Source organism: Equus quagga, unplaced genomic scaffold (assembly GCF_021613505.1).
Source record: "Equus quagga isolate Etosha38 unplaced genomic scaffold, UCLA_HA_Equagga_1.0 268.1_RagTag, whole genome shotgun sequence".
Classification (NCBI taxonomy): domain Eukaryota; kingdom Metazoa; phylum Chordata; class Mammalia; order Perissodactyla; family Equidae; genus Equus; species Equus quagga.
The window spans coordinates 1,966,704-2,036,271 of NW_025799869.1; the positions used below are offsets into that span (position 1 = coordinate 1,966,704).

The 69,568-nt window shown below is 57.4% G+C and overlaps 1 protein-coding gene and 2 long non-coding RNA genes across 3 annotated transcripts; all 3 read right to left on the bottom strand.

The window, feature by feature from the left end:
* Positions 1 to 7,581: 7,581 nt before the first annotated feature.
* LOC124233869 (uncharacterized) lies at positions 7,582 to 11,681 on the bottom strand. The gene is made up of 3 exons (XR_006887161.1): positions 11,058 to 11,681; positions 9,488 to 9,707; positions 7,582 to 8,281 (listed from the first exon to the last, which is right to left on the bottom strand). It is a non-coding gene; the product is annotated as an uncharacterized LOC124233869 (long non-coding RNA).
* A 9,613-nt stretch (positions 11,682 to 21,294) lies between these two features.
* Positions 21,295 to 29,188, bottom strand: LOC124233868 (uncharacterized). The gene is made up of 3 exons (XR_006887160.1): positions 28,798 to 29,188; positions 26,992 to 27,165; positions 21,295 to 23,755 (listed from the first exon to the last, which is right to left on the bottom strand). It is a non-coding gene; the product is annotated as an uncharacterized LOC124233868 (long non-coding RNA).
* Positions 29,189 to 65,343: 36,155 nt separating this feature from the next.
* On the bottom strand, positions 65,344 to 66,899 carry LOC124233873 (growth arrest and DNA damage-inducible protein GADD45 gamma). The gene is made up of 4 exons (XM_046651130.1): positions 66,739 to 66,899; positions 66,387 to 66,488; positions 66,047 to 66,260; positions 65,344 to 65,962 (listed from the first exon to the last, which is right to left on the bottom strand). Exons 1-4 carry the CDS (start codon positions 66,789 to 66,791, stop codon positions 65,852 to 65,854), a joined length of 480 nt encoding a protein of 159 aa, XP_046507086.1. The 5' UTR covers positions 66,792 to 66,899; the 3' UTR covers positions 65,344 to 65,851.
* Positions 66,900 to 69,568: the final 2,669 nt, after the last annotated feature.

Here is a 69,568-nt window from a genome sequence, read left to right on the forward strand (position 1 = left end):
CCTAATAACCTCATTGAATCTGATTACGTCTGTAAGATCCTAGCTCCAAATAAGGGCACATCCTAGGTACCAGGGGTCAGGACTCCAACATAGGAATCTGTGAAGGACACGATTGGGCCCATTCTCCCCAATCAGTCTCCCCCTCTCCTTGTGTCTAGACACGTGATGAGGCAGTGCCTTCAAGCAGGAATATTTCTGGTCCTGCAGACAAACCCTCAAGGCCAGGGAGCTCTGGGTCTGATCTCCAGGTACCGTCCTGGGAGCTACCTCCCTCCACCAAGGGCAGAGGACGTAGGGGCCACATGCCAGCTCTCCACTCTCCAACCTGGAGGAGGGCGTGGCTGACCCTGCCCAAACCCAGGAGCCTCTGGCAACTCTGGTTCTTGCATACCACCGGGCTGCTTCACACGCAGCCCTCTCCCAGCCCTGCCTGCTCTCCCTCCCAAGGGGCGCTTTGGGTTTCACGAGCACCCCGAGTTTTCTCCTACCAGTGGCCTACAGTTGTTTCCCGGGCCCTGCACATCCCAAAATGGTGCCTCTTCCTTATTCCAGGGCCAGCTGACATCAGCTCCTTAAACAGGCTTTCTCTGGGCTCCGTCTATGCAGCCGTCCAGCCATCACCCCTCCCATGCCCTGCACTACCCTCCCAGTGCGTGTGTCATCTCACTCACCTTATTCACTGACTGGCTTCCCAGTGGCAGAGGATGTGGGTGCCTTGTTGCTGTGTTCTCCTCTATGTCTAGGGTGGTGCCTGGCACAAGCTAGCAAGCAGGACTTATGGAAGGGACATACAGATGGGGCTGCTGCCCCACCCTCCCTCTACTATCCTCTTCTGTTGGTAAATGCCATTGGATGAGATTTTTTTTCCTTTTGCTGAGGAAGATTCACACTGAACTAGCATCCGTTGCCAACCCTCCTCTTTTTTTTTGCTTGAGGAAGATTAGTCCTGAGCTAACATCTGTTCCAATCCTCTTGCATTTTGTATGTGGGACACTGCCACAGCATGGCTAGTGAGCAGAGTAGGTCCAAACCTAGAATCTGAACCCACAAACCCAGGCCACCAAAGTGGGGCGTGCAGAAATTTAACCACTCGGCATGGGCCGGGCCCTGGATGAGATACTTTTAATGGTTCTGGCTCTGAATTCTGGCTTCTCTTCATGGATTGCAAAGGCCCTAATGAGTCCTGCCAGATGGTATGTCCCTTTCCAAGTGCATGTCTTTCTGGGACCCGCCCCCTAATTTCAAAAGATCCCATCTCCAGGCTCCCGCTCCAAGTGTCCCACATGGCCTCTTCCTGCAGGCTTTCCTTGTCTGATTGCTACTTTGAGGTTCTCATCTACATGGGTGATGTTGTTGGCGTCCCGGGAACAGCCCTCAGCACGTCCACTTCACATCACACCGGGAGCACCCTGACACCAGAACTCACCACCCAGGCCCTCCTTAGCCTCAGCTTGGTCAGCCAGAGAGGCCGGGAAGGTAAAGCCTTGCTCAGAGAAGCCCTGGGGCAGACCAGATGCTGGGAAGAGGATGGAGATGGGGAAGGAATTATTGCTCAGAGAAGGGAACCAAATGAAAGTTTCAATAGAAAAGGGGCCTAAGTGTATTATACGAAAGGACTTTTTGCACTTGTACCCAAGGAGTTGCCATCATTACCATCCCCTCCAGACCATCATGACCACCACCACCGTCATCATCACCATCACCACCACCACCACCACCACCACCATCATCATCACCAGCATCACCACCACCACCACCACCACCTTCACCACCGTCACCACCATCACCATCACCACCACCACCACCATCACCATCACCACCACCATCACCACCACCAGCATCACCACCACCATCACCACCACCATCACCACCACCACCACCATCACCACCATCACCATCACCACCACCACCACCATCCCCATCATCACCAGCATCACCACCACCATCACCACCACCATCACCACCACCATCACCACCACCATCATCATCACCATCACCACCACCACCACCATCACCACCACCATCATCATCACCATCATCAGTACCATCATCATCACTGTCACCACAACCACCATCATATTGTCATCATCATCATATCTAACCTTTAAACTGACCCCATGACAGGTTCCATTTTAAGTGCTTTATCTAAATGAGCTCACTCAGTCCTCCTTACAGCCCCTTGATGCACACGCTATTGTTATCTGCATTTTGCAAGTGTGGCACCTGGAGCACAGAGGTGAGTTGACTTCAAGGTCACACAGCAGGAACTGGGTGGCCAGAATTTGAACCAAAGCCGCCACACTCTGGGATCTGTGCCCTTAAATGTTATTTAGAAGGGCGTTGTTTCCAACAAAAAAAGCCTGGAAACAATCCAAATAATTCCTACAGTGAAAGTGATTGACTGACAAGTCTGTGCCTCAACATGCACAAATCTCGTGAGCAGAAAAAAGCAAGTCACAGAATTTATGCAATATGATTTTTGTTTGTGAAAGTTCAAAAACTGGCAAAATGTATCAATCTATTGCTTAGCAACGTATCTGTACACAGTAAAACTTTAAACAAGACAAGGATTACCGCAGAATTCAGGCCAGCGGTTACCGAAGCTGAAGTGACACAGAAGGGAGGATGTGCCGGGACTGCTCCGAGGCAAGCGGAATGTTCCAGCATTAACCTGGGTGTGGGCTCCACGGCTGTGCCCTTATTTATTATCGTTCTTTCCAATGGTCACATAAGTTAGATACACTCTTTTGTATGTATAGTGTATTTCAGAAATATTTTAAAAGCTTTTTTTTTCTAATCTCCAACTAAAAAAAAAAGAGAGAATCCTAAGGAGTTCCCAGACTCTGGATCCCAGCCAGGGAATCTTTCCCATAGCAGCGCCCTCAAACTTTCTCCCGTGTTCACAGGAGAGTCATAAACCCAGAACTTTTCCTACAACCCCAGCCCCTGAGAAGGCTTTCCATCCCGCAGCGCTTCTGTTGCCCAGGGACGGGTCAAATGGCCCACAAAGTGATACATACCATGTATCTCAGTTTGTGCAAAAAGATCACGTCTCAGTGTTTTTGTTTAAATTAGCCTGAAGCTAACTGTAGGCCCTGTGTGTCTGAGGGGATAGAAAACCCAACCTGGGACTCACAGGGAGGATATGACAGCCCCTCCGGCCAGGGCCGTGAGTTGTCACAGTCCACATCTCAGATGTCCTGAAGCCACTGAGCTCAGGACACAGGGCCAGCGGGCTCTCTGCAGTCAGCATCCCTGGTGACATCACGCAGCCCCACCCTCTGGTGTCCCCCAGCCTCCGGGCCCCACATGAAGGGCAGCCTCCCCCAACGCTTTCCCCTCTAGGATGCCCCTGTCACTGAGCACACGCGAGCACAGGAGGTCGGCCCAGCCCCGGCGCTCTGCTGAGAGGGGACACATTCTGGGGACCCCAGGGAGACAAGCATAGTGTGACATTGTGACAAACAAGCCACTCCCCTCAGACCCCCAGACACCACCGCCTCCCATGCCCTTCTAAGAGCTTGATGTCTGCACCAGTCCCGAAGCTGGCACTTATGTGGGTGTTGTTTTGCTAAATGCACCTCTGACCCACATGCTCCGCCGTCCTTGCAAGGGCACCCACCCTGCCCCGGATTATCAATGGGATGACCCACCCTCCCGCTGGCCACAGGGTGCCCCCGCCTTGCTCTCCTCTGACAGCAGCCACAGCATGTCCCCTAGTCCCCACTTCAGCCCAGGCCCCGTCTCAGTAGCTACTGAGCATTTCAGGCTCTCCTGGCTGAGGGGAGCCAGCAGGAAGGAGAGGAGGGGGCTGGCAGCCTCAGAGCCCAGATCTTAGCGCTGGCCTCCCTGCCCCCAACCCAGCCGCCCCCGCTGGGCCAGGGGCCATCTGCCACCGAGTCAGGTGGGGGCGGGGCGGCAGCTGGGCGGCTGTAGGCAGGGCCCGAGGAGGGGGCTAATCTAGGGTGACTTTTGACCCCACCACCATCCTGAGGCCTAGAGCAGGCACACGCGCACACGGCACACTCGCACACGCACACACACACAGTGTGCTGGTAAAGCCCGAGGTCCGACTTGTAAGTCTAGTTGTGTCAACAGAGTTTATTTTTGCGGGTCTGTGATTCCCCATCAGCCGTTCAAAATCCAAAAAGCCCTGAGAACCAAAAGTTGTTCCACAACTTGTCTGCAGACAAAGTTCAGCCTGGCCAGGGGGACACGAGGCTTGGTTTACGAGCTTCGCTTCACGAAGAGTGTTAATGCATTGCCACACGGGGTGCTGCCCTGCACATCACAGAGCTCTAGTTCTGAATCCCAGCCCGTGTGCACAGAGAAGGGGCCCAGGGCCCGGGGAAGGCGGGGGTCTCAGGGCAGCCTCACTGCCCACCACCCATGCTGGGCATCGTGCATGTCACTGACAGGTGTGGGGGGAGCTGCAGACCCACCCAGGAGCCGGGCCCCAGGAACACGTCAAGTTACATTTGCTCCGACCTGTCTTTCCAACGGGAGCAGGAGATGTGCCCACTGGTTTGATGGAAGAGCCTAGAAGACAGGAATGGAGGCCTGCAAATGCCTCCTGGGGCCAGAGGCAGGTCCCATGAATCCTGCTGACTCACTGCTTTCTGCCAAGGGCCGCTGGGGGCCCAACCATCTCCATCCCAAGCCTCGGATGACCCCCTGGACGCACACGCACACACTTGTATACGCCCACACATGCATCCATGCACATGCATATACATGCATGCACAAGTGTGCACATTTGCAAACACACACACGCTTGTACACATGCACACACCCCCTCCATACCAGGGTTTCCCTGAGGATTCTGTCTGCTGGACTCCGTGATGACCATTGGCAGCCTGCATGCACATTGCTCAACCGAGAATCCTCCGGGGATGGACGTGCTGTGACCATTAGTGAACAAGTCTGGCTGCTGTTGCTGACCATACCGGCCAGAACTGACACCACCAAAGGCAGGACTTCTGGCCAAGGGGTCTCCTGGGGGGCTCTGCACTTACTTCCAGGATTCTGTTCCCAGCAGTGTGGACCCCTTCCTGGAACTGTGCTTAAAGCTGGTCGTGGCGTCAACACGAAACCAGGCTCCTTCCTCACCCACAGTGAGGACACCAGAGTAGCCACAGAGGCTAAGTGGTTAAGGCCATCTTCATCGCACGTGAAAGCCCCACCTCTGAGAGGGGACCCTGGATCAGACAGGAAGTGGCCCTGCCGGCCTTCTGTCTTCCCTCCGAAACACTGGGAAGAACCCAAGGGCCCAGCAGGCCTTTGGGGGCCCACTGAGCTGAGCCAGCCCACCTTTCCCCTATCCCATCCTCCCCTCTTATCGTCTTCTGTCAACACACAGTCCAAACACCACTGAACACCCCCTGAAGCAAACACTCTGCCAACTGCGGGAACTTGTTGGACGTGGGGCTCTGCGGGGAGCAGATGCATCAGCCCTGACGTGGGGCCTGTCCCCTCAGAGCCCAGGGCCCAGGCCAGCAGCCCGGGGGCCCGGAGTTGCCCTCAGGTTCAGCAGTAAACCTTCCTTGCGGTCCCCCAATGCGGCTGGCCTTGGGGTCCCCTGCAAAGCAGGGGCAAACAACGGCAGAGCAGGCCTGGTGCAGGTGTGGCGACATTTCCAACAGGGAGGCTGGCCCGAGGGGGGTGGCGCTGCAGGGCCATCTCCAGCAGCAATTTACATGTGCAAGGTGGGTCAGTCAGACCCTTCCTTAACAAATATTCTCAACCTCTTTTACCCTCCTGACGGGAAATTCTTGGATAATACAATGTATCTACAGCAACATGATAGATAGGTGATAGATACAGATAGGTGATGGATAGATAATAAATGATAGACAGACAGACAGATAGATAGATAGAGGTAAATATAGATCAAGAGACAGATAGATGATAGAAACGTGCGTAGATAGATAGATAGAGGTAAATTGGATAGATGATAGATGATAGAGAGATAGACGATAGAATATAAAATGCCTTGATGGCAGTATGAAAGAAAACTGATTATAATAACTTGTCAATAGTAAGTGTTTGGGACAAGCGCCTGAGACGACACAGTCAAATCCTTGGATGCTTGCATCCAACGTGAAATGTCTGAGGCTGTAGCAGGTGGGAGGAGCCTGACCGTGGGTGTGGCTTCGGTGCGTCCAGTCCCGGGCACGGCATTGCTGTTGGTGCAGTGTTTCCCTGAAATTATAAACAAAGCTCTGGGCAAAACAGAGCCTAGATCTTCCCTTAAGATCAGTCGCAGCTGCATGTCTGGGAAGTTCCCTGTGTGTCACGACCATGCGAGAAAGGCATGATGCGTGACAGACGCGGACGTGGGTGCCACACCCAGATCATCCATGTGGATCTTCCGCCCAAATCAGCAGCTGCCACAGACAGTTTGAGCCACAGTGTTGTTCTGTTTGTGTGGGACTGTCTTCATGTGTCCCCAACCCCACCCACAAAATATACCAGTAGTCCCAACGATTGTTGTTTCAACCAAAAAACACCCCGTGGATTTCCAGCTCCTCTGAAACCCACTGCAGATCTTTCGTATTGTGAGCACCAAGGCCAGCATCAGCATCAGCCCACAGCGGACAGGGTCCAGCCCTTGCACTATGCACGTCCCATAATGATTCTAAGGATCTGTCCTCTGAGTCTTTGAAGCCTCAGTCCCGGGGTAGGGCCTTCTGTGGACCCACCGAGTCCCCTCTGTCACCACCTGGACTACACAGCAGAAGGCCCGTCCACAGAAGGTCAGTAACTCTCTGTGTGTGTTGGGTGCAGCAGGGCAGCCTGTGAGTGTCTGCCTCCAGCACGCTGACCCTCCCAGCTCTGTGGGCCCAGGCCAGCTCAGACGCTCCAGCGGTCCCTCACACCCCGGCAGAGAATCTGTAAATGACGCACCCGTCCTTGGTGCCCGTATGTTAGATTCTGAAGATTTACAGGTTGGCTGACATGGCTCTGACCCAGGAAGCCTTGTCACTCCCCGACAGCCCGCCGTGACCCTTGCCTCCACAGGTGTTCGCGGGTCATCTCTTTGTTCCTTACACCAGAACCAGGTGTGGGGCAAGGCCGCGTGGAGGAGCAATCCAAGCAGGCCTGCAGGTGAGACAGACCACTTCTGCCACTGCCTTGTCGTGGGGCATGGACAGCATTCCCAATCTCTGCCTCCCCTGTGTGGGAAATGGAGGAGAGGTGATGCCAGCTCCCAGGGCTGCTGGGAGGACAGAGCGCGACGAGGCCTGGGGAGCACACAGCCGTCGACAAATGGAAGCTGACGTGGCCTCTGTTCACAGGTGATGGAGCAGGCTGAGCAGAGCCAGACGACCAAGCCTGGAACGGGGCAGGCAGCAACCAGCTGAGCAGGAGTCAGATGGAAGCGTCTCTACTGCTCTTCGTGATCCCCCGGGCTGTAACTTGCAAAGTCCATCCATGTCCCTCAGGCTGCACTGGACCCAGGCAAGTGGGAAGGTCTGCCAGAGGTGGGCTGCGCCCTTCCTGGGCCTTGTCATTGGCCGTCCTTGGGTGGAGAATAGTCCTGACACAGCACGAGGGACAAGGGCCAAGCCTTCTGCTTGACCTTCCTCTAAATGTGGTCCATGGACCTCGTCCATCCATCCCATCCATGAGTGAGACCCCAAAGACACAGGGTTGCCTCACCTAGGGATTGCCATCCAGATCCCACTGACCCTTTTCCTCCTTCCCCTGCCCACAGCCCTCAGCACTGAGCATCTTCCTTTCAGTGGCACCCTTGAGTTCCTGAATTTAATAGTGCAGACGGGACAAGGTCTCCTCGCCCCATTGCGAATAAACCAATCCACATTTGCTGATGACGTCGGTGAACAGAGGCTCTGGCTGTGCCCTAGTCTGACAGGTGAAGACAGTCGTCCCGTAAGGGTGGAGGCGCAGGGCTGCGGCCCGTAGCCTTTGGCAGTGAAGAAACAAAGTCAGTCCTTTGCGAACCCGGACTCAAAACTGGGTTTACTGGCATCTCTAACCTTATTCAAGTCACTTCCCTGCTGAGATCAGAAACACCACATTCCACCGACAACACAGGGCTCCCACCAAACATCAAATAAGCCGACGAACCGGAAAAAGCCCTCACCTTCAAGCTGCTCGTGGAGTGAACGTTTGCAGCAGGAGCGCCGGGCTGAGTGCAGGCTGTGACGCACATTTAAATCAGAACACGGGAAATAAACACTGGGTGTCAAATCCCTCTGGGTATGGCGTCTGGTCTACTGGCTGGAGCGCTTGGCAAGGGCCACGCCGGATCCAATACCTGCTGACAGCAATCGTGAACTTGAGCAAGAAAACTCACCACCCTGCACCTCCTTGGGACCGGTTTCTCAGCCTTTAAAAGAGACTAAGATTGGCACACACCCACCCGGGGAGAGGGGAGGTTGGGGAGTGGAGGTGCCAAGAGCCTGGCAGGGCTGGCAGGAGCATGGGGGCTCTGTGGGCTCCTCAGGTTGGAAGACTCTCCCAGAACCATGTCACAGATGCCACTGCGGCTCACCTGAGCTCACCTGGGGAGGGCGGGGCCTTTCCCGTCTCTGCAGAGGGAGCTGGTGTGTGTGCAGAAGGGGCGGTCCCATGCCAGCTCCCTCTGGCTCCTGTCCTCGTGAGAGTGGCCAGACAGGTTCTCCAGGTGGCAGAGGAGCACGTGCAGGCCTGAACACAGCGTTCCGAGCAGTGTCCTGGAGGGCCACCTGCACCGCTCAGGCTCCGTGCATGATCAGGACTTGATCAAGGTATGCATGGGTGTCGTACCCTGCCCACGTCCTCAAGCATGACCGGGAGCATGCTGCAGGAGGAGGAAAGTCAGCCTCCGTGGGGTTAAACCAGGGGGAGTTTTCGGAGCAAGAGAGGAGAGGCTCGGAGAGATGGGCCAGAGGCTTTCTCTTTTGTGCAACTGCTCAGCAGCATGGTGGGCATCTGGGAGGCCCTGAGGATGGGTCTGGGAAGATTGGACATGGCACCCCCCGCAGGGTCCCCAATAGTTAGATTTTGGAGAGAAGACCTCCTTGCCCCATTCTTTCTCTTCGTTGTCTACATCAGTGGTTCCAAATCTGGGAAGGGGTGTTAATGTAGATACCCAGGCCCTGGCCCCACCAGAATCTCTGTGAGGGCTCCCAGGAATCTGCGTTTATCAGAGGTATGTGATTCCGATGCTGCAAGGAGCCCTGAGAACCCCAGCCCATGCCCTCTATGGTGTAACACAGCCTGACAAGTCTTAGAATGCCCATCAGCAGGTGAATTTCACACCTGCCATTTGCCGTGAAAATTCAACCCGGTCCCGGAGCAAAGTTCAGTGACAGCAGATTGGCCGTTGCTTCCTGACACCCATCCCCGTGTACAGTGTCTCAGGCACTCACTTGTTCTGGATTTCCAGGCCCTGTCGAGGGGCACCAGCGCCGAGCAGGCCACTCACACTTGGAAGCTTGGCTCAGCCTGGGGCCTTCCTGAAATGAGCCACCTCACCCACCTGGACAGCGGGCTCCTGGGAAGGAGCTCTGGTCCTCGTTTTGAATACAGCACAGCGTCTGGGTACTGCAGCTTCTGCCTCCTCTTGCTCATGGCTGCTTCTCAGGCCGACCGATGCCAGACACTGCAGCTGCCCCCGCCCGCTGACAGAGCCCTCCGCAGGGGAGCCTGTGGCTCTTCCCCAAGGCTTTTCCTAAAAGCCGCTTTCGCTCATCTTCCTCCTTCAACAAGGAAAAAAGGAGCTGACGGTGTTTGAAATTCACTGAGCTTGGGGCTTGCATAGATGTTCTCCCATTTGTGTCTCAGAACTGCCTACGAAGGAGGCAATATTCTCCTCCCAAGGAGAAGCTAGTGTGCCCAAGGTTATACAGCTAGTGTGCCCAAGGTCATGCAGCTAGTGTGCCCAAGGTCATGCAGCTAGTGTGCCCAAGGTCACGCAACTAGTGTGCCCAAGGTCATGCAGCTGGTAGCAGCAGAGCGTGGATTCAGGCTCTGGCTTCCTGATGCGAAGCTGGTCCTTAATCAGAGGACTGTGGACTCCAGGGGGATGCTCTGGTTTGGGAAACTGACGTCTCTACAGGGCCACGTGCTGCGTGGAGCAGAACAGCACCAGATCCACCTCCCCTACTCACAGACCCCAGGGGGAGGGGCAAGGCCAGAATGACCACCCACCCAGGAGGGGCATGGCACACACGGAGGCACCCCCTCAGCCCTGGGGACCCTGCTCTTCCCTCCAGCCCCACTCTGTTGAGCCAGTGGCTCAGAACCTTCCAGGGTGCAGTGACAGGGACCCCCAGGACTTCCCAGAGGTGCCCAGATGGCTCACAGAAGCCCCAGGGGGTGAGTGGCAGCAGCTGCTGGGGACCAGGTGAGGGAAGAGCGTGGCATGGAAGCCTCGTTCTGGGGATTCTTGCACCATTTTCTTAGTGCACTGGTGGGGGGGCGGCTCGGTCCTTTGTCTTGACATCCCAGTGGGTCCCAGACCCTCTCAGAAGACTTCTTCTGCCTCAAGAGTTTCGTCCGTGTCCTGTTCCTCTTCCCGCCCCCCTGGGGTGCAGACATGTGGTAGCTGCGTGGGCAACATCGTACTTTACAGACGTGGAGTCCCAAGGCCAAGCCGGGACCTCCCACCGGTGCTGCAAGAGCTGCTGCCGAGCAGAAGGTTTGGCTTGTTTGCCGCGTGAGGGACAGGTCTCCCGGGGCCTGGGGTCACAACCCCAGCTTCACACACGGCCCGGAAAGAGGGAATCCATGGGAGCAGGGAGCAGGACACACCTCTCCAGCCTCTTCCCTCCGACAAGTCATGCTGGCACTCGGGCAGCAGGAGCTGGGAAGGCAAAGGGGCCGCCAGTCCCACCCAGCGCAGCACTGGGTCCCAGCTGTTTGGATGGGCGCCCATAAGGACCATCCACACGGCCTGAGGGGCACATTTCTCGACTGCCCACGGAGCAGCCACACAGCTCCCCGCCTGCTGAGCCTCCCCAGCCCCTCCTTCGTCACAGCCTGGCCACAGCTCAGGGCAGGTCAGGAGAGGAGGGCAAGAGTCAGGCACCAGCCAGTCGTTCTCCCACCTGTAAGCGGGTTACAGTCCACACCTGGGGCCCACAGCCAAAACTACAGGAGAGTCATGCCCCGCCTGGCAGAGTGCCCAGTGGCCACGAATCACTGCATGCTGACTTCTCCTCCGCACCGCAGGCAGAACGGGAAACTGGGGCTGGCAACAGTGAGTGGCATCGTGGGCACCCAGACAGCACCTCCAAGGCTGGGTCACACGCCATGCGTGCTCAGCCTGGGGGCAGCATACAGGTGGCCTGCCTGCCCAGTGTCAGCTGCCTGTCTTCCTGGAGGCCTGCAGCACAGGGGACAGAAGACCGTGCTGGGTTGTGCAATGTGTGTGTGCTCCTGGACTCCCTCTGAGATGCCTGTCTGCTGCCCAGAACCGTTTGTCCGTAAACACAGCAAGGAGCCCACAGGAGGCCGTGATGGCACAGGAGCTGCATTGCACAACTGCTTCCGATTTTGTTCCCAGTTAACTGAGGAGGTGGCTGCCTGCAAGAGGTGGGTCCCGGGCAGACACTGCTGTTCCCTCTGTTCTCGTGTTGTTTGCGAGCACTCGGTCCAGGAAAGAAGCTGCTCCACAGGCAGGCACAGCCCCCCTCCAAGATCTCCTTCTTTCTCAGCTGCCCTCATGAATCCCAGCCACGCCACGACCCCGCCTGGCCCCGCCCTGGGCAGGAGTCCAGAGGCTCCAAAGTGTTGTCCCCGAGCCCAGCAGAGAGGGCCCCTCTGCCGAGTGCAGGAGACAGCTCCTCATGGGCAGGCTCCACTGATGTGCGACAGGATTTGAGAGCCTGTGCAGGACCATCACCGTCAGCCTTCACCCACGGAAGTGATGAATAGGGAGCATGACAGGGAGAGGCCCCTCTGGGTCTGCGGGTCGTTACTCGGTGTTCTGCCAGCGAGAGCAGGGATGGAGGGAGCCTGCTGCTGGCCCAGCCAAGACCAGAGAGCAGGAGAGGGGCCAGGAGCAGCCACACCCTCCTCTGCACGGCTCCTCTGCAGGCAGCAGGAGAACCACCGAGAAGGAGGAAGGGCTTTGGGCCGTGCTGCACACGCCTCCCAGTGTAGTGGCCCGTGCTGCCCACAGCCTCCCACTGCAGATCTGCCATGCCCCACACATCTGCCTGGGCTGGACTTGCAGTCCGGGTTCCATGTTCTGTCTGAGGAATGCCGTGTGCAGAGCTCCCTGGGCACCTCAGGGGAGAGCATTTGGTGGCCTCACTACAGTGACAGCTGTTTGCAGATGACAAAATGCATGCCAGTTCTTTTCTCTGCAGCCGGAAGGCCGGGACCAGGCTGGCCTGTAGAGGGTTTGCCCCTGAGAAACCAACCTCCATCCTGCAGGCTCCTCGGGGCACGGGCAGACACGTCTTCTCACCGCAGAGAGGACAACCTCTCAAAGCTTTCCTTAGAGCCAGCCCGTCCTAACTAGCCAGGTACTCTGAACCCAAGAACCCTTCAGAAAGCTTTAAAGAACAATCCAGAGGGAGGCCATCTCCTGCTCTGCCACATTCCTCCGGGGATGAATTTCTGATACTCAAACGTCCCTGCCAGGTGGGAGTGGAAGGCCTGGGGCTTGGTCTCTATCAGAAAAGAAATCATCTTAACAAGGAGGACAGGCCTTGCAGACACACAGTGCACCCTGACTGATGTCCCACTTTCAGGGATAACACCATTAAAGAATAACCAACGCGGTTTGCCCAAAGTCTGTGAGATGTACGGAAGAGGGAAGGGGGCTCACACGTGTCTTTGTAGAAGTGAAGAGTAAACTTGTTAAAGTTCCCTCAATGTTACCTTTAATTCTCATGCTCGCGATGTCCCCCCTTGCCCTCCTAACGCTGCTCGCTGCCTCCGCTCTCCTGTGTGGAGGTCACCCAGCTGCAGTGACACAGAGCATCATTCTCCCGTCTCCCCACGCCGGCCTGCCACAGCTGAGGGTCAGGGAGGGCGGGAGGGAGAAGGAAAGAACCCGGTACCCCACATCCCCCTCAGAGGAGCCCCGAGAGTTTGAAAGAGGGGCAGCTAGCAGGGCAGCTGTACAGGCTCACAGGACTCGGGACTCAGCCGGGGGCCTGCTGGGGACCGCTGAGAAGGGGGAGAACGACAACTCCGCAGAGAGGCTCTGTCCTCAGGAAGTGGCCGCACGTGTGGGGAGCGGGCCAGAGTTGGGGGGGGAGCCCTGTCTGGGCACACAGCCTCCGTGCCCAGCCTGCGGGAAGCCCCGACTCACACCCAGGCCGGCCCGAAGTGTGGACCAGTGTCGGGGTCACAGTGTGACATTAGGACAAACCTTCTCTGCAGCATTTTCCTGAAGCTGGACCGGGCTCCACACGGAGCTGCCCAGAGGCACGGTGCTGAGGGGCAGGGGAGTGAGGGGCGGGGTGTTGTCAGATATTTGGAGAAGCAGAGACAGAGGTGCTAAGACAAGGACAAAAGACTCAGAGGCCGTAGCCCGGAAGGAGGAGACACGTGGACGCAGCAAGACCAGCCAGCGTCACCCTGGCTCCTTGGTGGGGTGGCCTCAGTGCAGAGCACTCACAGGAGAAGGTGACGCTCCAGGTGGATCAGAGCCTGGGCTGGCTCCCAGACACTGCGTCAACACAGCCTCCTCGCCCCCCTCCCAGGTGGAAGCCTCATGTTCTTCTGGAAGGAAGCCGCTCTGCACCTGCTTCCACCGCAGAGGAGCCTTCCTGCCCCTCGGCTCCTTCATTAGACTAGCCGGCCGCGGGGCCCTGCTCCCTCGCTGCGCCCCAGACAGGGCTGATTGGGTCACCAGATGTCAGCATGAGCAGAAGAGGGAGAAGCTTGGTGCTGAAGGAGCCAGAGGAGCTGGCATTCATCACGGTGGCCTAGTGCAGCCTGGGGCCAACCCAGCTGGGCTCTCCTACCAGGAGGGGCGTCTGCAGGTGGGTGGTCCCTGAGGCTGCGCTGCAGAGACGAGGTGCCAGGCATAAGCCCCTCCCTCTTTCTTTAGCACCTACATCCCCAGAAGATGTTTGACCTCCGTCCCGGGTTTCCCCATATTCCAAGCTAGTCCCCAGCCAGTGTCCCTCAGCATCTCAGCATCATCGGGATCGCAAGAAGGGGGTGGTGGCGAGAAGGGCAGTGGGTTTGGCCCGGTGAGCGTGCAGGACCTCCAGACCAGCTGCGGGGCTTGGGCAAGAAGCTTCACACTCACGGCCCGGTGTCCGCGTCCGCAAAGCAGAGGTAGAGACAGCCACACGGCCATGCGGGCAGACTGCTGAGCGTCAAAAGCTGTCTGGGCTCAGCATAAAGGCACGGCAACCCCGGGCAGCGCCAGCTTCCCTCCCTGGGCGCCACCCAGCCCACCTCACGGCCCCATGGCCTCTCCTAACGTGGGACCCGGATCCCGCACTTGTCTGGAGGAGGGGGTGATCTTCAGGCCCCCTAAACCTGATGAGAAGCCGCTGCCTGCCGGCCACACCCAGGGCCACAGCTCCCAAGGTGGATGGGAGACGCCCGCCCTGAGGAGCCGTGGGGATTCAGGAGAAGAAGCGACCGCCAGTACACAGTCCTCAATTTCCAAAGATCCCTGGTAACCTCTTAGGAGTTCCCAAAAAAGACAATTGTCACAAGCTATTTTTAGCATTGGTTGATTTATTACTAATAGATTATTAAATTTTTGTCATGTTCTTTTATTATGAAACTATGATCATGTTACTATTTTTTTTTAAGATTTTATTTTTCCTTTTTCTCCCTAAGCCCCCCCCCCCCCACTACATAGTTGTATGTTTTAGTTGTGAGTCCTTCTAGCTGTGGCATGTGGGACACCGCCTCAGCATGGCCTAACAAGCGCTGCCATCTCCGCGCCCAGGATCCGAACCAGCAAAACCCTGGGCCTCAGAAGCAAAGCGCGAGTACTTAACCACTCGGCCACGGGGCCGGCCCCTCACGTGACTATTTTTAAATGTGCCGCGTGGGTCAGGCACCTGTGGGGAAACACTGCAGTGCGAAGGGTAGAGGAGAGGGAGTGATGAGGGCACATGTCCAAGGGGAACTGGCAAGACCAGCAGGGAAGGTGCAAGGCTGGCCAACACTGCGGCAACGGCCTGGGCGGACCGGGAAGAGGACAAGGGGGGGGGGGCGGGGGGGGTGGGGGGAGGGGGGATGGCATGGGGGGCGGGGTTGGGTACTAGAAGGGAATGGGGAGAGGAACAAGCTACTGCTAAACCACAATGGGGCTGGGAGGACAAATTCCTGCCTCCTGTCTCCTCGGGCAGGAGAGACGCTGGGCCCCGGGCTCACAGAGTCAGCCTCTCAGGGCTCAGAGAAGGGCAGGGAGCGATTCTAAAGGCCACATGGGCCAAACAGCCAGACCCCTCTGCGACACTGAGCGCTGAGCAGGGGGCCTGCAGGACTCAGTCCTTGCCTGCTGCCCACTCCATCCTCTCCCTGCCCCACACGCCAGAGGCTCAACCTGTGCGGTGGTGGATGAAGGATGGCTGCAGGGTCTCCACTGCTCCCCCCATTGCCAGGGGCAGCCGGCCCCCCCGCCCACTGGCCCGGGGTCCTGGCTGGCTCCACGACATGCTCTTGCTCGAAGTGAGGCAGCAGAAGAGAGCTTGTGGTACGTCTGGACAGGATGGTAGATGCCTCCTCACTTCTACCCTCTCTTTGGGACCTCCTCACTCAGGAAGAGGTCAGCCACCAGGGGACAATCCGAGGACCCTGCAATGGCCAGGCTGGAGAGTCCACGCTGGTGCTCTCTTCAGGTCGCCCCGTCAAGGCTGGAGGCGTGTGAATGAAGTGGTCTTGGGCTCCCTGGACCAGCCCACCCGCCAGATGGGTATCACCAAGTGACCCCTTTCAGCTCCAGGAGGCACGGGGGAGCCACCAAGCTGCAGCAGCCCGAACGCCTGACCCATGAAATCAGGACATACAGTCACATGATTGTTGTTCTAAATCCCTAAATGCAGGGTCGTGGGCATCAATAGATCACAGAGACAGAAACCTCTATCTCGCTTTCGGTCCCCTCCGTGAACGCGTCCCCGTCTGCCAGCGCCACTAAGCACAGTCAAGGAGCGACAGTGACATCGCACCTGCACAGGGCCCGCACTGGCCATGCTGCCTCGGGGACTTGAGGCCTTGTGCTACCTGCTGCGGTGACAGGACTGACGTGCATACGTGAGTCTCCTAGACACACGACTCGAGCCAGGCCGATCTGCGGGGCAAAGAGGCGCTGTTAGCAAAGAGGTGAATCTGACTAATTTCAGTTGAATCTCCGTGAACAGCTGCTGAGCCTCTGACGGGTCCCAGGTGATGCTTCCGGGCTGACCATAGTGGGGACTGGTTTCCACTCTGAGAGATGCTCTGTCTTCATTACTGTATCCCGTGGCAGTGACCGAAAACCTCAGCCTTGGTCCTGACAGCGTGAGATTCTTTCTAACAAGCGGAAACACCCCAAAGGGGATAAAGCGGGTTCAAAGGAACCCCCACGGACACTCAGCACCCGTAGAGATGCTCAGGGGAAGGAACAGAAGAGCTGACCCTGGCCCTCCTCTGCGTTTTCCAACAAGGGATCCTGGACAAGCCGCTCAGCCCCTCTGAGCCTCTTCATCGGGGAAACAGACTCGAGGACCAGCGTGGAGACATGCACCAGCACTCGTGCAGTGCTCCGAGCGTGCGCTCTGCCCTCAGGGGATGCAGCACTGCACTGAGGCCACCAAGCTCCCCACAGCCACACTCCTCCCAGCCTTTGTTTTGTTTTTGCTGAGGAAGACTGGCCCTGAGCTAATATCTGTGCCCATCTTCCTCTATTTTGTATGTGGGATGGCTGCCACAGCATGGCTCGATGAGTGATGTGTAGTTCTGTGCCCGGGATCCAAAGCGCCAAACCCCAGGCCCCTGAAGCAGAGCACACAACCTTAACCACTATGGCACTGAGCCAGCCCCTTCTCCCAGCCTTTAAGGTCAATCTCGTAGGTGATTCCCAGGAGGGGACCCCAGAATGCAGCATTCCCAGATGGGGCACATGCTCCCCGTAGTCCTACAGGGCCAATTTAGACACACATCGGCCACCCTTCACTCCCCTCCTCTGGGCTGCAGTTCCTCCCCTGGGAACAAGGGAGGTGAGCCAGGAGCCCTGGAGCGCCCCTGCCCAGTGCTGTCTGGGACTGTCACCATGGACACTGGGGTCACTGTGGCCTGCGTTTTCACTCAAGCCATGAGGAGTCCACTCAGAAGACGGCTCCTAGCTCACCCAGCTGCACGGTGGTCTGGAGAGTCCGTCTGGAATGGCAGCTCCCAGCAAGTGTTGAGAAGGATTCTGAGGCTGCGTTCAGACCCCACCCGTGAGCACTTAGTGGCGTCTGCCAAGGAGGATGGAGGAAGTGGTGGCGGCTTGTGTGGTGGCGGTCTGCCAGCTCTGCAGACAGTCAGGGGTGGGGCGAGGCTTCCAGATGGACTGACAGGCAGAGACGTTACAGAAAAACGTCCAGCCTGAAGAAGCCACGGTTCCACCGACCTGCTGGCCCGAGTCCGAGGCTGAAAAGCATCTGGTCCCCCTCAGTTACTCCGCGCTGAGAGGACAGAGGGCCACGGTCACCCCGCCTGCACCCGACCTGAGCCTCCAGTGACCAGGGCACGCGCTCTGGCCGAGTGGCCAGCCCCCAGGTCGTCCATGGCCACGGAGTGCCAGGAAATCAAAACCTCACGCTGCAGGAGGTGGGGAGCCGCAGAGCTTCCAATCCAGGGCTTGGGGAAGATGCCAAGCCAGTGACAGCCGAGCAGGAGCCCGTAGTGCTGAGACCCCCAGCCGTCGTCCCCACCCCGAGGGGTGCCGGCAGCCCACCGTGGCAGGGCACATGGGGAGCCGCATCTTTTCTGGGTTGCAGGAGGCTTGGGATTCGAAGAGCAGAAGGCATTCTTTTAAAAGAAGCAGCGGGCCGGCAGGCAGGCATCCAGCCACAAGCTGCCTTGTTGGATCCCTCTGGCTGAACTGCGAGGGCTGAGCCGGGGCGGCCTGACCTCGCCAGCCATAGTGCGGCTCCCCTGAGGTGGCGGGGCCCTGGCTGGAACCCCGGGCTCTCTGCACGGTCAGGCACTCGCCTCTCTGGGCACCAGATACTTACCTGCCCTTGCAGGCAGAGGCCCTGTGCCCTTACCTTCCAGAGACAGCTTGCCCCACGGCTGCCTTCTCTGGCCCCAGAGGATTTGGGCTCCAGCCTCCAGGAGCTCCAGGTCTCGTGAACGAGCCACAGGGTGTCGCAGGGTAAGAGGACCAGGGGTGCATGGCTCTGACCAGTGGAGATGTGGACAGAGAGGAAGGCTCAGGGCTCGGCAGCTCGGGGAGCAATGCAGGGGAGTGGCGCTGGCCTGGCCCCCCACGGAGCCTAGCTTTAGTGGGACAGGAGAGTGGAGCAGGGGCTTCTGGGCCAGAGGAAGGGCCCTGGGAAGACACGGAGGTGTGGAAGGCTGACGGAGACAGGGGCGCCTCTGCGGGTCCAGGGGGAGTGGTGGGGGCCAAAGCAGGAAGGTCGCACCCAGCACAGTCGGGATGGATGGGATGTGTGTGGCTGGTCATGCGGCTTATGGAGGAAAAGCAGAAGTGGCCCTGGGTCTCTCAGGGACACAGAAGAGACAGGTGTGGGGAGGGAAAGTCTGTGGGCATCCCTTGGGGCCGCAGGCAGGAGGAGGAAGACGGGGGGACCCTAGGACTCCAGGGTAGGGGGTCTTAGTGCCAGTGGGGAGACAGCCGGGTGGGCAAGGCATAGACCCATGTGGGCCAGGTGAGCTGGCCCGAGGGGCGGGCACAGGAGCCGGCGAGGACTCTGGAGGGCAGTCAGGGAGGATGGAGGAGCAGGAGGCGCGAGGAAGGAGTGGGGAGGCAGCCGGCCACGTGGCAGGGGCAGAGGCGAGACTGGAACCTTCCTGGGACGGAGGACTCGGAGCCAGGGGCCCTCGCCATGAGCTGGTTGAGCAGAGTGGGAACAACCACGGCGGAAACCCAGGCCCTCACAAGCCACACACGCATACACGCCCGCTGCAGGAAACACAAATGTGCTGTGAAAACTGTGCGTTTAATAGACAACGTAAGAGGAGGTATTTATCACCTCGGTCAACCTGGAGCCGAACGGGGAACCCGATGCCCCCAGGGACCACCAGGACCCAGGAGCACACGTCGCCGAAAGCATGGGAAGGATGGAGAATTCAAGCAGCTTTGACGCAAAACAGTAAAGAGAAAATACATTAAAGTTCCACGGCAGGACTAAGGGTTAATGTCCGAAATGCATCAAGAGCTTTCAGAAATTAATAAGAAAAGGGCAGACAACTCAGAAAAACTTTAGCAAGACAAAGACAAACTTTCAGTGAGCCAGCGGGCTCTCCCTGGGTTCCCAGCCTCCCCAGGGCAACAGACTTCCCAGTCTGGCCTCCGGGACGTCACAGGGTAGGGGCTCCCGTCCCAGCAGAGGCGGCTACAGCCCCACGTGCCCCCTGCCCCCCGCAGCACCCTGGAGGCCCAAGGCCCACCTGCCTGGCTTCCAAGTGGAGGACACTCACAGGCAGCAGAAAACAAAGCAATCGTGTTCGGCCCCGCGGATTTCAGACTGTCCATGGCCACAGTTGGTGTTACTTTGCCTGATTAATACAGAAAGAAACTGGCCATTCCCAGGAGAAAATAATAAATTGGTCGTAAAGATGTGAAAAACGTTCACCCCACTAGTGGCCAAGAGCATGACGTGTCAAGCAACCTTGAGACGCTCTTTTTGACCCATCTGCAGTATTTCAAGAACATCACCCACATCCAGTAACGGAGAGAACGTGGGGACAAGGACACCTGAGACCCTGTTGGTGGAAGCACAATTAGTACAGGCTTGTTGGGGAATAAATTGGCAATAACTGTAAGAAATGTAAATACGTGTACCTATGAGTTAGCAGTTCTGTTTCTAGGAGGCATTTTACAGACATATTCCTACTGAGATAGACAGTGGCTGCAGATACATGTGCACATTTCCACTCTTTAAACACGTGCATATAAAGCCTGCTGGGTTGCTGCACTGTTTGCATAAGCAGCAATAACTGAAACAGCTGAAATGACCATCAACAAGGCATTATTTAAGTTAATTAAAATACACTCACCCCCAGGAAGATGGTGGAACTGACAATCAACGTGGGAAATCTGTATGGGTGAACGTCAAGAGAGGTCTATGATTTATCACACGAAAAGCCAAATGGCAGAAAAAGTATGTTATGATCCAAAATACGTTCTTTTTTTTTTTTTTCCACACTGTGTGAATATATGGTTGTTTACATGCAGATATGTATGCATACATGAACTCACCCGCACCCACACGGGCACACACACAACGTTAAAGGTTTGGAAACGTCTGGAGGAATCCCCATCAGACTGTAAATAGTAACACCTGGGGGGGATGGAGCCTAATGGGAATTGAGTGGATTGGCACTTTTTTTTTTCTCTCTCTCTTTTGGTGAGAAAGATTGGCCCTGAGCTAACATCTGTTGCCAATCTTCCTCTTTTTTTTTCTCTTCCCAAAGCCCCGGCACGTAGCTGTATACCCTAGTTCTGAGTCATTCTGTTCTATGTGGCACACTGCCACAGCGTGGCCCAATGAGTAGTGTGTAGGTCTGCACCCGGGATCTGAACCAGCAAAATTTGGGCCGCTGAAGCAGAACACACGAACTTAACCACTCAGCAACAGGGCCAGCCCTTGGGACTCTTTTTGGCTATAGCTTTCTGCATTGTATTATGTTTATAATAAACAAGTAAGGAGAAAGAATAACGCAGGAGTTGAGAAAATGGGACGCATGTGAAGAGTGTTCGAGGGGACAGAGGAGCTGCCCAGGACACCCAGGGCTCTCCGGAGGCTGTCCACACAACCTTGCGTGTGCATGCATACATATATTTTTCAGAAGAGTTTCTGTAGCTTTTATCAACTCTTGGAGGGGTCCGTGGGTCCAAGAATGTTGGAACCATTGACGTAGTCTACATCTTCGAGAAGTCAGACCACGAAGGGAAGCAGAGACGGGCCCAGCCTGAAGGGCAGGCATGTCGGGGGGGCGACGTGAACCCGGGATAAATAGCAGTTGGTGTGGCTGTAGCTCCCCCCTGACAGACGCCACAGGAATCTAAACAAGGGAAAGCGGGCGTTCGCACACGCAGTCCATCAAGTTTCCTGGAGCAGATCCGCCACTCGTGCTTGGCACCTGCCGAGCGTTCAGCTGGTCGTAGGGTGCTAGGAGGCAGGTCCTTCCCTCCCAGGGCGGGAGCATCGCTCCGCCAGGCCCACTCCCCGTGCTGCAGAGGAGGGGGCTGGTATCTGGCTCATCGTAAAGCCTCGCCCGTGACCTGTTTTTTTCTCTCTCTCTAGAAGCTTCTAGCTTCTTCTCTTTCCCTGATGTCCCGAGTTTCACAGCAGCATGCATGGATGGGGTCTTTTTGTCACCGCTGTGCTAAGCCCTTGGTGGCTCCTTCAGCCTAGAATCTCCTGTCCTGTCTCCTGTTTTGGTGAATGTTTCTGACGACGTCCTCGCCTCTTTCCTCCTCTGTAGCTCCTGCTGGTCAGACCTTGTACCGCCTCCGTTAACGCTTTATCTCCCTCTGTGCCCGCCTTCGTCTTTCTCTCCCACTTCCTGCGAGATTTCCTCTACGCTATTTTCCCCAATTCAATTGGACTTTTTTTCTTCTTCAACATAATGTTAACTTCTTAGAGCTCTTTCACTTATTCCGAATGCCCCCTTCTCCATCGCATTACTGTTCCGTGGATGTGTCCTTCTTTTCTGCACCGTCCCCCTCTCCCTGAGCCCCTTCTGTCCGTTGTCGTTTGTGTCTGTCATGCCCGACAGAGGCCCCGATGCCCAGGGGTCTGGGCACATCCTGCCCATACTTAAGGCCCCGGTTGGCTGGCTGGAAGCTCAGTGTGGGTGAGTGGGGCTTGTCATCTGCTTGTCTGCCTGTCGGCTGATCAGGTGGGTGCCTGACTGTGTCCCTGCACGACCCCCAGATGTGGGTCCTGTCCGTCTTTTCTCTGGTTGGTCAGTCTCGCTGGAGAAAACTCCTACATTCAGCCCACACAGCACAATCGGCATGCAGCTGAGGGGAAAGCGGGAACGGCTGACTGCCCAGAAAGCAGATTTTTCTTGATTCATCTGTTTTCAGTCTGAGTTCTCCGTCCTCGCTCTGGCTGGGGTTTCCAGGCTCAGAGCCTCCCTGAGTCAGTCCTCCTAAGAGTAGGCCCCCTCGCTTCAGCGACGTGGCACCTCTGATGCCAAGTGCCCTGGGGTTTGGTGTGGCTCCGAAGTTCTCGGTACCCTCACCTTGAGAGGTGAGCATCTATGGACCTTTCTCTTCAACCGGGCGGGCTCATGACCACTTCCTCAACAGAGTATGGCAGAGGCCAGGCTGTGGGGCTCCTGAGGCTGAGCCGCAGAAGGCCAAGCAGCCTCTGCCAGGTGGCTCTGGAACCCTCCTCTGAGACCTCAGCCGCCGTGCTGGGTGGAAGCCCATGCCCCCTGTGAGGAGCTCCGATCAACACCCTGGGTCTCCCCAGTTAAGGCCCAGACGCAGAGGGGCAGCGACAAGCCAGCCCCACCCTGCCCTGTCTGGGTTCCTGGGCACAGAATCCCGGAGGATGCTGTTCTGTGCCTGTCAGTAAGGGTTGGTTGTGCACCAACAGGACCTGCAACAACCTTAAATTTCCTTTTTATGATCCCCTTACCCACCACACACACGCACACATACGCGCACACACATGCACACGTGTGCACACTCGCTGGCCCATAGTTCTCAGCTGATCCATTCTGCCAAGCCACATACTACCCATTTTCCAAAATTCTGTTGTCAAGTCTGGTCTGCTGTTGTCCACATCCCTCTGGATTTATACCTTTCTGCATCCATTCACTGTGATTTTGTGATGATTCAGAGGAAATCAAGAAAGACACACGATTAATCTGCCACTTTCAACCAGAGACAGCAGCAAACCTGTCTGTGGTCCTTCTAAATAAGTAAACCCAGAGCCAAATTAAAATGCTCCAAATCAAATTGCCTCGGGTAAACTGAGGCAGTAACTTGGGGAACAGGGGTGTCCACGGTGGTCATCAGCCTCAGCACAGCACTGCTGTGTCTGTGACAGGAATGCTGAGCCCCACGGCTCCTCACCCAACTTGCTCATGTACATACATTATCAGAACAAAGACACAGGCCTCCTGCTTTGATCTCCACGGTCTGGGGAGCTCACCACACACTTAAAATAAAAGCCCGAACAAAAAGGAGGCGAGAGAGCCCCAGAGAAGAAAGAAAGCTCTTTCAGTGGGCAGCAGGGAGGTCTCCCTCGGGTGAGGCAAGGCTGGGGCCTGCCCTGAGAGGGAGGGCAGCTGGAGCCTGGCAGAGAGCACAGGCTGGAATGCAGAAGCAAGTGCACATCTGCAGCAGCCACCGGGTGCACAGCAGCCTTGCACACCCAGTGAACGAGGTATGGACAGGGCTACTCAGGATTGGTGAAACTGGGTCAGCAGAGTTCAGTGTGAACTCAAGCAGGAAGCGATCAGTCTCAGGTTGAATAATTGCTTAGATCAGGGACTTCAGACAAAGAAGAGCCTTTCCAGCACCACAGGCTGTATCTGTGCAGCTGGCTAGCCCTGTCAGATGTTGCTCCATTGCACCTGAGTCAGCAAAACCTGTCACTGCTCCTAGAAAAATGGCTCTGAGCACAACTCCCGATGGCGCCGTGACCTGTGTGGGGGAGATAGAGCGTTAACAGTGGTTTTTGGTGTGTTAAATGGTACCCATTGCAAATAATTGCTACAATGCCCCAAATGACTGTCTTGTTTACCCTTTAGTAACCTTATGAGGAGCAAGAGAATAATCAAAGAGCCCCAGCCAAGGGCTCAGGGGCCTGGCCTCTCGATGGCTGTGGCCACTTGCATGCTGTGTGCCCTCTCTGGGGTGAATCGCCCTCTCTGGGCCTCCTTCACGTGAAATGAGGAGTAAACCAGTGTTTGTCAGCATGGGGCAGTGCCATGCCACCTGCAGCCATGTGGGGATGCGTCGGCCCATGGGCTCATCTCCTGACTGAAGGCTGCTGGGAGTTAGTGCCCAGCCAGGGCCGCTAACTGCCCCAAAAGGGGCTGCCTGGGCTCCATGACAAGGCTGCTCTTCCAGGAACACCCACTGTGTGCGCTTCAAGCCTGGGTAGGTGGCCCGGTCTCCACCACGGGAACCTGATTCTGTGATCAGCGGGGGATGAAGAAATGAGTGGGAGATCCTAGGGGCTACTGGCTCTAAGAACTCACCAACGTTTTTCTGTGAACATTGCCAATACAGAGAAAAGCAGGCAGAATGGCCCAGTGAACCCACCGCCTAGAAGCTTCCGTCCACAGTTGCACACGTCTCCTCTCAGTGCATCCACCCGCCACCCAGCTGTCTGTCCAGCGTCTCTCGCTCGTTTCAGAGTGAGTGGCAGACCTCAGTGCCCTTCACTGCAAGCACATGGGCACGAGAATTGTTAGCTCGCCTCAGGGTTTCCTACGGTTTTATTTTTTCTGGAAGACGTGCGTGGAGCAGCAGGAGCACTGCTTGATCTGGGCCCTCCCGGGCAGTCTGCACAGCCCTTCCTGGCACAGCGAGTAGGGGAGCCCCCATCACCCGCCGTGATCGTGGGTGCCCTGAGGTGGTGCGGAGGATGGCGGCAACAGCCATGCGGTCTGCGGAAGGGGAGACGCCGAGCACTCGCCATCCGATGCCAGGCCTCGGTCCCACACGGGGTCAGTGACCTGAGGAAGTCCAGCCACCTCCCGGGCCCATCTCCATGTCTCTAAGATGGGGACAGTGACATTCTGCCTGCTCCAGCAGCACAGTGTGGGCGGCTGTGAGGCCACGTGTGCTCACCTGCGAGAGAGCGCTTTAAACTGCGCTGTCCTGAGAAGGGCAAGGACCGAGACAGGAGAGTGGTTTGTTCACCAGCCAGGGTGGAAGAATGACTCTCAGATGGCCTGGCTCAGGCCGAATGCCCACCCCCAGCCTGTTCCCAAGGCCGGTAGCAGTTGTGGTCTGATCAGCGGGGGCTGAGGGGAGAGAGCAGGGGTCCGGAGGGAGCAGCTCCTTCTCCAGAGCCAGGGCCGCCTCCAGGCCATGCGGGGCTGCGTGGGCCCTGCCGACAGCTGGCACACTGTGACTCCATCGCAGGTCTGGGCTGGGCTGTCATCGGAGCAGCTGGGCTTGCTCCTGCAGAAACAGGAGGACCCGTGGGACGCTGCCGCGCATCGTGAGGGGGATCGCTTTTCAAAGGAATGTTTCTTGCTGCAAACCCTGTGTCCTCGTCACGGTCCAGAGTGTGTGTGTTCCTTGCGAGGCCTCAGCTCAGACTGTCCTACAGCAGAGCATGAAGCCGAGCTGCCCTGAGTGCCCTGGAGCGGCCACCATGGGTGCCTGGCCTTGTCACAGGCCTCCGACCCTCAGCCACAGCCTCCAGTGGTGGCCTCCGCCAAGGGCGTGCAGGGAGGAGAAAGGGGGTGCTGGCCCTGGCCGGGACAGCCTGAGGCATCCGCAGCGTCCGAGCCCCAGGTGCTGACGCGGCCCAGGGCTCAGTTGGTACACGGTCCTCTGTTATGTTCCCCCTTTCCCTCCCTGTCTCCCCACTCCCCTTTCTGAGCAGGACTTTCTGCCATCAGCTCCCAAATAAACCGTTTCCAGAGGCCCCCCCCTAGACACACACACTGAAGAACCTGAGAAAGCATCTTCCTGTGTTCCAAGTGCAAACAGTGGGCTCCCCGCTGGGTCCCTCATCTTCCCGTCTACACGCTCTCCCTGGCCATTTCTTCGTATCTCAGAGTTTGGGCCAGGAAGTAAATGATAACAATCTTTTCACCCTTGGCCTTCAGAAACCACGGTGAACAGTGTGGGTGCCTCACCTGCCAGTCCTCGTCCCCTCCAGCTGGCCCCCAACCCCGGACTGCAGAGAAGGAGAGCTAAGACAGGCTCACGTAACCTGGAGGCAGAACCAAGGGACACAGGAATGACACGGCCAGGCATCCACTGTGCTGGGCGCATTGGGGACAGAGCAGATCTGCCATCCGCAGCTCCTGGATTTGGTGGCTCCTGTACCCACAGCTCAGGCAGCACGGCCATGGCTGTTCCTGGAAGTTCAGCGACTCACTGTTGCTGAGAGGGAGCCGGACTGCTAACCCTGTGTGAGCCACAGTTTTCTCACGTGGGACCCCTCGAGAAGCAACGCTAAATTCAGAGTGACTTCGGGGACCGAGTCTCCCAGCTTAGGATCCCTGGAGCTGGGGATATTCATGTGCTCCGTGGGCGTCGAGAGTTTGCACGAAGGGCGAGTCCGGGCTCTGCGTCCCACGACACAAAGGAAGGGGGCACCCCCACTCCTGACCCTCCTAAGAACCCTCCCTCCCCCTCCCCAGCTTCACTCCACTCCTTGCAGGAGTTCTAATCCAGCATCCGCACAGCCAAGGGCAGGGTGAGGGCCCCGCCGCATGGACCAGGAGGGACCAAGGACGGAAGCTGGCACTCCTCTCCGGGGGTCTCAGCCAGCAAGGCCCCGGGTCCTGGCCCCGTCTCCATGGGCAGCAGTCCATCCCGCTCTTGGCACCTGCCTGGCCCTGCCTGGCCCCGGCCTGTGGTTCATCCTGGCTCTCCCTCCTCCCATTGCCAGCGACAGCTCATCTCACTTCCAGGTTACTCAAGTTTGGGGACGTTCTGCCTGTGTCTTCCTAACAGACAGCCTTGCCCTCCACGTTACCAAGCCCCATAAAAGCAGATACATTAAAACAACAATGAGATGTCACCTCACACCTACCAGGACGGCCAAAATCCAGGACACTGACAACACCAAACACTGGCGAGGATACGGACAACAGAAACTCTCACTCCTGGCTGGTGGGAACGCAAAATGGTCCAGCCACTGTGCAAGACAGTTTGATGGTTTCCTACAAAACTAAACATGCTCTTACCAAGTGTTCCAGCAATCAACTCCATTCCTTGGTATTTATTCAAATGAGCTGGAAACATGTCCACACAAATTCTTGCACACGGATGCTCACAGCAGCTTTTCTCATCATTGCCAAGATCTGGAAGCAACCAATACGTCTTCGGTAGCTGAATGGATAAATGAGCTGAGGTTCATCCTACGATGTAATATTAGTCAGAGATAAAAAGAAATGAGCTACTGAGCCATGAAAAGACACGGAGGAACCTTACATAAACCTCACTAAGTGGAAGAGCCAGTCTGAAAAGGCTATACTGCACGATTCCAACTCTGTGACATTCTGGAAAAGGCAAAACGGTGGCGACAGCACAAGGATCAGGCTCAGCGGTTGCTGGAGATGCGGGGGAGGATGAGCAGGCAGAGTGCAGGGGAGGACGAGCAGGCGGGGCGCAGGGGAGGACGAGCAGGCAGGGCGCAGCGGCCTGCAGGGCAGCGACTCTGAGATGCTGTAATGGTGGATGCACGTAATCACACATTTGTCCAAATCCACAGAACGCTCTCCACCAGGGGCGAGCCCAAGTGTGAACTACAGACTTTAGATGAGACGATGTGTGCAGGTTCATCGATTGTAACAAACATACCCCCTGGTGGGGATGTTGACAGAGGGGGAGGCTGTGCATGGGGGGTGGGGCAGGGGGATTATGGGAATCTCTGTACCTCCCCCTCAGTTTTGCTGTGAACCTAAAACTGGTCTAAAAAGAAGAAGATCAGAGCCCGAGGCTCGCACAGACAGCTGTGCTGGGCGCTGCCCTTTCTCTCAGAAGACGCCTGAGCAGCAGTCTGCTGCCGCCCCTCACTTCACAGCCTGAAACAGCGGGGGTGCACACTGGCACCCCTAACAAGTCCTGAGCAAAGGGCGCACGCGGGGCCCTCCCCACACGGTCAGGCTGAGTGTGGCCTGGCTGCACTTCCGCAAACACGCATGGAAGCAGGCAAATACAGGGATGTCCAGGACATTGGCCAGAGGACACCAGCTGGGCCTCATGGGGGCGGCGTCATTCCTCCCTGCTCATCCCTCTCTGGGTGGTCTCTTCCTTCTCTCCTCTAAGAACCGCCCCGATCCTCAGGCCTCCGACAACAGAACCTCAGCCCTCCCAGCAGGACGAGGTTTCAACCAAGGAGGTGGTGGCCACCAAGAGCCACCAAGAGCCGCTGACCGCGAGGCACCAGGGCTCCCGTCTCTGGCCTCAGGCTGTTGTTGCAGCTGTGACGAGCCTGGAGGAGGGTGTGACCTGGGAAGGGCCACTGACGTTTTTGCTGTTGTCCCTCTTACCTCGGCTCTCACATCCATTAAGAAGGGATGCCCATCTGGGTCCTGGACACCCCAACTTAAAACATCAGCCAGGCTCCCAGGCACGATGGGTCAGAATCCAGGCAGGGGACCCAGCAAGGACGCTGGCTCTGCTTCCCAGGGTCTGCGCCCCTAGCAGGGGTCACCCAGACGGCAGGGGGCTGGAGCCCTCTGAGGCTGGAGCCTGGGGTGCGATGACTCCAAGGCTGGGGACCATGGGAGCAGTAAGACCAGAAATGCTCGCACACGGCCTCTCCACACGGTCTGGGAGGGAGCATCCCCAGAGCAGCCGTCCCAGAAGGACCTGGCAGAGCTGCCAGGCCTCTGAGGTCACCTCCTTCCCTTCCACATCACTAGGCTATGGGGTGAGTGGTCACAGACCCACCCGGGATCGAGGGAGGGGACAGAGACCCCGCCTCCCCCTTGGAAGAGTCTCAAAGAAGTTAGGGTCCTGAAATCACTATCCACGAGCTGCCCAACCTGGTCATCCTGCTGCTCCCGCTGCTCCTGGTCATCCCGGCCCAGGCTGGGATGTTTGGGTTTTCACGCAGTTTAACCGAGGTTTCATGACTCCTCAGTCTCAGGGAGGAAGGAGGGAGAGTCGGAGCAAAGCGACGTCATTGCCGTGCTACCCCGCCCCCGACGCTTGAGAAAAACAAGTCTGTCTGCTGAAGAGAACGAAGCATTTCTCCACAGCCCAGTCATCCTCGGGAACGCGCCACAGCTCAGAGGAATTTGTCTCCCACGGGAGGAGTCAGCCAACAGGATCGTAACATGGAATCCACCATCCCACAGCACGTCAAAGATGGGAAGAAAACCTTAACTCCTGGGAGCCCCATCCAAACCTATGTCCCCAGCCCGCAGCACTAAAATGTGGCCGGGGTACCGCCCCGCCCTGGCCAGACCCAAGGTTCACGGCACAGGCCTGCGCAATAAAGACCTAAGTCACGCCCCGAACGCTGCAGAGACGCAAGGTCCTGCCCAAGATCATTCTTGCAGCTCAAAACAAAGGCACATGCCAGCTGTCGGATTCTGGCTGCAGTGCTCTGTAGCCCCATTTTTCAAAGAACTTCCTAAACTACTCCAGAAAGTTGGGCATTTCTAGCCTCAAAGTCCAGTAGAATCCGTGTGAGTGTGGACAGGTGCCAATGCGCTGACCACAGCACACGCCGGGGCTGCAATGAAGCAGAAGGTGGAAATGCTCCAGCCCCTCCAGGTCTCCACTGAAAACTTCCCTTCTCACCAGAAGATGCACGAAGCAATCACTTACGGTGCCGGAAATCTAATGGCTGTGTTTTAACTCCAAACATACCAGCTTCTAAAAACAGATTTCAGCCAGTTTACAGCATTTGCACGTTTCTCTTCCAGTTGTTTTCTGATTAAAATGCAGTGATGGCTGCTGTCGGTGAGTGTGAACTCTGATGTGCAGGTTGACTCCCGTGGTGCTCGGGGCCATCTGAATCTGAACAGGCTTGTGTCCCTGAGGGGTCACGGGACCCAGAATGACAGGGAGGAGGGAGACCTTAGTACCTCTATGGGTGAGTATGTGAGCACGTACACAAAATATTCCAGAACCTGCCTGTCTTCACTTCAAGTGTGCAAGGTTAACGCTCACGTGGAAACCCCTTCTGACCTTGGTCCTCCTGCGGGGCCTTGATTACTGTCTGCAGTTCCAGACAATCAGATTTCTCCAAGACACAGCCATAGAAAGGACTGGGGATATACAGAGCTTCCTCTCCCTCATTCTCTTCTGCCAGTTGTGGTTACGGATGAAAACAATTACGCCTACCTGTTCAGGGAGGCTGCCCGGCCAGGACACAGTGCGCAAGTCAAAAGGAGGGTGAACACATGCCAGGCCATCCGGCCTGCACAGAAAGCTGACCCGCCTCAGCTCCTAAGTATGCTTTTTGTCTACACGAGGGAGAAGACGCAAAGAGCTTGGCACTCTCAGCTTTTCCATCCGGAGCATTTGATCTCAGCCCCTTTCCCTCCTTCGTCTTGTGGAAACAAACGACAGGAAACTCAACCCCATGTTGCTGGGGGAAAGGCATCCTTCTCTCCCACTCACTCCGCAACGTCACCAGCTGGACTCTGCAAAGACGGGAAACGCAGAAGTGTACCTGTCCTCCAGGTGCTCACAGGTGTGCACCTGGCTGTGCCTGTGACTTACCAGGATCAGTGTTGTTCCCCTCCGCCGGCCCCAGTCCAACGCAGGTCGGGGAGGGTGTCTGCTCCACACAGTCATTCGGAACCCAGGCTTTTCCTCTCCGGTGGCCCTGTTGCCACCAGGCCCCTCACAGGGGGCCAGCAAACAAGGGACCGTGAACGGAGATGCAGAGGATTCAGGGACCAGACCGCAGAACACGATCCCAAGGCCTCCCCTGCCTGTGGTGGGAGCTGGTGCCCCCAGGGAGAGGGGGACAGGTGAGCATACACACTGTCCGTGTCGCAGTAGTCCAGCTGGCCCCAACCAGGACATGGGAGTCACTTTCCACTGGCCGTTGCTGCAAGCTGCGACCTGCTCTGAGCAGGTCTGATGAGAAACGTGCACAGCTGGACGGCCGTAGCCAGTGCTACGTCTTGTTAGGACTCCAAATCCCATGGCGTCCTTCCCCGTAGCCACTTAGACTCTTTCTGACTACTTTCTTTTTCACGAGTACAAAGTTTTTTCGAACACGTTTAAGCAGAACAGAGCAAAGTTTCAAGCAGGAATATGAACTGCTTTCTCCACAGAAAACAGCTTTTCTATCTCTATGGGTCACTGAGTAACTGAAGCTCCTGTGGCCAGTGTGTGGCCTCCTGCAGACCACATATAAATATTTAAAATTAGTTTCCAGATGTCCAGGCAGACTTGCAGGGCAGCAGCCCCTTTCTTCGCATTTCAGTGCTTTCTGGTTGCAAAAGAAGAAAATTAACGAGCAGCCCGGAACCTCTAGGTCCTGAGCGTGGTGAGGTGCCGTGGGGGCCCACAGGGAGCGTGTGCCATGTGGTGGGTCTCTGGTTCACCTTCAGTTTTATCAGAGCTGAGATAGCCACAGCCAAGAACATTAGAAATCAATACTAACATGGTCAATGGGTGCAACAGATATTTTATTCATAGAGTGAAGAAGATGGCCCGGGTTCCTGGAAGAAGCCTCATTGCACTCAGAGGTCTCCCTCTGCCTGCAGTCTGGGATGCAATGATGCAACAATGGCCTACTTTTACTTCTGGGGACCTGTTCCGGGTGCCGTGGCTGAGTAACAAAACGCCCCAAAACACAGTGACTGAAGACAACAGCAATTTCGCGCTATCGCTCTGGGTTTCTGTGGGGCAATAACTGGGGCCCAGCTCACCTGGGCATCTCTGGCTCCAGGTCCCATGAGCGTCAGTCCGAAGACAATGGCTGGCAAGTTGGTGCTGCTGTTGGCTACTCCTCGGCTGCCTGAATGTCCTCACAGCATGTCGACTGGCTTCCCCCAGAGCCAGCAAACCCAAAGAGGGAGAGAGCGGCCAGGCCTGGCCTCCGTGACCTGCGGTGACCTCAGGGCCTCATAGCATGAACCCTGCACAGTCTGCTGGGGAGGTGGGTTCTGGGGGAGGGAACAGGGACCCTCTCTCAGGGTTGGAGCTGAAAGCAGCACTGTAAGAAGAGCGTGTGGGCCAGGTGGAGGCTGGTGTGACCCCTTTTGGAAGACACGGTCTGCCCCAGGGCCTAGCACCCAATCCTGCTCCTGAGGCTCACAGAAACCTTAAAGAGGAGAAGCAGCTTGGACAGGCGACACTGCCTGGCTCCGCCAGGACGGGGAGGGGTCCACGCTTGGACAGAGGGGTCTGGCTCCGGACCACCCCACCTCCAGCATTCTGCCAGAAAGTGCTCCCCCTCCCCAGGGGTACTTGTTCCTGGTACAGCTCTCTCAGTGAGCCCTGGATGTCAGCCTCACCGAGCACGAGGCCCCAACCAGAGTAACAGGAAACGAGGTCAGTCTGCAAATCGGCATTACGGATGATAGGCGCTGGCCCGGCCTGCAGCTCCTGACCTCTTTCCTCTCCCAGAACCATCACACAGTCAGTCCAGCCTCTCCTCACGGTCAAAGGCCTGAGGCAAATGCTGGATGCATTCAAAGGAAGACTGATATGCAGAGCCTGCTGGAGAGCACAGGCCCGGGGCTGGGTGGGGCAGGTATGAATGACAGTGGCTGTGCCAACAGTGCTGGGGTCCTGCCTTTCTGTCCTGTGACTTGGACGCCTGCCCTCTGTCCTCTCAGACCCGGGACTTCCCCTGCTGGTGAGACCGCCTGAGGATAGGTCTCTGAGCACAGGCCTCCAGGGGCAGGTGGAACAAGACCCAGGATTCCAGGCATGGGGTGGCCAGGACCCCACTCCAGCCCCACCATAAGACAGGGTCATGCTGGCTGTAGGAGCTCCATGGAAGACTTTCTGGGGTCTTGAAAGATAGCAAGGCTGCTGCCAACAGCATCCTCTCTCTCTCTCTATCTCCCCCATTCCACCAGGCTTTTGGAAATTCTGGGCACTGGGCCATAAGAGGCAGGGGCAACTCATGAAGATCATGAAAGTGCACAGGAGGCCTCCATCTCTGATCCCCACCCCAAGGCACGTCTGGGAGGGAGGGCCGCTTGTGCAGGTAAACATAGATTGAACTGGGACACCTGGAGAAAGACTGGTTTCCACTCTCTTTCCCGCCAGCCTCGGGCCCCCCTGACAGGCATCTACTTCCTTTCACTACTTGTTCCAGCACCTAAGCCTGTTGACTGACGGGGGGTGGTGGCCCCCTGTGCTGTCCCTGGGCCGGAAGAGACAGACAGGTTCCTGCTCTGGGCCAGGAGCCATGGGGGTGGGACCCCCCCCCCCAGAGGGAAGGCTTCAGCCCTGCACTTGAATCCATTGGGGGCAGGTCCCTAGGAGAGAGGCTGGAACCCTGGTGGCCAGTCACACCTTCTCCTTAATGCCCTGTAGATACGCCCTCCTCTGGGATCTAAAGTTAGGGTCCACTTGTGGCTCTATCCCCATTCATCCTGGCAAAGGGAACCCTACCAACACTGCTAGGGAGAGGGCCAGAAATCCAGCCACCGACAGCAGGTCCGGCCAGCGCCTTGCGCAGAGAGCAGCTGAGTCTGAAGAGCAGAAGCAGAAGGGAGATCATGGCCATCAGGACTGCAGATCCCACACCTTCTAGGAAGGCAGCTGACCATGTGGGCGCTATCGTTTCTGGGGCCCCTCCCGGGAGCTCAGGGTGGTGACAATGTGCAGAGCCACCAGGAACAAGTCTGTGCTAAGGCCACCCCCAGCCAGCCAAGCAAAGGCACCCCAGGCCCTGCCCATGCCTGCCCTGTGCCCGCGGTCCCTCCTTCAACCTTTCCCTCCCACACCAGCCACAAGGACCTCTGCTCTGGAGGGGTGCAGAGGGCACAGAAAGGAGAGAGGGGAAGTTAACCACAGGGGCTGTGGGCGAGAGCTCTGGCCCTCGGGATGGATGGTGCCGATGGAGCTCTGCTCCTCCCCGAAGGTGATTTTCCGGCTGCCCCCACTCTGGACAGTAGCTTGGAGAGGTGGAAGTCTGATGCTCCCCATTACCCACAGGCTGCGATGATCAGAGCAAGGGGCCCTGGGGAGCTGCCAACCCGCAAAGGCCAACCAGTGGGTCCTCAGGTGCAAGGAGGGTAGACTGGAGAGCATCTTAGCCATGTGTCCTGGAGACCCAGGCCCCTCCCCAGAGAGCGTGGAGACTGGTATCTCCTGGGCCTTTGCTCTGAGGTTCCTGGGGGAGGAGGGGTCTGCAGCTTCTGTTGAGCAGGGGGAGAAGCAGGGACAGGTGCAACCTGGGGCTCATCCCTCCTTCAGAGCCAGGACAGGATCAGGAAGGCAGGGGAGCCCGGACGGGAAAGTGACTGAGGGACAGGGACCCAGACCAGCAGCTGCTCTTTCCATGGAACCCTGGAGAAAGCGCGTCAGGCAGCCCACTGGAATGTCAGCCAGCCTGAGGCTCAGGGGCAATTCCCTTTCCCGTTAGGTGGTTCCCACTAGTGCACCCTGCAGAGGCCAGGACTCAGAACATTCAGTACAAATGCAGAGCTACCCGCTCCTCCCTAAAAAAAGACTCCAGCTGCTGGCGCCAGAGCTGCTTGGAAAGCCGGCTCCCCGGGGAAGGAGAGGAGCCTGCACTTGCGAGCACAAGGCTGGCGGGAGCGAGACCCGCTTCCGCGCAGCCGTGGGCAGGACGCGCCTAGGTGGAGTGGGAGGCGATGGCCAGCGTTACAGCGCTGGAGAGGGGCCAGGAGTGTGCTGGGCCAAGCACTGCTGGAGGGAGAGCCGGTGGAGCGAGTGCCCCTGTAGCCACTTCCCCTACAGTTTCTTCTGAAATCCGCCTCCTCTGCCCACAGGGTTCACCCTCCTGGTCCCTGGTCCCGGGGGCAGGTCAGGGGTGCAGGTGCACGTCACAGCCATCCTCCCCCATTCCTCAAGGCCTGGCCCGGATGTGGAGGGAAGGGGCAGCCCCCTGGGCCACCGGGCAGAGCAGGACCTGGCCAGTTAGCAGCAGCCCAGTAGACAGGGCTGCAGAGGAAGTTGGCGGGGAGGAGCGGGGGTGGGGGGGTGGACACGACATGCCTTCAGGGGACACGCTGCTGCAGAAAGAGCCAAGAGCTTCTGCGGAGCTAGGAGAAGACAGAGAAAGGGCGGCCGAGGCTCCAGAAAGAAAGCCAAGATAGCTGGAGGCTTCCTGCTCAATGGAGCTCCCGGAAGGTGCTCCCCGAAGGTGCTCCCGGAAGGTGCCTGAGATCCCTCCCAGGACGTCCCCACCTCGCTCCTTCCTTCTACCCATATGTTGAGCCCTGCAACAGGAGCACTTCCTGCTGTTACTGGTGAAAAAGGAGCATTTATAGAGTCCCTCCCCCGACAGGGCCAGCACCGTCCTAAGTACTGTCCCCACATTTTCCTCTTTAATCGGCACAGTAACCCTAGGAGGTAAGCACTGCTCTTACGATCCCCAGTGTGTAGATGGGGAAACTAAGGCACGGACATGTGGCACAGCTTGCCCCAGGCCAGGCAGGGTGCTGGGGGCCTGGCTCCAGAATCTGTGCACTGTGTCCCGTCCGTGCTGCACGGGGTGGTGGTCAGAGACTTCCACACCCACCCGCTGGCCCATTCATTCAGTGCCCAGAGCACTGTCCGCAGGCATCTGCGTGGTCTGAAGGGGAATGCCAGGAGGACGACGCCAAGGGAGAGGTCGTGGTTGGGATGGTGAACCATCGGAAAGTCCTTGGGTGGACCCCAGGCCACAGGCTCCAACTCTGCCAGGGCCGCCACATGGTCTCCAGCACGTGGGTGGGCCCTGGGGGCCTCAGCTCCTCACCATGAGGATGGGACACTGGGGAGGCGAGGCCAGGCTCCCACAGCTCAACTTGCACTAGATTCACTCTGACAGACATTTACCCCAACCTGCGCTTTGCTCAGCCGGTGGCATGTTCTGGACAAGACACGATCCAGCCCCCAGGAGTCTGTGTTCTAGTGAAAGGGGAGCCAGCCATAATCAGAAATCACTGAGAAGAAGCAAGTCTGGAAGGCAGACGGTGACAGGCCGTGAGGAAAGGGGAGCAGAGGGCTGGGGACAGGCGCAGGCCTCCCAGGAACCGGTGTCACTGAGAAGGTGAGATTTGAACCAAGACAGGAAGACCCTCAGGAAGTGGCCCAGGGACCAAGGGGGGTGGGGCAAGGAGGGGACAGAGCAGGGGGCGGGTCTCTAACAGGCAGCCCCCGGGGACCAGCTCTCGGCTCGAGGCTCCTCGTGTTCTCTGGCAGTCCCCGCCGCCCTCAGAGGTTTCCGTGAGTCACCTGCGGTTTCATTGTTGGAATCAGAGCTCAGACAGCAAAGCACAGGCCACGGAATGGAGAGGCACAAAGGGAAGCCACACCTGCCTGCAGATCTCCATGCAGACCTGGCCTCTTGTCCCCATCCCCCAGAAGCCGCCCGGGTGCCCAGCCGCCTGTAGGCTGTGGTTCCTGATGGGCTTGAAGTCACGACCCTGGTGCCAGTTGAGGTTTAGAGGGTGACACCTCCGCACGCCTTTGGTGCCTACAGCAAACGCACGAAGCCCAGGCCTACAACAGGGAGGGGTGGGGAGCATGGAGAACTGGAGGCCACTTGCCCCCAGAAGGCATTGCACTGACCAGGCTTGAAACACAGGAGCTGACTTTTAAACTGGCCTGGGAGCTGAGTCATGCTCCCTGCCCCCCGAGGCTTCTAGCTTGGGGGAGGAACATTCTCAATCTAGCTCAACTCTACTGCGGCAGCTGAGAGATGACAGAGGCAGCGACAGGGCCAAGGGCAGCACGAGTCCAGGTCCGCCGGTTCACGGGGAGGGGGGCTTCCTGCGGAGGGGCAGCCCCGGCTGAGGGTCCTGTGCTAATCTGTGAGAGGATGGGCTGACTCACGACTCCGCGTCAGAGGATGGTCATGGCCATGGCTGCCTTGGGAATCCCTAGAGGAGCTCCTGGTTTCCCCCTGGTCCTCCTGGCACAGCATGACAGACCCTGTGGTCAGGACCATGTTTCGATAGCCCCACTGCTGGCAGCTCGAGATCACACCACGGGGTGCTCTGCAGGAGAAACGCCACAGCTTCCCAGGCCCCTCCTTGCAACTGAAGATCTGCGGAGCACAGACATCTGCCTCACCTCACCAAGGGCCCTCACAGCCGCCCATCACAGCCCCCGGCAGCCCGGGGCCCAACGGACACAGGAAAGGAAGGAAGCCCAAAGCTGGCTCGTGGAGATCCCCCCGCCATGTGGGGAGAGCCAGGACCAGCCCCTGACAGCCCTGTCCACTCACAGCACAGGGTCAGCCCCAGCTTCAACAGAGCCGGAAGGGAGAGAGGACACGTGTCTGCAGGTGCAGAGCCGACCTCTCCATGTTCCTTAGGACTCGAGGACTCGAGAAAGTATTTTTACTGTATTCTTAGGTGTTGGGGAAAGGCCCTCATACCCTTTGCGATTGTAACTTGGCCCCCTGCCCCTGACAAACAGGAGAACCTAGCGAGCGGGCCGCACAGGCTTGAAGTCAGTACAGAAATCCCTGCTGTGCTGTGAAGCGGCATGCAGGCTACCTTCAGCCTGTGTCTAAGTGACCTTGCAGCCCTCACCTCATGGCGGCAGACACCAGCAGGACGAATCAGCGACAGAGATAGCCAGCCCCTCGCTCTCACGTTCCCAGCCACGTTTCTCAGAGATTGGGGGAAAGCCACGACCCTGGTCCCTGCCTCCCTCCGCACATGGATAACACCACATCACAAGCCTTGTCTGACGGATAACCAGAAAGGTCTCATTACCGTTGAAGTAGCTGACTACCAGAGGCACAGACACTGCTTTGTTGAAGGTATGTAAACTGTGTCAGACCTGCAGACCTCGGAGCGGTTCCTCAGAATACACTGTCGGACTGTTTCCCGGGACTTGAGTTCCTCACCTTGATTATGGAATAAACTCCTTTAATTAACCTTTGCCCAGACTCTTTATTTCAGTCTACACCTTAAATGAATAGTATCTGGTACAACCCGGGGATTAAAAAATTCTAGCTCAGGGATTTACTTAGATGAAGGGAGCTAACCAGTGGAAAACTAGCAGTCAGACAGCTGGCTGGCAGGAGACAGCCTGCAGCTCAGAGAGAAGCCCACTGGTTTCTGGAGCCCCACAGGCTGTGTGCCAGAGGAGGTCTCTCCCCAAGGAGCCAGGAGCCCTCCTCAGCCTCCTGGAGAAGGTGGGATCTCCAGGGCAGGGCTGGGCCCTCCCCCCCTAGCACAGGGAGGACTTTGTCAAACATCTGCGGGAGGAGAGAAAGGCCATGGCGGTTCCACTCTCGAAAAGCTGACAGAAGAAGTCAAGCCACTTCCACGCGATCCGGCAGGAGTTTTGAAGCTCCAGTGCGGTGTTGGGGTTTCACAAAGCAATGAGAGAGGGCCAGGACCGGAGGGGAGGGAGAGCGAATCCATCAGCATCCTGTTGTTTGTATTTCTTTCATTCCTGGTCTAAAATTCGTGTCGCTTGCTGTCTGTGGTCATCAGAGATTCATCGGTTGTTGATTTTCAAGGAAGCCCACAGGAGGACAGGGAGGCGCGTTGGCTTTCTCCAACCTGGCGAGTTGGATCAAAGAAAATCTGAGTCGCCCCCCTCGCCGTGCCCCCAGCGGGGCACAGCTCACCTTTGGGCAGCTCGAGCGCATTTCAGTACGGCGACACAGCCACTGGGAGAACAGTCTGTGCAGAGCATGGGTCGCACACAGCCTAGCCTGTACATTGACGGCAACTGGTTAATTTGTCCGGGGTTAGCTGTCACCCTCTACATTGCCACCCGGCAGAGAATGCAGGTGGGCCAATATTAGCAACTGAGCTGTGACCAGCTTTCGGAACTCCCCTGGGCACACGTGGTCAGGGCCTCCAATGGTGCTGTGGAGGGATGCAAGCCATGGCCTGGACCCTAAAATGCTTGGCACTGATCAAAGTCCCAGAACCTTCCTGATGGTGATTTTTTAAAAAACACTGCCCACCAGGACTAGATCCCTCCCACCTCCAGGAGGTCTGCTGGCCTGGCTGCTGTTGGTCTGGCTCCTCCAGGCTGGCCACAGAGGAGAAGCACAGCTGAGACCCCGTGGCCAGACACGGCCACTCTCAGTCTGGCAGGAGCCACCTGCAGTTTATGGGGCGTCCTACCCCAAAACAGCAGGTATACTGGATGTCTAGGTGAGACTCACACTCTGAGAGGGCCGTGTCCTTGGTGGCCTGCACAGGGCCACTTGGATTGCCTCTCCCCAGCCAGCCCAGACCAGCTCTGCTCCTCCCGCTCCTGCAGAGGGCTCTGGTACCCTGCTTGTCCGTACAGAACCGACCCAAGACGGCCCCCACTCAGCTTGCTTTTCCGCAGAGGTTGTGTGATGGTTAATTGTATGTGCCCACCTGACTGGGCTAAACGTTGCCCAGAGAGCTGGAAAAGAGTATTTCTGGGTGTGTCTGTGAGGGCGTTTCAGAAGAGAGTAGCACCTCATTCAGTGGGCTGATAAAGAGACCTGTCCTCACCTAAGTGGGTGGGCCTCATCCAACCCACTGAGGGTCTGAATGGACCAAAAGGGCCGAGGAGGGAGACTTTGCTCTCTCTCCTGCGAGCTAGGACGTCCACCTTCTCCTGCCCCCGACATCGGAGCTCCTGGTCCTCAGGCCTTTGGACTCAGACTGAATTATTCCACGGGCTCTCCTGGGTCCCCAGCTTGCAGGCGGCAGATGTGGCACTTCAGCCTCCGTAGCTGTGTGAGCCAATCCCTAACACAGTTCTCCTCTTACGTATTCCTGCACGTCCATCCTGGTGGTTGTGTCTGTGGGGAGCCGTGACTAATGCAAGTTGTACCCATTTTCAACGTGGTACCATCTGAAATTCGACCTCAGCCACTTCCCCCACTTGCCTCCCTCCCACAATAAATGGTAACAAAGGGAAAATTTCTATTCTGGGCTGAGATGCGAAAGGGAGAGCTACCCCCCTGGGCGTGTGTAAATTTACCGACTTCATTCTATTCAGAACAAGCCAAGCATCGGATGGCAACGGCAGAGGGCACAGCTTTAACGGGAAGCGAAGGCGGGGCAGGAGGGCTTCTCAACTGGCAGTTGTGGGGTTTGGATATTTTACAGCTTTTGGAGAAACACTGGCTGGAAAGCCTGTTGCTGCCTTGGTAAGCGGCTCCGTGGCCTGGCTTTCTCTGTGGGGTGCGATTCGCTCCAGTTGTGAATATTGTTCCCAGGTTTTGCTCAGAAACGCCCTGTGCTGTGTCTTGTGATCTTCAGTATGCGTTCAAAGGAAGCTTTGCTCCTGGATTTCAAACCCGTTGTTGACTTTCTGCTGACTTTAGGTCCTATCTTCGCTCAGTGTGGGCTGGGCGAATACTTGCACATTTCCTCACACATATACGCAGAGATAGACAGATAGATGGAAGAGTAGATGGATAGATAGATAGATTATATTGTTATTATTTTGCTGCTGGTCTATTTTAACTTATGATTCAATCCACTTCTTCCTCCTGGAAATGGTGGAAGAGACAAACAGGAAGACAACTGCGATGTCCACTTACCTTGATAAGCAGAGTGTAGGATCCAGAAGATTGGATATAACAGCATTTAATTCTGTCCTGGAGATTTAAAAAAAAAAAAACTCATGCGTCCACAGCAGAAACAAAGAGGGCAGAAAAATGAGAGAAATCAGCAGGTCATGCTGCTAAGAGGACTTGGAACCTGCCTGGGTGTAGAAGAGAGACCTTCTAAAACAGCCTGCCCTGCATCAGGTGGGGGCCTGGGGCTTCATCCAGGCAATCAGCTCTGCCTCTGAGTCAGGTGAGCTCTCCAGGCCTCACTACGCAGAGGGCAAGACAGGCCTGGGTGTTGCTGAGCGTCTGGAGGGGAGGAGGGGGCTGGGGTCAGGGAGACCCTCCACCATGCCCTCCCCAGGGGGCTTCACTCAGGAGTAGAGGCACTGTTCACCGTCCTCAGGGTCCTGCTTCATCAGACCCAGGCAGAGGGTGTCTCTCATCTCCAGAAGCCGACTCGGAGGCAGGCACCCAATGTGGACTGTCTGCACACGGGGAACCCGGAGCCACGGGAGGGGACATGCTGGGGAGGCAAGGCGGGAGGAAGCCAGTGACGGGCGTCTTGTCCAGCAAGTCACACTTCGGGTAGCTGGAGCTCGTCCTGCTGGGAGCTCTGGAGGGTGTGTAGACACTGCCTTGGGATGGTCTGTGCAGGAGTCAGGATTTACCCGCCAATGCCCAGCTCCCGTTGACTGCAGGCTGCTCTCAGGAGCAGGCGTCTCCAGAACAGTCACACGGCCAGTACACTTCCGCTGGAGAGAGGGAGCCTACGAGTCTGCAGGTGAGTGCCCAGGAGGCGCAGGCGGAGGTGTCACCTGAAGCATACGCACCGGAGTCAACCTGCAGCCTGGTGCTCCTCCACCGCGTGACGGGTTCGGCAGTGCCTCTCGCAGAGCCCTCACGCGTGAGAGCCCTACATCCCCACTGCTCGGAGAGCTGCCTATAGGGCGTCTCAGCTGAGCCCTCTCCAGGGGCAGCCCCCTCGCAGCAGCCTGCTCCTCGTGCCTGGCAGGGCTGGCGGTAGCCTCAGGGGTTTGCACTGAGTCTCCATGCCCTGCTTTGGCCAACCCTACTGCCCTCCGCCCCTTCTACAGCATTAGTCCCACGGGCATCCAGGAATCTCCTCCCCGGAGCAGGTTTCCTGGGATGTGACCTGCAAGGTACCCATTCGTCCTTCGTGCAGAGTATTTCTCTTCTCGCGAGCTCTGATAAGAGCCAGAGTCCGCAGCCTTTCTGAGGCAGAAGTTTACAAAACCTTTAGTCAAATGTCACATGGGATCAATGCGGACTCAGTGCTCTCAACGTGTGCCAGGGTCCTGCTTGCCAGTCCCGAAAGGCTCTCACAGAAAGCATCCCGTTTTCTTATAAATCAGGAAGATTTCCCTCTCTACGAGCTGCTAGGAAGTCCATGCAGTCTTGGATGTCAGCCAGCTCAGCTTGGGAAAGCTCTGCAGCCCCGCCCAGGGGGCCGCTGAAGCCCTGCGCCCTCCACGTGATTTCCAGGCCTGGCCTCATAAAGACCTTACGAGCAAATGCCAGCGCTGTCCGTTATAAACAAGAGCTCACATTCCGAGCGAACAGGGAGTCCAGCGCGTCCGAGGCTGGAGGTTCAATCAGGACTCTCACCAGACTTGCTCATTCCCAGACTCCTCGGTGCCGTTCAGGGCACGGGACAAAGTCACACTGGGAAGACATTGTGAGGGCTCAGGAAGCCCCCAAGATACTGGAAGCCCAGCCTGGCAGCCCTGGGGTGCACTGAAAGATGCTGGCTCATTAGCTGTGCCCCAGCCCCCAGGAAGGTGACCAAGAAGGCCAGCCAGGCCAGGATGCAGGGCTGAGGGCTGTACCCATTGAAGTGTGCCCTATCAGACGGAGTGTAGCCTGGGACAGCCCAGAGACAGCGACTCTTATTCCGTCACTTCAAGGGCCTTGTGGGATCATAGCAAACCTTCCCTGTGAGCTCCAGGCTTGAAGTCCTGCTTACTTTGGAAGGAAAAGAGAAGGGGCCTGCAGAAAGGGTCCAGCCGTGGCAGGGAGAGCCCTCCTCCTGGGCTGTAATTTTGTAATTCTTATTCATCTAGTTTGGGGTGAATGTTCCCCAAACTTAGAAAGATGTTAAAATTTGCAGATATTGATGGAGGAAAGGCAGCTACAAGGGACTGTTTACATGGCCTGTCCTTCCCTTGGCAAGGATACTGACACTGCCTACACGTAGGCTGGCGTCACCCTGACCTGACTGCACAGCAGCATCGTCAGTTGCCAGAAGGAGCAGGTCCTCCCGTGCACAGCCCAGCCCCGTGGCTCATTTCCCAGATCCAGGGGACACCAGAAGTTGCTTAGCAGGACACTCACATCGGAGGACATGGCTCCTGGCTGGGCACATGCCCCTTTCACTGCAGCCGGCTAGATGGTTGGTCCTCTCAGATTAGCTCAGGAGAGCAGGGAGGTCTTAGTGGACCACAGCAATCTTGTCTCCGGGGTCCCATGCATTGGGCGGGGCTCGCCTCCATGGGACACCCTCAGAGCCTCATTTTCAGGACAGTGTGGAGTTTGCCAGTACTTCAGAGAACCTTTTCTTTCCAGCAAGACACTGTGCCTGTAATCTGGGGCAGTGTCACCAAGTAAAAAGCCATCTCTGCAGACTGGGCACAGGAACCAGCAAGTTAAATCTTCTTCAAAGAGGCACACGCAGCCTGGCCACCCAAGGATGCTCTGTGCATGCAATGAATAAACGAAACAGCGACACAAATGTAAATGCCCCAAACTACCTCCAAACAGCCCTGCATTAGAAAGAAGGTCACTGAGAGACCATTTCAGGGCTTCCTCACCAAACGCCGGTTGTTTCAGCCCCTGCTCAGCCTGACCTCGGTGTTGGCCCGGCCTCAGGAAAGCATTCACCTTGAGTCCTTTCCACCACATTAAACTTCACCTGCTGTGGCTTGTTACCTTATGTGCTCTTTCTACACCAAGCAATTGTCCAGTTCTCAGTGGACACTGATGGGTGTCCTACAATTTAATTCAATTCTGACATGACCTACCTAGAGATAGCAACAGATCCCACAGGTTAAAGGCTCAGTCCCACAAGACTGCTCTCCCCACCCCCTCTTCAGATGCCAGTTGCAAGTCCAGGCTGTCACCTGTGCTTCTGACCAACTGCCTGTACATCCCTTGAACATGCCCCAAGCCTCCTGCCCAGGGCCTTTGCACACACTGTTCCTTCTGTCTGGGATAAACTTGCACACGCACATCACCTAGATCCCTCCCACTGGTCTTTGGGCTCGCAGTCCAGTATCCCCTCCTAAGGACATGTGTTCTTGCACTACTGGACTCGTCACACTGTAATTACATGGGTACTTCTGTGGTCACATGACTAGTGTGTGATTCTCTGCCCCACGAGTCCATTCCTCCAAGGGCAGGATCTGCACCTGGGGTGTCTGTGACCTCTAGCATGGCTCCTGGCATGCAGTTGGCATGCAAAACATGTTGGGTGAGTAACATAATGCCAGGGGCACCTTAACTGAAGCCCCAAAGCTGCGCTATGGCCTGACGGCTCCCTGATGCGCCCCCACTCTGCTGACCCCACAGGACTGCACATTCCTGAAGGCCAGGCCCACAGCATCCGGGCACCCATAGGGGTTCTCCACCACTCCACAAGGCGAGGGCAGTTTCCCGTCCGGGATCCTGAGGTTCTGAGTGGACCTTATCAAATTCTCTCTATTCCCCTGGTGAGTTCTGATGTCCCGTGGGCTCCTTAGATGCCAAGCCAGAGCTGAGATGTTGGGACCACTTCTCCACTTCTCAGAGAGGCTCTGCTGACCCGGAAATCACAGCCGGTCACCGCAGGTGTGCCCACACCTGCCTGAGCACCGTGTCCCCGGATCTTCAGAAGGGGTGTGAGCAAGCTGAGACACCGACCCTGGCAGCACAGCCACGATGTACCATCACCCACAGAGCCCTGCAGGAACTTCCGTGAGCCCCAGCCCGACAGACTGAGCCCCAGGAATCACCCACGGGAAACAGCAGCCACCCACGAAAAGCACAAACACCCCAGCGACCTGCATCCTCCTACTGCGTGACCTGGAGCAGTGCAGCCTCTGGGGTCTCCATCTCTGGGGGTCTCCCATGGGACTCTGACTCAGGGCTGCTCCAGGAGCTTCCCAGAGGCCACTCCTTTCCTCTGAGGCCAACAGGCAGGGTGAGAGTTTCAGCCCACATTTGCTGAAACTGCCGGAGGAAATGGCACCTGCGGGCACAGTGGGGAGCTGGGTTAGTCCTGCCCTTCAAGGAGTCACATGGACACTACAGGAGGAGTGTGCCCACTGGAAGACAGATGCATCATGGCAGGTCCAGGCTGGAGGCCACGTGGGCAGCAGGGCCCCCCAGGACCAGCCCAGCAGTTCGGTCAGTGCCAGAAAGATCCACAAGGGGCTGGGCCCAGATGTGACCGGGAAGACCATTCCAGGAGCATGGTCCTGCCCTGACTGAGGGATGCACCTCTGCCCACTGCAGAGACCCTGGAGGAGGGTGTGGAGCCCAGCACGTCTCTGTGTGGCCATCTGCAAACAGACTAGCTCACCAGGAGACCACAGGCCCCGCACACACACACAAGGAACCCGGTGCCCCTGCTCAAGGACATTGAGACCTGCAGGATGGCAACAGTAGAACAAAACCAAGCTTGGGGACCTGTGTGTTTGCGCAGGCTGTGCGCCCGGAAGCCGGGCCTGGGTGCGCGTGGTGCAGTTGACTTCTCGAGCAGCTCCCGTATGAGGGCACCGCGGCCTTGTTCGTGTGGACTGGCACAGCGAGGAGTGCTCCACCCCCTTGCTCACATTGTGGGCGGTCTTCCTGGAATCTCTCATGATAAGAAAGGGCCCATCAGGAATGCCAAAGGGGGCTTTGGAAGAAAAGGAATTGTGTCTGGGAGGGCTGGACAAACCCGGAAGGGACCATCACAGCCTCACTGCTCAGAGTGTGGCCCCCAGAGAAGCAGCACTGGCTACAGAGGCTGACACAGGACCCAGGAGAACCTGTCCCTGGACGACCTGCCCCAGGACAACTGCCCTGGACAGCCTGCCCCAGGATGACCTGCCCCAGGAGCCCCCAGCCCGGGGGAACCTGCGCTTTAGCGAGATCCTGGGACCTGGCCGAGCTCAGCTCTTCTGACCCATCAGTGGCCTCAGCTCTGCATCATTGGCATGCCCTGGAGAGCCTGTCAGAATACCCTGCCTCAGCTGGCACGTCCACACTCCAGTCCAGGAGGGAGGGCCTGTCTATACCTCCCCATGAGCCTTCGATCCCTCTACAGCCCTGGCCCGGGAACTCTTCAGTCCTGGACCCCCAGCTCTCCCCACCATCCTCACCGCAGGTCTCTGCTCGAGAGTCTGAGGTTTCAGAACGAAGGACACTCTGTCCCAAAATTGAGCCCGTCCCTCTGCTCCGCATTTGCACGGAGGTGAACTTGATGGGCCGAAGAGCACACTTGCAGCAGCTCCAAACCGGGGGGCTCGCTGCTCTTTCCCCTCTAAGGAGCCTCATAAACATGCCACGGTCCAGCAGTGGCCTGGCCTGAGGGCCTGGCATGAGCGCTGTCTGTGACGAAGCCACCAGGGCTTGAAGAGCAGCAGGGCCACGGTGGGTCATCAGCTGGGCCTCCCCCCAACGCTGGACTGGGCGCAGCTTTGCGTCCACTGACAGAGGCTGCAGCTGAATGTTGAGGAAGTACATGCTAGCAAAAGGTTTGACTGTCTAATGGTGAATAAACCCTGTGACAGAGTGAAAGGATAAGACAGAAGAGCTAGCATTTGCCTTACACTAAAACATCCATTATTGACAACCCTAAAAAAAGTCAATTTATTATCCCATTGCTACGTGCCCCATTTCAACAAGAGTGGACATGCTCTGTGAAGGGAGAAAGCCGTGTGGAATCCACGGTGCTCAGGCTCCACTGGCCGGGCGGGCCAATGTCCTTCCAGGAGTCACTATGTCAACCCCGGGCACCAAGGGTGGAGGTGTCCGTCGTTCTGAATGCCTCATCCCGGCTTCCATGGCCTGGTGACCTCATGGCCGCCTCCCATGCCACGTGCCTTCACCTACAGGCCTGACTGCTATCACAGCCACTTGGCCTTCTCAGCGACAATGACCGAGGTGTTGGTGATAAAGTAAGCGTGTCACCGCCCCATTCTGCACCTTGATGCAGAAGAGTGTGCCTGGGGCAGGCGGCCCCTGAGGGCTCTCCTGCAGTGTCTGCCTCCCGTCCAGCTCTCCACTGGGAGACCATGCCCCTCTGCTCTTCCTGGCCCATCCCAAGGGCCTCCTGTCCACCCCGGACCGCAGCTTTTCGTGGACAAGACAGACCCTCAGCTGCTTGAGGTCAGGAGCCCGGGGGACCAACCTCAGAACCCCACACTGCCCCACCCAGTCCCTCCTCTGGACAGGAGGTCCCGATACGTGTGCAGGGTGACTGCACCCACCCTCAACACCTCTCAGACGGATCCCCAGGACAGAAGTCTGCATCCTCCTCGAGAGAAAATAAATCCCAAGGAGAGCTACCTCAAAGCCAGCAGGGCCTCTTCTGTCCACTCCAGAATGTTCCACGGGAGGCATCCATGTTGCAGGCACTGCTAAGGGGAAAGCAAGCTCATCCTGAAGGGCTTTAACCGGACGGCCCACACCTGGCAGGCAGATGCACACGGGCCAACGTCCCCCAGGGCCCCTGTCCATGCTGTCTTCCTCTTCTGCAGCCCTCCTGGAGCCTTCTCCGGACTCCTAGGGGAGGTGACACTCAGATTTATCCCTCTCAGCCTGTGAAACTTTCCAGAACAGTCCATGAAACAAAAAGACAGAATGCGATGGCTGTATGGTCCACTTGGGTTTTGTCTTTTGTCTCCCTAATTATTTGGGGACAGACAGGTCATGCGTGCTGGGTTCCGGATGAGCCCCCACAGAGCATGCTCAGCCCCCGCCCACAGGGCTCACAAGCCTGGACGAGAGGACATGCCACAGAAGGGGCCGTCGAGAACCATGTCATGACACACCCATAGGTGGGCTCACACCCTCTCTCTCCAAGTGCACACGGAAGTCACGGAAAATCAGAGACGAGCCACTGGAGAGCTTGGGATCCCGTGCAGGGTAGAGATTAGGACTGGGTACCCGCGTCCCCGCTCTTGGCCATCCGCAACTCTGTGCCTTGAATTCTGTTCTCTTGAGCAAGGCACCCGGGGACACAGCACCCACGCCTTTTCTCCACCTGCCAAGGCTGCCCTCCAAGGAGAGTCGGGATGAGGGCTCTGCACATTCCCTCTGCTGTGTCGGCTCCCCCCGCTCGGGTCCCCCAAACCAGCTAATGCCCTCTGATAACTCATGTTCCTGGTGGGTGGTGGCCCTCGGGAGGCTCAGCCAAGCAGTGCCGGTTTTCAGAGGACGGCAGGCTCTGGGAGAAGGGCAGGCTGGGAGGCAGAGCAGCCCTGGCTCCACCAAGGCTGTGCGGCACACTTTGTTCAGACCGAATCACAGCTATTAGGCTGCATAATTGACCTTCAGAGGGAAGTCATCGCTGCGAGAGAGACAAAGGGCACTCGCTGCCTCCTGGCCGCCAACCAGCTGGCCCGCGGGCGCCAAGGGCTTCTCATGTGGGCAGCAACCTCCCTGGCCCACCGGGGCCCTGGTGTTTCCCCTCCCAGGTAGCCTGTGCATGGAGCGTGTGCACGTGTCCCCAAACTGAGCAAAGTGACCAGGGCCTGGGCAAGTCACTCCTGGGGGACCCAGCCTGACAGCAGCCAGGAATCTAAGGGGCCTCACTTGCTTTTCCCATGCTTTCCCATCGGCTGGAGAGGGATCCCGCCAGCAGCCTCCTGCCCTCCTCTTGGCCCCCGGAGCCTAACAGAAAGATCGGGAATGCAGGCATGTGTGCATCTTACATGCCCAGAAAGAAGGTAGGGAAGCCTGCGAGCCGTGTTTACAGGGATCCAGAACAATACAGCACACAACCACCCAACTGGAGACCAAAATAATGTGTCCCGGAGGTCCTCCCACAGAGGGCTGGGGCTGCAGCGTCTGGCCACCACCCAGCCCCGGGCCATGACCTGGGCGGTGTGAGGACAAGGGCAGGTCACCTGAGTCACCCAGGGAGCTCACCCTGGTTCTGGCCTTCATCTCGATCGGATAATTTCTCTCCCTCTCCTCTGGCTCCCTGGTTCCTGCAGATATCCGAGAAGTTCAGCTTTCGGTACATGATTCCTGGCAAAGCGTGAAATCAGATCTTCCAGACCAGCTTTAGAAGGGCCACGAAGCTGTGCCCCAGGAATCTCCCCAAGGCCTGGAGTCGTCCACTGGCAGTGCAGCCGGGGGCGGGCACGGCTCCCTGCATTCCTCCACAGCCTCCAGGACCCCAGAGGGAAGAGCGGACTGACCTCTGGGCTCACGGCGAGGAGCACCGAGTCAGGGTGTCCACCGGGGGCTCTGATGAGGAAGATGTCTTTGTTTCCCCGAGAAGCGAGGGGTGTGAGGCCCAGGTCACTGCCCTCCTGCTCTGTTCAGAATGCCCCCACCCCGGGACGCTGGGAGCGTCCAGGGTGAGCGTGCACCAGGGCGACACTGCTCACTCCAGTGCCAGCACTCCATGGGAAGGGTTGCCTCACGCTCCAACAACAAATCTGGACGTATAGGTCATGTCAGTTGCTCCCTGGCTGATGGCACACCAGCTTTGCAAGCCGGCTCGTAACTACAGAGCAATTTCATCCACGTATCTGAGGAGCGTTCACTCTTTGCCACAAAGACAGTGGGAGACCCTATGACAACCTGGGGACTGTCTCTCCTCTTGTTTTCCAATTAAAAAAAAAAGATAGCTCGCCACGTACCAAAAAAGCTTTAATCCCACAGAAGCCGTCCCTGGAGTTCCCAGCCGGCTTCCTTGTCCCCCAGACAGGCCTTCTCCGCTCCCTGAGTTTATCCCCACCAACCCCTGCAGACCCTGTTCCCACGAAACCTCCCACACTGGCCGTGCTAAGAAACCCACGTTCCCCTGATAGTGCATGATGGGGACAGACAGTCGTACAGAACAGCTCCCAGGGCCCCGGCCCCTGAAAAGTGGTCCCTGGGTGGTCAGAACAGAACGCACAAATGGGAAAGGGGACCGAGGCGAGGCTGCCTCAGGGGGGCGTCAGCGTGATGACCACAGAGACATGACTTCAAAGGGATGGGGGGACCTGGGTGAGGCCACAGGTTCAGGTTTGCTGTGCAGTAGAAAAGCAGCATCGTTCACTCCCAGGAGGGGTGAAGGAGCCCCCATCTCCAGGGCGTGCACCGCGAGTGAGCTCCTGTGGGGCACCTTCCCAGAACTCTGCTCCGTCAGTCTCTGCAGCGACCCCACGAGAGTGGTCTGAGCAGGCTCAGTGACGGAAGAGGAAACCAGGAGAGGCTGCAGCCCAGGATCAGTTAGCCAGTTCGGCCCTGGTGGGGGGGCAGGGAGTGGGGGTGCACAGGCCAGGGTTCTGCCCTCCAGCAGATGTGACCCGGAGAGCCAGATGCCCTCTCCGTGTGAGGGCAGACCCCAGCCAGAGAGGTTCTTCCTGTCCCACTCAGCCAGCCCTGGAGAGCTAACCCTGCTCCCTGCAGACAGGCTAACTAACAGCAGCCGCCTTGCTGGGGCCGGAGCTTCAGCAGCCAGACGCCCGGGCAGCACGGGCTCTGGAATCTGCTCTCTGCGCCAGCTCCTGGCCCCAGGCGAGCGAGACCGGCTCCCAGAGAAGCCTGAGAGCTCAGTTCTCCTTCCCTAATCGGGAAGCTGTGCAAAGCTGAGCCCGAGCACAGAAGCCACCAAGCTGCAGCTCGGAACAGAACGTCCTGTGCCCCGGCCGGCCAGCCAGCGTCACCTCACCCCGTTTTCCAGAAGTCACAATGTTCCCACAATGTAACGTTTAGTGGAAACCAAGCGTTCTGGCCATTACTTTTCCTGCACTAGCTTGTTTGTTTGAAGTAATTTGCAGGCCTGACAAAACAAAAATGATAAGGCAGGTGCCAGGGACAGAGAATGCTCATAGGGAAAGAGGTTTGTTGAGTGGTTACCCTGCCGAAGAAGGCAAGGATCTCTTGGATCCTTCAGCTTTGAAACGAGATGATCTCCGTGCATGTTACGGGATGGGGTCAGCCTCCACGGGAAGGAGAAGGAAAAGGCTGTGAGCACCTGGAATGTCGTGCAGCACGTGGCTCGATGGTGACAGCGTCAGAGGGGGACAAGAGTGCAGGACTATCCCTGGGTAATGCCCAGGCATTCTTGGAAAGTGCAGCCTGGGAGAAAAAATAACACAGAGAGAAACACTGTCTGTTTACTTTCTGGTGCTTTCTATCTTAAAAACAAACTGGCAGGTGTGTTTGAAAAGCTCACGCTGGACGTGGCCACGCCATCGAGCCTGGGGTTCGTGTCCATCTCTGTGAAAGGTTAAAGCAGCAACCTTTTCTTTCCCTCATCCTTGGCTGTGAGATTGGCAAAGCCAACCCTGCTGTCCTGATGTAATAGCTGGAGGATCCAGCAAGATTGAGAGATCGAGCCTCCCAAGAGATGGCCATGGAAACGTGTGTGTGTTTGCGTATGTGTATATGCGTGTGTGTGTGTATGTGTGTGCATGCATGGGTGTGGATGTGTGTGTGTGTTTGTATTGGAGGAAGCTGCTAATAGAATAGGTTATCATGGGACCATCAACAATTGGAATCCTGAACCTGGCAGACTCGAAGAGCCCACTGGCTTCAATCCTTTGTTTACAATCAAAAATGCCTCTGGCCTCTTGCTAGAGCAGCTAAGTAACTGAGGCAGAGACTGCCCACAACCCACCCCAAGTTCAGATTCAGAGTCAAACAGTGCATTGGGCACCTCTGAGCCCATGGGCCCTGTGTGAGGTCAGAGCTTATTAAAATATGGACAATAATGCTCACAGGCGTACCGAGGGTCCTGAGGCCACAGCTGGTAAGTGGTGGAGGGTCAGGAATTCAATCCTAGCTCAGAGCTCTGGCCCCACCTAATATCATGCCAGGGGCCGGCGACCAGCTCCTGCCTCATTGTGTGGCTGGCATCCCTCTGCTTTCTCCACGGGCACCTCCCCAGGGTCTAATCAACCCACAGAGGAGAACAACCCCTCTCCTGCCAGGGCTGAGCTGGAACTGGAGCGCTGTGGGCCGTTGTGTGTTGGACAAAAAAGGAAACTCCCATTCGGAGTACCTTCTGGATTAACCCCCAGCCCTGTGGGCGAGCAGTGAGGCACGCCCTCAGAGCTCAGAGCGTGTTCCACGGACCAGCAGCAGCCATGGCCCCAACTTCCAAATCTGCATGAGACCCCAGGGGATGGGTGGCATTTAGACAGACTTCTCTCCAAGGGTCAAGAAGACCCACCAGCCAGAGCCTGGATCACATGGCAAGAATGACCCTGGGAGACCACCCACCTGGGGGTGCCCCTGCCTTCCTCTCCTCACCTTCCTCCCCAGCCCCAGAGGCAGCCCTGCAGACCCAGGCTTGCTCTCTGCCCCCTCTGATCCCTCTCGTAGTCTTTCCTGGTGGCACCTGGTTGGGGTGGGGGGTCATGCTGCAATGGAAGGCAGGACCTGGAGCCACCCACTGCAGGTGGCCTGAGCCTCGTGGCTGTGTGGCTTCTTGAGCTTGTCATTTCGTACTCCTTCCCATCAACAGAGAGGACCCGCTGCTCAACACCTTCAGTCCTTCTCCTTTGCAAAAAAAGAGAGAACTCCCCCAACTTCAAAACACCAAACAAGCCGTAGGGATGCTGGCCAGCTCTCACCAGGGCCTGGGCTAGGCAGGCTGGTTCCCGGCACTTCTATGCATTTGTCCTACTGCGTCCTCACCACCCTGCTGAGGCGGGTCCCACTTTCCAGGTGGTGATCAAGCTCCAAGACCAGTAAGCAATGGGATTCCTCCCTAGACCCGCGAGGAAAGTTTCTGTCCCAGGTCAGACCCTAGGGGCTGAGACGGGCTCTCAGTTCAAGTGACTGGTGGGGTGCTCTTGAGAGGGGGCTCGTGAAGAGGGAGAGGAAAGCACCTCCTGACCCCCCAGGAGCAGCAGAGTGGGTTTCCACCTAGGAGCAATGGGGTGGCCTGTGGTACCTCCCTTTGTCTTCCATCTTCGGCTGAGTCTGCAGAGGGGTCGCCTGCCCTGCCAGGAGGCTTCCTGTGGCCAAGAGCAATGCTGCAGAGCAGTGGTGGCTGGGCGGTGGGCGCACCTGCTGGTAAAGGGGGCCTGAGTGGGTGGCCCCAGATAACCAGGACTCAGCATGGGGCTCCCTTCTTGCAGGCACAAGCCAGTTTGCACTGCTCTGCTCTCTGATTTGTGCACAGCCACATGCCTTGCTCTGGCCAATGACACGGGAGAGGAGGCACAGGTCTGCTGGACTTGAAGCTGGGCTCTCTGCCCAAGAGAGGGCCAGCCCCAGGCCTGCAGAGGGGAAGGGCGGAGGAGTCACCCTGGAGCACGTGGGGAGCGGCTCCTGGCAGGGCAGGGGGCAGGGGCTGGGGGCACTGCCAGGGACAAGGCCCCACTGCAGGAGGGAGAGGGAAGAAACGCCTGACCTCTCCCCGGCCCACCTGTTGGCTGAGCCTGCGGACAGGGGCCAGGGCAACGCCCCCTCAGACGGAACAAGCAGCCCTCCAGACACAGACCCCAGATAGGACGGGAGCCACGTGTGGGAGAATGTTGAACACGCTGGACCCCAAGACTAGACTCCAGGTTTTAAGACTTGCCGTATTCATTGATATTTTTACTACTTAAACCTAAGTCATTGTATGAAATTGCTTTTCCCACCGAAACTGGTGAGTTAACATGAGCAGCCCGGATTGGGTTTGCCCATCCCCACTGGCACCTGGTGGCTGGCCCCACCCACCTGGCTGATGGGGGCATGAGGGTCTCTGGGCCCGTTGAGTGGCTCCTCTTTGCACCATCTAACCACCATCCCATCCACAAAGCCTCTCACCTTCTCACTGACAGATGCTCAGAGCGCCCGGATGTGTCAGATGAAGGATTGAACTTGAGAAATTTAAAACCATCCGCTCCGTGGGGAATGTCCAAGGGCAGCTGGGTCAGGGGTGGCGGCCAGGGGAAGTCAAGTCCCACAGGCTTCTCTTCCCCTCCTAGGAGCAGGGTCTGGCAGGGAGGTGCAGAGACCGTGGACAGAAGGCAGGGGAGGGTGAGGGCCCAGCTATGGGGGGCTGGCCTGGTGAGGGGCCTGGTACCCTCAGGAGCCAGTAAAGGGTCCACAAGGACAACGACATGCTCTCATGCCTAGTCGCTGAACTGACCCCTGCGCTGAGCCCAGGAGTGGACACGTCTGCTGTGGGATCTAGCTCAACGGTTCCCAGTGTCTGGAAAAGCCCCTCAGGGAAGGGCTTTCCGAGCAGAGGGCAGCAGCAGCATTTCTCCACCAGCTGCCATTTCACAGACGATCCTGTCACGGATTTGATGCTGTCTTTCCCTCCAGGTGGGTTATGTACCTAAATACACGTCCAAGGGACTCTCCTGCTAAAACTCGACTCAAAAATGTGAGTCACAGCTGCTCCCCAAAGACAGCCCAGTCTACCCTCCCAGGATGTGCGTTCCCAAGCTTGGAGCAGCCCTGTGGCTCCAGTTAGTGACAGAAGGTGGCAGGGCAGCTCGGGGCCTGTTCATGGGGAGGGAGGGCCGCTCAGACAGCCTGGCCTCCTGGCCAAGCGCTGTCTCCCACCAGGCCTCCAGGGCGCCGTCACGAACCACCCAGATGACGGGAGGCCTCAGGCAGAACCGCAGGGAGCAAGAGGACACAGAGCCCAGGCCTGTCAATCATGAGAGCCAGGAAACACCCATTAGGCTTGGGGTGGTTTGTCCCGCAGGGAGACCAAGACGAGTGCCAAAGTCCCTCAAGTAGCTGAAGGACCCCTGGCACCACCCTCCTTTGACGCCTGCTGGCTGGTCTGCCCAGGCCGTCGGAGTCTTGGACACACTTGACCTATGGAAGCCCATCTGCTCCTCCAGGAACACCCCACATCTAGGCTGGCCATCTCGTGGATCCACAGTGGCTGTCCCCGTTCCCCACCCTGGGAGGCCCCGTGCTAGTTCTATGCAGGACACGCTGTGGTTCCAGCTTTCTGCAGAAGACAGCTCCCCACTGCACGGTTCACGTTCAGAGCTTCACAGCCTGCTCCCTCCTACTCCATCCTTCCTGAAGTTAGTGCTTCTCACTGTTTGTCTCCCTATTGATTAAAGAAAAAATGGTGCTGCTTCTTGTAAAATGTAAGGTCTTCAAATTGTCCAGCACCTATGCGCCATTATGAGGTGGGCACTCAACAAATGTGCTTGATGACAACCACTACGATGACGACGATGGTGGTGATGACGGTGACAATGACAACGAGGAAAAGGCAGATCCTAGCCCAACCCCTACAGCAGACATCAAACCAGTGCTTCTGTTTCTCCCGCTTTCATCAAGCGTTTGACGTGCAGGGGTTATAGGTTACCCAGCAGGAGGAAAGCGTGGTGGGCACGTGCCCCAGAGGACACGGCTTTCTCCACCCATCAGCTGACAGAGCCAGCCCTTCCAGGCACTGTGTTGGATTCACGGCATTTCAGGTGAGACTCTGTCCCTCTCCATGAGGAATGCTCTGGCAGGTAAACATACCTCTGGAAACGTAAGAGGAGCCTTGAGAGGGGAGAGGAGTAGGCCCGTGGGGAAGCGGGGGGAGACCCACGGACGTCAGAAGCAGCGTGGGGCAGAAGAAGAAGCAGGAACATGTTGGTCCTGTTGTCTGCAGGGAAAGGGGGTAACAAGGTGATACTAGTGTCGTAGACAGGTGACATAGCCCACAGTGTGGGAGATGGGAGAGCAGCAGTGGGGCAGACAGGAAGCCCAAGGCCAGCACAGAGAGGGTCAGAAAGCCTAGATCTGAGAAGACGAGAGCTGCATGGACAGTGTGGAGGAGAGAGGCTGGTGTGGAGAAGAGACAGGTGTGGAGATGGAGAGAGAGACAGGTGTGGAGAGAGAGAGAGACAGGTGTGGAGAGAGAGAGAGACAGGTGTGGAGAGGGAGAGAGACAGGTGTGGAAGAGAGAGGCAAGTGCTGAGGAGAGACAGGCGTGGAGCAGAAAGGCAGGCATGGACAGAAAGAGAGGTTTCTGCAGCAGGAAGGGCAGGCCCAACTATAAGGAAGAGAGACGCTGCCTACGGACGGACGGCTCTGGGGAACATCCCCTCCCTCTCCCTGTCTCTGTCTGTCTGTCACTCTCTCTGTGTCTCTCTCTCTGTCCAGCGGGGGAAGAACTGCTCCCTGGACTCTCTCCTATTGCAGGAATTTGTGAGTGCAGGTCCCTGAGCAGGAAAAGCACAGTCCACACGTGGAGGCTTGGCGTCTGCTCCCGCGCCTGCGCCTGGCTCCCTGCAGACTCCCCCTCAGAGGGGAACCAGAAGGCGCTTAGAGAAAGTCCAAGCGCATCCCTGGGCGGGCGGGGAGGGTCGGCAGATCTGTGCCGTGGGCTCGCCTGCCTGAGCTCTGCACCTCTTCTAAAGCTCTGCCCCAGCCAGCCACTCCCATCTGCCCCACTCCCCCGGGCACTCGAGCCGCTTGTCCAGCAGTCTCCCACGTTGTCCTTTGAGCCTGCAGTGACCTGCTTGTGATGACAGTCATTTGGAGGCGGAGGCTGGAGGGCACAACCCTCTGGCTCCTTGCTGAAACGCTGGTACCCCCGCCTCACTTCAGCGGGCTGCGCGTGGACCACAGGTGGGCACTAATGGTGGCTGGTGACCAGAGAAGGAGCAAGCAGGGTCTAGCCCAGGGCTAAACCCAGCTGCCGGGCCCTCATGGGGGCTCGGAGCGGGGGATGGCCCCTTTGTCCTGCTCGGGCTGGGGGCTGCTTCTCCATTAGCACACTCAGGACTTGGGGCAGGGGCTTTGCATGGACAGACGAGCTCCAGAGTGCCAGTCTCGGGCTGTGGCTTCACCCCCTGTCCCACGTTTCCCTCAGGCACCTCCAGCCCCACCTCAACGGAAGGTGATTTCTCCACAGTCTTCTGTGTGCCTGTGGGAAAGCTGAGGACCCGGGGGTCTGGGGGCCATGTGGAGAGAGAGCAGCTGCCCGCTCTGGCCCTGGCCTGCATGGGGGCTACAAGCCTCTGCTCTGAGGCTGCGGGCAGGACCCCAAACCCTCAGCTGGCCCAAGCAGAGTGTCTGATGACTGTGGGCCAGCCACCCCGTTCCCTGGGCTTTCTCCTGTCAATGTTCTGGCCCCACAACACCAGACCTTGAGCCATTTGCAGAAATCCCAGAGCAGAAAATGAGAGCACAGTGGTTTTCTGCGGGTTTTCCACAGCTGTGACCCTCCGTCGGCGGCCTCCTTCCTGGAATTTTCTCCTGCTCGGTGCAAAGAGTTCCAGGAATCGCTTTGCTGCCATGACTCACTGCAGGGAACTTTGGCCTTGCTGCAAAAGGGGGTACTTTCTCCATACTGTTCCTTTTCTTTTAATTTTTATTGTTGCATTGGTGTTGCTGCTCACGGTTGTCTCTGCCTGTACTTTATCATAATAAAAACCCAACGAATTTAGAATCATCCTCCGGTATTATTCCCGCTCAGGGACGAGAGGATGTAAGTGACTGCGCCCCAGCGACGGGAATCACTGAAGAGACCGTAGCAAAAAGCTGAAGCAATTCGGCCACCGCGCTGCGTAACCAAAGGGCTTACAAGCTTCAACCCAGAGCAAGCCCCGGGGCTGAAAAGGTGAATCACGAAAACTGGCAGTGAGCGCACATCCCCTGAGGTGATGAAGTCGAACCGCATCAATCACCTACTACGAGATAAAGAAATGGGCAGCGGTTACCGGATCGCGGCCCGCTTTGGGGGAAGAAAAGCTTCTACATCCTTTTTCACGATGTTCCCATAACTGCCTCTGCTCTCTTGGCCGCGGCTCTGCGACCGCAAGAAGCAGGCCTTCCTGTATTCATCGATCTGCCGTCCCCACATCCAGAAGCTGGAGAGAGACAAGCCGGTGCGCTCCGAGTAACAGGAAGCCCAGAGCAGCAACGAGAAAAAGAGCCTGGCTTTGACGGAAATGCGACACTACTAGACAATTAGGGCAGGCTCCAGACGTCACTGGAAGGGAGACCCCACCTTCCCATCGCTGTCCGGGTCACTCCTTTCCCTCTGGAGAATTCTATGCTCTGTGGCCGACTGCCCATGTTCCGGACACAGCCGGGCCTCAGATGGCCCAGCTGCCGGGTAAGCAGCCCGCGGGGCCAGATAGCACTTGGCCAGCCTGAGAATGAGGATCCAATGGGGCCGAGGACTCAGCTCGGACCCCCCAGGGCTCACCTACAACAGGCCGCTTCCCCTCACTGAGCCACTTGCCTGTCTGCAAATTGAGGCATAAAGAACCACTACGCTTCCCTCCCACATTGAGAACAGGGCACTTGACAGCGCTTGGAAGCCTTCATATAAAGGGGAAGGATGTGGGGCCCCCTTGGGTTTTTTATCCCCTGGGCGAGCGTGAGGGACAGAGATTGCAATGAGCTGGCTCCTGATCCACACGGGGGACTTGCACAGACTCGGGCTCGCCACCAAGCCCCTGGTGATGTCTGAAGGACCCCCCAAAATTGCCATGCCCTATGTGCGGGGCCAATCTCTTGAATGCTACGACAGGATCCCAGCCAGCATGGGCCCCCGGGATCACCCCTCTGTCACCTCCACGTGCAGCCCACGTCCCCTGTCCAGGCAGACGGCCGTGTGCTCGGCTGCTTTCCGTGCAGGCAGAGCCCCAGCTGTTCTGCAGACTTGGCTGAGCCCTGATGTGAGGCCACTTATCTCCAAACAGTCCACAAAAACGGGCAGCACACAGTGGGACGGGTCTGACCACAGTCCCGGGGTAAGACAAGGACGATAGGTCTGGAGAGGAGTCCTCTGTGACATTGGATGGGTGAGAGAGGGGAACAGTTCAGGGAGAAGGGGAAAAAGACATCAGACCCCGTGCAGGGGCCACAGCCCAGCGGGCCCGAGGATGGGGGAGGGGGGCCAAGTGACACTGACGTTCCTGGCTCGACAGTTGAAAACAACACCTGCTTACGAACTCACAGTCCTGTGGGTCAGAAGTCAGCGTGGGCTCAGCTGGGCTCTCGGCTCGGGTCTCATGGGGCCAGAATCAAGTGTCAGCGGGCTGGGCTCTTCTCTGGAGATTCTGGGGAAGAATTTGCTTCCAAGCTCATTCAGGTTGTTGGCAGAACTCGGTTCCTTGTGCCCGTAGGACCAGGGCCCCATTCCTTTGCTGGCTACTGGCCAGGGGCCCCTCCCAGCTTCAAGGCCACCCTCATTCCCTGCTGTGTAGCCTCTCCATCTTCAAAGCCAGCGATGGTGTGTCAAATCCTTCATGCACTGGAACCCCTGTTGCTTCCCGTGGTGTAGTAAGAAATTACATCTGTCTTTGTCCCCAGTTCCTGGCACAGAGTTTCTAAAATGCTTGTAAGATTCCGAGTGATAAGGGTGAGGGATGATCTTCTGTTGTTCACAAGAAGCCCTTTAGACCGCACCTGAGTTTATGCTAATGAGGCTGCTCCAGGAGGGCCCCTAGAGAGCTTCAGGACGGGGGCTGCTCACCAGAGGAAGCAACCCTGGGATTAGAGGGTTGGAGCTTGCAGCCCCCCCCCCAACCTCCAGGGAGGGGAGCGGGGATGGCGATTGAGTTCCATCACCAATGGCCAAGGGTCTAATCAATCCCGGCGACATGGTGGAACCTTCATAAAGCCCCCTGCCCCTGTCTGAAGAGCTTCCTGGTTGGTGAACACGTCAAGGTGCTGTGGGGTGAGCCCAGACGAGTGTGGAAGCTCCTCACCCCTCCCTGTGCCTTGTCCTACATATATATATCTCTTTCGTCTGGCTGGGCCAGCGTTGCAACCTTTATAATAAATTGGTAACCTACCAAGTGCTTTCCTGAGTTCTGATAGTTGTTCGAGCTAATTATTAAACCTGAGAGGGATTGTGGGAACCCCCAAATTTGTAGCTGGCCCGGCAAAAATTTGGGTACCTGGGCACTCCTGTTGTGGGGCTTCTTGTGGGACTGAGCCCTCAACCTGTGGGGTCTGACACTAAGGCCGGGTAGTCAGAATTGAAGTGAATGGTTGGACTCCCCGTTGGTGTTGGAGATTTTGAGAATTGGCGTGGAAAAACACCATGTATTTGGGGTGCTGGGGATAGGGCGAATGATTAACTTCCTCTTCCATTACCAGCCAGAGAAAACTGCTTTTAAAGGGCTGGTGTGATAAGGCTTGGCCTGTGCAGAGCGTCTCCTTATTTTCAGGTCAATCCATTAGTAACCTTGGTTATGTCTGCAAAATCCCTTAATTCCATCATTGTGGGGGTAACTCCAGGGGTGGAGGTCAGGGGCCATGGTGGAATTCTGCCTTCCGCAGGGAAGGAGCATAAGCTGGGACAGGACATGCTGGAGGAGAGGTCACTCTGGGACACCACTGAGACGAGCATGGCACATGCCAGTTTCATCGGCCGGCTGGGCTTCCAGGTGAGACGCCCAGTGGACAGCTGCAGGTACTGGTCCAACCAGCTGCCCATCAGGCCTGACCAGAGAGAGCTGCCTGGTCTGGACCAGGGAGGGGAAGGCCTCAGGTGCCTGCAGGGGCCTCCTGAGATAGTTACAGGATTCCTGCCAACACAAAGCTGCTCATCTCGGCGAGAATTTTGAGGGATCCTCACGCTCCCCAACAAAGAAACTCTTCCTTTCCCTTCGCTGATTTGCAGCCTGATCCTCTTGGCTCGGGCCCAAGAGTTCGATTCTTCCTGACCGTCCAGATGCCCCTCCTTTCTGCCTGGGAGAACGGCTCTGCCGCAGCAGCCTGTGCTCCCGAGAGACGAGAAATCAGGAGCCTCTCTCAGTTCCACACCGAGTTATCAAGGCATTCTGCCACTCATTTCTGGTCAGCCTGTATTTCTCGTGATAAAGCGTCTTCTGAGATGCTATAATGCATTTTCCTCCTTGTGAGTCACCCAGAGTCACCGTGCTCTGCTCCAAGCTGAGCCAGCCCCCACAGGGGAACTTGCCTTGTTGATGTGACCTGGTAAGCATCATGCTACCTGCTTTGTCTTTGTGCCACTTGCCTAATGCCTGTCCGAGGGGCATGGCAGGCAGCCCCTCACCCAAGTCAGCCTTGAAGGGCCTTCACTGAGCCCTGCGGTCCTGGGACTCAGTTCCCTTTCATGAGGATGAACAGGCTGTGGGGTGCCAGTCAGTTGTGCGCTGGGACTCAGGCAAAGGCAGGAAGATGGAAGAGGAAACCGAGAGGAGAAGTGCTGAGGTGGGCCTGGAGAGGCCGAGGCCGGGGCACAGCAGCATCCTTCCCATTTCTCCAGGGCCTCCTCCAGTCAGCATTACACCTGACATCCCTAGAGGTGTGGGAGGGCCGCAGTCAGCACGGCCCAGGCGGGCAGTGGCAGGTGGCCCGGACAGAGCAAAGGGACATACAGGTCAGGAGCAGGAGTCAGAGAATCTCATGGAGAGAGAGGGCCAAATCCCGAGTCCTGGGGATGGTCAGATGCCATGGAGCCCACGTTTGCCTTGAGTGCGAAAGGCCAGCCCCTTTGCTGTGAAATCTCCCTTTCTGGTCACCACAGCCCTGCCCCTGTGCAATGAGCCCACTGCAGAGGCAAGGACCCTGACGCCCAGGAAGGGTGCCTGTTGCTCTCTGCCCTGGGAAGGGCAGACTTCAGGACTCAGGATGGGTGTCCAGGCTGGACCTCCACCTGCAGCCAGGGCTTGCCTAGTGCAAGGAGAGGGGGCAGACTGGAGGGGAGGGTTTGGGTCACTGAGAGAAGGAGCAGGAAGGGACCTTGGAAGGCAGAGAGCCCTGGATGCCAGGCTTGGGAGCCCCGGCCTCCCTCCTGGGGGGCAGACACCATGGGAGCTCCCTTCCCTGACTCCAGGGCCTGGTCCAGGGCAGAAGCTCAATAATGTGGGGAGGAGGAAGGGAAACCGGAAGGGGGAGAGAGGAGGGAGGGGGAGGAATGGAGAGGGAGAGAAGGAGGGGAAGCATAATCTGGTAGCAGTGGAGGTCACTAAAAGTTTTTGGGAGTGAAACCCATGGTCATAGCCTGAGACTGGACTGGAGAGAAATTAGAAGGAAATAAATGGAGAAGGTGAGAGGGAGGGAGGCAGAGAGCAATTACAAGACCATAACGCTTTGATAGGCGGCCGTAAGGGTCGCCTAAAGTCAGCTGTTGATGGGAGAATTGCGTCGCAGCACTCCCACCTCCCCTTCCCTTCCTGGGCAGGTTTTTAAGGCTGGAGGGCTGAGTGAGCCTGAGGATGCCGAGCCTGGGGCCTCATCAGAGCCCTTCAGCCCGCTCGCTCACTCAGGGTGTCCTTCCTCCGCTCGAGCCGAGTCCTGGCCGGCAAGAACTTGTCGGGAGCCTGGGCCTAGTCAGCTGAATGAGGGAAGGAAGCAATGAGTGATGAATGAATGAATGAATGAATGAAAAGCTCATCTCCTACCCCGAGGCCCAGCAGCCAAAGGCCACACCTTCTCCCCGGGAGGAGGAGAAGCAGCAGCCCCTCCTGGCCCAGCTCCCCAGGCACTCAGTTCTTTGCTGCCTGTGGGCTGGAATCCTGCCGCCCTGGAGGTGTTCTCAACAGCTTCCGGCATCCAGACTCGTGCAGAATCTCTCTCTCCCGGCAGCCGGCTGCTGGCCTCAGCCCACTCCTCGCTGCCTAGAAGAGGACTCCAGGGGACCCTCATACCTTATTTGCCAAGTGAAGTTATGTGGCAATTTTCTTCTTAAGATAAAGAAGAAAAGTTTGAGCCGGACTTAAGACAGGGCTGCTCACAAAGACCAAGTGTGCCTTTGCCCTGGTGTAGAAATGGAAGGCACGTCAGCGTCCCGGGCGTCCTGCAGCCCCCGTGGGTCCTGCCCCCCAGCCTGGTCGTTCCTCTGCTGGCGGCTCAGGAGTGGTCCCGCTGCACTCGCTGCCACCCATCAAGTCGTAAAGTCTCTCCTCGGTGGTGGAGAAGGACAAGTCCTTTCTGAGCTTTGGGGGGACACACCCCAATGAGGCTTGCAGGGGCTGAGAGCTGGCAAACCAGCAGAAGTTCGGGCGAGCTTGGCAAAAGCAGGATGTGTATCTGCTCCCGGGGCTGACTGCACGCCTCACTCGCTGTTCACCAACATCTTTGCATTTCTTCTGAAAAACGCTTTTTCCACTTTTTCTCAAGTGGCTCTTTGTGAGCATCAAGAGCAATGCCCACTGTGCTCCTGAGGCTAACAGTTTAATAAAATGTGTGACACACAGATTACAGCCTTTAAAGCTACAACACGTCTCAGCCGTCATTTCGTCCTCTCTGCTCAGCATGGAGCGAAGGGAGGCCCCAGCTCCTAGTGTAGACACAGTTGCTGACCCCCAGAGCTGCTCCCGTAGTCTTTCTGTCTTTGTTTCATCTTCAGAACAGCAGCTTTGCCCTTGCGACTTTTTACAGAAATGGTCAGATGCACACAATTTCTTTTTTAAATAAAAGACGAGCAGGACTGGCCCTCGTTGCTCTGGGTGGGCACAGCTTCGCCTCAGGCCTGCACAGAGCTGGCATCTCTGCTTGGGGGAGGCCTGTGAGGGGACACGCTTCAGTGGGCATCGTCACTCCTGTGCTGCAGCCGCTGCAGCACTGAGAGACTCTGCCCTCCGAGGTCATTGAGTGACACGGGGGACATGCGACAGAATGTTAAGGGAAAGAAGCAGGGGACAACCCAACACAGGAGGAGACAGAGCTGCTTAAGGAGCATCTCGTGTGCTTGTGGATGCTCTGTGGCACGTACACCTCCCTGGGAAGAGGGATGCTGAGAAGGACGTACTCCAAACTAGGGGCAAGGCCCCTCACGGTGCTTTTCCTTTTTTCTTTCATTTTTTGTGTTTTACAGTTTTTCTTCAATGAATGCATGAAACCTTCATACACTTACAAAGTTCTCTTATGGCAGCAGCCTTCCTTCCAAAGTCACCATTCTGGCCCCCCGTTGTGTGTCACAGCAGGGAAAGTGTTGGGCCCTGGAACCACACAGCCTCCTCCACCCGTTCCCTGGAGTTCACTTCAAGTATTACTGTCCTCAACAGTCACTCACCACGTTTTAGAAGCAGGGCATTGTGCTCAACAGTCTGGGGGATCACCTCCACATGCTGGTGATAATCAGCTTATCTGCACGTTACCACGTAGGGCTGGGGGAATTATGAACGCAGTGATGTGTGTGTAAGCACTGTGCATTTTACTGTCTGGGGTATTTCATTTTAAAAGCATTAAATGCCCATTCATCCAGAAAAAAAATTAAGCATAACCTTTGGGGCTAGCACTGTGTCCAAGCATACATTTTTTTCCCCTGCAAATTCTCCTGGCACCTGGGGCTCCAACAGGTGCCCTGCCGTAACTTCTAATCGGAGAAAGCCAGTTTCTTAAGGGCCGCCAACTGAATGCTCCACAAGGGTCAGCCGGCCAGCAGGAGGGTCTGCCGCCTGCTCTGTGCAACGTTCTGCTAAATTTACTCATTGAAGGGTACACTTTAAAGTAATTATGCCCCATTTATGTTTACTATCGCATGCTGGGGCAAATAGTCATTATGCCAGAACGCAGACTGGTGGAGAAACCCATCCCCCAAGACTTCCTCTCAACAAGGGAAACTCGAGCTATGGGGCAGCGAATGAGCAAAACATTATGAAACGTGGGCACAAACACAGCTGGATTATTTCATTGGGCCTCTGCCTAATCAAGGGGGGAAATTTTTTAAAGAAAGCTGGTAAATGCAAAACACGATGCTTTCATTCTAGGAAGAATAATGAAGTTCTGTTTTCCTGCGAATGTTTCCACAATTTGGAGAAATTTGAAAAGTGGCACCCAACAAAGAGAATCGGCCACCTGGGACTACTGATAAACCAGTAGAGTTTTCTTCTTCGAAAAACAGCACACCGCCCCTCCCCTGCCGGGAAGGCTCCAGGCACCTCTGGGCAGCTTGCTACCAGCATGCCAGCCCCATGGGCATTCCCTGCTGAAGGCAGCTACAGTCAGGCACGGGGTGAAATCGAGACATATCAGTCTAATAAAAAAGATAGATTCACTTGGGACATTCTTGCCAGACCCTTCTTAAAGAAAGTCTTTGCTGAAAAGATTTAAATTATTTTCCTTCTCTAAGTCTTTAAATGGCATTGTGAATAGCAGCCGTCCTGCCAATTCTGATGTGGGCAGAGAACACTCAAAATAGTAGATGGCAGGTGCTGGCCCCACTCAGAATTGCTCACCCCTATTTGTATAGATGCTGCCTTCCCATTTTTGCTCAGATCCTTTAAGTTTTATCACAGCCGTGACAAAATGATGACTCATACTTAAATGCAGTCATCATGTCATATGTGATATTAATACCTTGGTGACATTGCTGTAAGTGCCACTCCTTTAAGAGGAAAAGGTTCCTGAGAGCAGTCTGCCACCATCCCCAGGGACCACAAAGGGCAGCCCTGCAGAAGGCAATGCTCATTGTGCAGGAAGGCGCTGCCTGCATCCTGCAAGCTGTTCCGATAAGCAGCTGTCGGCAGGGAGGGGGCCGCGGGGAGAGTGGGGGAGGGGAGGGAGATGCCGCTGTTATCAGGTTGGCCGGCCAGGCTTTAGTTGCCGCACTGATGTCTTATCCCAAGTATGCTCCTGCTTTGCAAGTTTAAATCTTCCTAAAAGGAGACAAACAGGAGCAGAGCTCAAGTTCTGCCCTAACACCGGCCAGCGTCCCCTCCCCCACCTCCACCGCCCTCCCAGGAGCTGTAATTCAGCCCGGACAGGAAGATGGAACAGGTGTCCTGGAGTTCCATGAGTTCCAGCAATACTCTGCAATCCTGCTAACCACCTCCCCCTCAGACAAGGATCCCCCACCCTCAGAAAAGAGAGTAAGTTTGTTTCAGTAAGTTTATTGTAAATTTCAGTGCTGCCGCAGCATAATCCTTTAGAAATGAAGCATCGCCTCGCCCGGATCCGTTTAGAGACAGCAGTGCAGACCGCTCAGTCCGCCAGAGCTCCGGTAACCGTGCAAGTCCAGGCCGCTTGACTCTCCTTTCCCTTCCTTCCCGCTGAGAGCGCACGCAGGCTGCTGAGTCACGCCTGCCGGGCCAGTCCGTCCTTCCCGGCCCCGCGGCCAACGTCCCGCCTCCGGCCCTCCTGGGCGAGCAGCAGCTCCCCACACTTGTAGAGTCCTCGGCTCGGGGCCAGCCTGCCCCTGCCGCCGCCAGGCCCCCTCCTCGGGAGGGAGCCGCACCTCCTCGCCGCTCTCCACGCGCGCCCCGCCTGCCAGTCTCCAACTCCGCACTCCCGCGCCCTCCGAGGGCGCATCCACAGAGCCAGCCGCGCGCTAGGCGCCAAGGGGCGTCACCACGTCGATCAGACCAAAGACCCCCGCAGGGCTGTCACTCGGGGAGAGTGATACTGGGCACCCAGTCGTTGACGCTGCGGCTCTCCTCGCAGAACAAGCTGAGCTTCTCCAAGGCAGGGTCCTTCCACGCGTCCTCATTGGGGTTCTGCGGGAAGAGCGAGGGTCAGCCTGGCTGGCTGCTAGCCGCTGGCGGGGGCAGGGGCGACAATGGGGAGGAGACGACACTCACCGAGATGAGGATGCAGTGCAGATCTCCCGGCGCGCCCGCCTCGTCGCCGGCGCCCACGATCGCCGCCAGCCGCTGCACGTCGCCCACGCGCACGATGTCGATGTGGTTCTCGCAGCAGAACGCCTGGATCAGCGTGAAGTGGATCTGCAGCGCGATGTCGCCTTCGTCCTCCTCGTCGGCGGCCAGGACGCAGAAGGTCACGTTGTCGGGGTCCCTGCGCGGGCAGGGAGAGGGTGGTGAGGTCGGGGCGGCGAGCTCGGGGGCCCCCGCCGCCGCCTCCGGGGTTTCCCCACCGCTCCCCTGCCCCTGGTCGCCCCACCCAGACCGCGTCTACACTTACACGTTCAGGACTTTGGCGGACTCGTAGACGCCGGCGGTGAGGCAGCCCTGGCGCTGCGCCGATAGCAGCAGCTCGTGCAGCGCTTTCCCGGCGCCCTGCATCCTGCGGACGAGCCAGCGCGTGAGCGGAGACTGGCCAGAGGGCGCGGCAGGGTCCCAGCCTCAAGGACGCACCCCACGCGCCCCAGCCCCAGGGACGTACCCCAGGCGACCCAGCCCAGCCAGCACACCCGCGCCCGGCTCCCACCCAGTGGGGCTCCCACCCCGGCAGGGCCCGAAGGCTGCCGCCCGACCAGCAGCGGACAGGGCAGGGCCAGGTTCCCCGTACCCCGAGACGTCCGGCGCCCACCCACCTGGCCGTGCTTTCCGGAACTGTATCCTGGCCGCGAACTTCTTCCAGAGTCATGGTGCGGTCGGCAAGCAGCAAGTTATCCACAAGAGGAGCCGGTGGAGCAGACCCGAGAGAGGACGGCGAGATCCGCAGCCCAACCCGGCGCGCCCACCGCCAGCGAGTGCGCCCCGGTGCCGCCGCGCGCCCTTATATAGGCCGGGCCCGCGGCGCCGCCAGCTGGCGCGAGGCTGCGCGCCCATTGGCCGACGCCCGCTTTCTGATGCAAATGAGGCGGCGGCCCGCGGCTCGTGCCAGAAGGCCACGTGGGGAGGGGCGCGGGGGATGACAATGCCTCAAATCTGCCGCTTTTGTCGGGGTGTTACCAGGCAGACTGGTGCCTGCAGATTTCATCTCGCCTTTCTGTTTTTTTTAAGTCCTTAAAAGGAAAAAATTTAAAAAAGAAAAAAAACCTTGCTTGCTGATAGGACGCTGCGATTTGTGAAATGCACCTTTGAAGAATCCAAAGAATTTTCTTTTGCATTCCTTTTTGTTGGCACCTTTCTATTTTCTCTTTACGTTTAATTTGGAGTTTGTGAGAATGTTGCTTTTAAGCCAGAATTTAAAGTAAGAAGTGCAGCACTGGCTTTAAGCCTGTAAAAAGCCGAAGCACAGGCCCCTCCAGCTGACACGCCCGCCCCCGAGCGCCGCGCCAGGCCTCCTGCGCACTCGACGCCTCGACCCCACCGTGCTGGAAGGTCGGAGCCAACCTCCCCGCCAGTGGCCGAGCGCTGCGGGGCGCCGGGCGCGCGAGCAGATTGCGGCCGGCGCACGCGGCTCGTTTGCATTTCTATGGAGGACGCACAATAGTGGAGGCCCGGCGTGTGGCAGTTTGCAGGAGGGACAATCGAGGCTTTCTCTTCATAGCGACACTGTCCACCTGCCGCCGGGTGGGGTGGGCAGGGCCCTGCCGCGCGTGAGGATCGGGGCCGCGTGCCGCTCCTGCGCCCTTCGGTGCGCGCCCCCTGCACCGGCCCCGCTGCCGTCCCGGCACGTTTGCATGTAATTCCGCCCCACCCGGTCCTCGCACGCGTGCAGAGCAGCCGCGCGAGTTGGAAAGAACATGGTGCTGCTGCACCGTCTACGCAGCCAGGTACACTCCGCCGAGACCCCGCGGCTACTGTCCCCGGAGCTTGGGAACACCGCGCAGAATCGCTTTCCAGGGGCGCCATCTACAGGCCGGCCAGAAGATCCTGACCTCCCGCTGCCCCCTCACTTCCACTGGCCTCTACGGCTTGGCCTCCGGCCCTCTGGTCAACGAGCGGCCCCTGCAGGGTGCGCTGAGCCCCGTCGAAGCGGCGCATTAGTGACAGTCCGAATAAGGGCTGCAAAAACCACTCAGGGAGGGGGCAGGGGAGAAAGGAGACTCCGACCCAGTACTAAAGGAGAGGAGTCCATATTTCTTCTGCTATTTTGACATTTTTAATTACTTAAATATGCACATATAAAAAGCTTGTTTTCCAGCAATAGGGTAATGAAACTGGAAGAGATCTTGAAAGAGTTTAATAGAGGTTGCTGTGATGTGACCATCTTGGACCTACAAGTCGGCGCTTTCAGACGGTTCCCCACTGAGCGCATCCCTTTGGTGTCGGCATCTCTCTGCACTACAGTGAAACATGTGCTGGGGTGCGCTTCACTGGACCCCCTTTTCCAAGTGAGGTCTTGGAGACTGGGCAGACCGTGGGACGGCCCCGGGGATTCGCCGGAAGCCCAGGCTCGGCTGCAGGACTGGGCGGTGATGGGTAAGAAAACAGCCGGGTGGATTTGGTCTTCCCATTCAGGCCTACTTCGGTGGGTGGGGGACATACACGTATTTCTGGGCTCCTCCAAGGGAAGTGTTTGCTCTGCACTTGGAGGCAGACGCACTTGCCGGCACAGGGCCGAGCGCGGGAGCGGCGTCGTGCGCCCCCCGGTGGCGCGGGCCGAGGACGGCTGCGGCAGGCGGCGCCACCTGATTCCGCCGGCGGGGGCGGCGTTTGTTGGTTACTGTTTCCTTTCTTGCTTGCTGGCTGGTATATAAAATGATGATGTGCCTTGACTGGGTACGATATGTTTCTTTTTAAGTGATTGAGACTTAGGTATTGCTCTTTTTTAAAGCATTAAACATTTCCTAAAACGTATTAGTTCCAGTTCTCCAGGAAACGTTGCAAATACTTAGTTGACGTCTTAGCGCTTTCTGCCCGCCCCCCATTTATGACGCTAGAAATCGGCCCTCAGTCCCTCCTCCCAGAAGAAGGCCACGGACAGGCCTGACTGCGCGGGGAGGGGGCAGGGCGCGGCGATCCCAGTTGGCACCAGGCCACTCTGAAGGAAGAGGGCTGATTGACAGCCCCCTGGGGCGATTCTACTTGCCGGCGTTTTTGAGGTATTCAATTTCAGGAAAACCACCTTTCTGACATAGGATATGGCTTCACATGGGTTTATTAGGTCAGTGTGAATGGCCCCAAAGCCCTCACCTCAATTTGGAAAGAAACATTTTATATGGAGGCAAAGCTGGCCCTCCACCAAACCACCCCACGGCCTTGCAGTTGAGACAAATGCAGAGGCTCCTGGCTCTGGGACCGCCCGTCTCCCATGTGGGGTCAGACTACCCCGGGGGCGTGGGCTGTGCCGGATCCCCGTCCTGGGTTACCTTCAGATACCCTCCTGGCCTGTCCCAAGGTGGAAGGAAGGCGGTTGACCATTGCAGATGCCCCACCTGCCCCCACTGTAGGGGGTCCAGAGGACGTTCAGCCAGGGTCTCCGCCTGCAGGAGCCCCAAGTCCTCGGAGGCTGTGATGTCACCCAAGTGCCCT

What these genes read in the sequence shown, in the direction of transcription:
- LOC124233873 (XM_046651130.1), bottom strand. Translation starts at nt 66,791, where the DNA reads ATGACTCTGGAAGAAGTTCGCGGCCAGGATACAGTTCCGGAAAGCACG. An exon ending in GTTCCGGAAAGCACGGCCAG is followed by an intron (nt 66,489 to 66,738) that starts GTGGGTGGGCGC and finishes GCTCGTCCGCAG; the next exon opens with GATGCAGGGCGCCGGGAAAG. An exon ending in TCCGCCAAAGTCCTGAACGT is followed by an intron (nt 66,261 to 66,386) that starts GTAAGTGTAGAC and finishes CTGCCCGCGCAG; the next exon opens with GGACCCCGACAACGTGACCT.